The sequence below is a fragment of the Myotis myotis genome, unplaced genomic scaffold (genome assembly GCF_014108235.1).
Source record: "Myotis myotis isolate mMyoMyo1 unplaced genomic scaffold, mMyoMyo1.p scaffold_m19_p_5, whole genome shotgun sequence".
In the NCBI taxonomy this organism is placed as follows: domain Eukaryota; kingdom Metazoa; phylum Chordata; class Mammalia; order Chiroptera; family Vespertilionidae; genus Myotis; species Myotis myotis.
The window spans coordinates 77,939,859-78,011,947 of record NW_023416357.1 but is presented as its reverse complement, the minus strand read 5'-3'; the positions used below and the strand labels follow the sequence as shown (position 1 = coordinate 78,011,947).

At 40.0% G+C, this 72,089-nt stretch overlaps 2 protein-coding genes and 1 pseudogene across 2 annotated transcripts; 2 read left to right on the top strand and 1 right to left on the bottom strand.

Annotated features, from left to right (window-relative positions):
* Positions 1-6,654: 6,654 nt before the first annotated feature.
* LOC118656347 (26S proteasome non-ATPase regulatory subunit 7-like) lies at positions 6,655-7,620 on the top strand. The gene is given in 1 exon segment (XM_036309575.1): positions 6,655-7,620. A coding segment is annotated over 1 exon segment (966 nt).
* A 19,993-nt stretch (positions 7,621-27,613) lies between these two features.
* Positions 27,614-37,457, bottom strand: CTXN3 (cortexin 3). Its single transcript, XM_036310933.1, has 2 exons — positions 37,035-37,457; positions 27,614-28,850 (listed from the first exon to the last, which is right to left on the bottom strand). The coding sequence occupies exon 2, from the start codon at positions 28,749-28,751 to the stop codon at positions 28,506-28,508; it is 246 nt and encodes an 81-aa protein (XP_036166826.1). The 5' UTR covers positions 28,752-28,850; positions 37,035-37,457; the 3' UTR covers positions 27,614-28,505.
* A 6,305-nt stretch (positions 37,458-43,762) lies between these two features.
* On the top strand, positions 43,763-44,393 carry LOC118656621 (annotated as a pseudogene).
* The last annotated feature ends 27,696 nt before the right edge of the window (positions 44,394-72,089 follow it).

The following is a 72,089-nucleotide window of genomic DNA, read 5'->3' as shown; positions in this document are numbered from 1 at the left end:
CTTGTTTCCTGTGTTATTCAATGCTTTGTAATATACTATTATCATTATTTATTTTAATATTCAAATTGCCAGGAATTTGGTCGAAGGGGACTCCATAATGCTGGCTTTGCCTCAGCATTATTTTGACAAAACCCTCTATTCTTTGAGCACTTTCTTACTTTATGACACAGCAAGATGTCCTGGGTTCATTGTGTCCTTTCCCTTCCCCTGGAACTGGCCATTTTTCTGGAGAATCCTGTTTTTTGTTAGTGAAAAATGGTATTTAGAAACCAAGATCCAGACACTTTTAGAATTGTTCCTGCTTCCAATCACATTGGGCTTTTTTTTTTTTTTTAACTTTTCCAAAACACCATGTGCTTTCTGCCTAAGGCTTTTGTCTATGTTGTTCCCTCTACCCAGAATGCTCTTCCCTCCTCCCCACAGTGAACTCTTCCTACTCATCCTTCAGATCTCAACTTAAATCGTGCTTCTTCAAGGAAACCTTCTATCAGTGCCCAGACTGGTTGAGGTCTCCTGTGTCATGTTCCTTTAGAGAAGTTTATAATATAGTAATCATTTGGTAGCATATGTTCCCTCCTCATTAGACTGATAATCTCTGAAGGACAAAGGCTGTCTGTTTTTATCAACATGGCATCACTAGTGCCTAGCACTGTGCCTGGCACATAGTAGTGTGAGTGAGTGAATGAGTGAGCGAATGAATGAGGGAATAAACAAATTAACGAATGAAGTCAGAACTCGATCCCAGAGCTTTCCTAGTCAATAGTGAACACCTAAAACTTTTAAAGGTTAACTCACTGAAATAGTACTCACTAAATTCTCAGACATAAAAGCACAATTTCATTCTTTCTGACAAAACCCTGAGTTTTACACACTGGATCAAATAATTTTCCACATTATTTCATCTTGGAATGGATCCATGCAAAAATGGAAAACCAAGTATTCTCTGAAAAGGTTTGCCATTATTGATTTAATCACTTGGTTTTATTCTTCATTAGATTTATTATATTCTAAGTAACTTTGCTAAGTTGCTAAGAAAACAAAATGCTGCGAAAGAATATTTAATTTGATTGCATAATACTAAATCTTCACCACCTCCTGAGTTCCTAATTAAATCTTGTTTTTTTCACGGCGCCTTGTCCTTGAATGTGTGCTGCTCTGAAAGTCTCAGAAGTGGAATTTCTGGTAGATAAAATCCAGAGACTTGCTTTGAAATGTGGAAGCCTAATAGTTCTACCATTGTCTCTACAGGAAGGTCAAACATACAGTTGTCTTCTTGGTCTCGTGCTTTTATGGCTTTCCTCTGGTTTTGAGTCAGACCTGGATGCAACAAAGACGCACCTCTGGTTTCTGTCTCTCCCCAGAAGTAACTCCAATAACCGTCCCAGGGAATTATGTCAGACCTTCTGGCATCCTTTGAAGCATTTGATTATTGAATTCCATTGACTTGCTAGAAGGAAAGTGGGGTCAGAAAGGCAGGCCTGAAACAGTTATAGTTCTTTTAGTCCTAAGAGATACATTAGGAGAGGTTTCAAAAAGCTTTTTCTCATTTTATATTTTCTCAAATGGGCTTCTGAGACATTTGGTAATTCGTCTTCCAGTCATTTTATGTTACGTAGTGTTTATGATAAAAACAGAGGATCTCATCACAACTTACACAACGAGAAACTAATTTTTCCTTTTCCCTGACTTGTATGGCAGTTTTGTTTTCTTCCATTCTAAGATATCTGGCAAAGTGAAGACTTGATTGAAAGAAATTACCTGCGGTTCCATTCAAATGAGATGAGAAATGCAGACCACCACTCAGGCGAATTGGGGATCTCTCCTTTGTTCTTCTGAGGCTGCGGTGAGGGGAAGAGTCTTGGCCACGTTAAGGCTCCTGCAACTTAATATTTAATACTTCCCACCAAAGAATCTAACTAATATTCATAAATTCAAGAAAAATCTCTCTATTCTTTAGCCCCTTCCAGTGGCATATTTTCCTCATTCGCATAGTCATGTATCAGGTGGTGTAGCATTCACTCATGACCCATTTAATGTGGTTCTAAAAAGGAATCTCTATTAGCATATCACATCTCAAAAGTAATTGCGATGGATGCAATTCATGGATGTGATTAGTTAACTAGAATCCGTTACCTACACTGAGAACATCATTATGTGGGCTTTGCTAAATGAACTAAAATATCTTGACCAGGGCCCAACTGAGTATTCAGAGACTCAAAGGCAAAGAATCAAAGCAAGCTTACAAAAAAAAATCCTCTAATGAGAATGCTGTGTACAAGTACATAGTCCAGCTTTAAAGTAAAAAAAAAAAAAAAAAAAAAAAAAAAAGCTGAGCAATTAGGCTCTAACACTTTTTAAACAGAGATACATTTTAGTTGTTGGATCACTTTAGAATTTTAGGAGGGAGATTAACACTTTATGTGAGATTTCTAGCAAAGGGAAAAGAGGGATTCTGCATTCAGTAATGGCCCAGAAGGTGGGACTGCGGAGGACCATCTCTTTCCTCTAGGACTGTGTTTTATTTGTCAAAATGAATGTAGGGTAGCAAGTCATTCCTAGTATTTAGTAATACTCTCCCAGGTCAGCAGAGCACCTGTGTGCCAGACATAGCAGAGCAGAGCATGCTGACAAGAACAGAGATGCTGGGGATAGTCTCGCCCGGTCAAATGCCAGTCTCTGGCCATGAGGAATGTTGGGTGAGGCTCTGTTAAGTTATCCAAAGAATGATTAGATATCTGGTATATTTGTCCGTGTAGAGACCCTCTTCCACATCCTACTGAAAGCTATTTAAATTTAAATCCTACAAACGCCATATTCCTGGGAGGAATCTGAAAATCTCTACCTACCAGGGCAGAGGAGAAGGGCTGATGTTATGATAGTAAGTGCATACATTTCTGGTATAGATGTTTGTTTGCCTCTGCTTGTCAACATCTGAGTAGTTCCTCTGTCCTCCCACGTGGAATCAGATGATATCTAGTGAACATCCCCTCTCTTGGAGGCTAGTGTTTATCTTCCAAGTGCTAATATTGAAACGAAGCTCTTGATTCGGGCAACAGTGAGCCAGGGGGTTTCTGAGCATTTCTCCTCTTCTCGAGTCTTCCATGAGGGAAATTACCTTACAAATCGCTGTGCTACTTTTTCAACATAAATCACAAGTGTCTTCCTGGCCAGAAGTAAAAGAGCAAATGTATTTAAATAAAAATTAAAACTATTCATATATCTATTCTCATTTTAACTTTTAGGCATGGTTATGAAATGTTTTTAAAATTAAAAGATAATAAGTTTTTAAAAGTATGTACAAAAATGAAACCATTTAGAGAGTCTATAAGATGCCTGACAAGATTCTTATTTCAATTATAGTTCTTTCTTACATGAAAATTAAATCACTTTATAGAATTAAAAACTGAAATTTGTAAGTTCAGTGAAGATAGGGATCATTGTAACCTTAATACCCAGCAAGTAGTAAGTGGTTAATATTCATTTGTTGAATGAATTAATAGAAGAATGGAATATTGACAAAATCAAAGTCTTATAAGTAAGATATAAATAATAATAAAATAATAATACAATTATATAATTCTTTTTATAATTAAACATGATTTTGATTTTTCTAGTGAAATTTTTAGTGATTTTATCTTTATCTACAAGAAAGACATTCTAGGAAACTGTTATTATGATTAATATTGATAATATATCTAGTTGTTTTCCTGATCTCTATATTTGTGCTGTACTGGCCTTTCTTTTCTTTATTAAACATATTTTCAGACTCATCTCTGTTAAAGAGAACTGTACAATGGCAAGGACAACTGACTCTGAAAAATGACATAACGTGCTGAAAAACAGCAATGGCAAATGCACAAAGCAAACCAGACCGTTTTCTTGGCAATTTTAAAACTTGTCATATCTATGATCATTATTTAACTATAAATTGTCTTATGAAAATTTAGAAAATTAGGTTTATTAATTTTTATTTTTCAGAAGCCTTTTATGTCTCTAGAAAACAGAAGTTAAGCTGTTGTAAAAACTCAGAAAATAATTTAGAACAGTTCTTAGACTTCCATATTTTTTAAACCAGTGTAGACAATGAATCAATATTTATCATCTACTATGTACCAGTACCATGCTAAATACTTCACAGTATGTAGAGTATATTCAAGTAACATATTTCTTATAAGGCTAAAAAATGTAACTGGCAATTATGAAACAAATAACAACTCAAAATGGAAGGAATTAAGTCTTAGCTGATTAGTGGGGGGGAAAGATGCTTGGGAAAGATGTCATGAGGTGGTTGAAACTGACCTTCTGTCTTACCAATATGATCCAGAAAAATGAAAGGAGGTATGGCACATTAGACAGAAGGAACTTGACAACAGAGAGGGGAATGCACATGGCATGAGTAAAATCAGAATACTGGCCCAAGGAGAACTGGTGGTGCTTTATCAGAAAAGTGTATGGGATACTGGAACCCCTTTAGAGCATGCTATCATCTGTTTATTGTTAGCAGAGGTGCGAATGGAAGAAAAGATTTCTATTGGAAGCCAAGTTAAACCTTAACAACATTCACTTATCAAGGAAGTAATCTGAAATATTAATTTTTTCTTTCCTCCTGTGCCCATTATGGGTCTTGACATATGGGCTGTCATTCACCTAGGACCAGTTCTCTGATGAGGCTGGAGAGCAAAGACTGAATTCTTGGCTCCTATATTCAAAAGCCTCAATGTAAGTGTAGTGTATGATTTCAAAAAGATTTGAAAGGAAAAGCAATATGGCAAAATATATCCACACTTCTACCCCAGCTCTCAGACCACAAAACCATAAGCTTTGTAGAAAATGGGAGCAAATTTGGAAGAGAATCAAGAACCTATAGCCTTTTCTTTGTTCTCTGACCCTGACTCTCCTCCATCACTCTCCCCATACGGGAAGGTGGGGAAGGATACAATAGAATTGTCATTTAAATTTTGGTTTCTGATAACAAAAGAGACTCATCTCTTGAACCCTGGGTGAGACTCAATGAAAGAGCAGCCTTCCTAGAGAAGTCCCTGGCACCATCATGATGAAACAAAATACCTCACTGGTTCTGTCTAAACTCTAGTTAGTGATCAAGCCAGTGTCCTCCATGAGAATAGAATTGCTGATAATAGAGCAGAGATGGATAAGAGACAGTGTTAGGGACACGATGAGATCCTTTCAGCATCCCTGAACCCTGAATCACAAGATTTGGGGAGATAACTAGGACATGGAAAAGAAGACCAAAAGATTGGGCCAATGAAAATGCAGCATGACAACCAGAGAACATGGCAACTCACAAACTTCTAAATAAGTAAACCCTGGGAAGATGCTAATGGCCAAACTCTAATATTTTGTTAGGTGAAAAACATGATCTGTGCCTGAAAATCAAAGCAGATTTGTTAATGCTCAAAGACATCTGCATAGGATCAAACACATCAAAATAAGAAGCAAATGGCTTCTTTCCCAATACTATCAAATGACTTTTGAGCAAGATTCTTTAACAGCCTACCCCAGTCCTCCAATTTAGACTCAACTCCAGGGAGAAAAGCCAAGATAAAGTTTCATCCAAAATGTGTCTTGGTTATAAACTAGGATTGCCTGAGAAATTACATACTTTCACAGAATATACCTAGAATAAATTATGATTATGTTTGAGTATATGAAGACTAAAAGCCAGAAAATGTATTTTTTAAAATATATTTTATTGATTTTTTTACAGAAAGGAAGGGAGAGGGATAGAGAGTTAGAAACATCAATGAGAGAGAAACACCGATCAGCTGCCTCCTGCCCAGCCCCCACTGGGGATGTGCCTGCAACCAAGGTACATGCCCTTGACCGAATCGAACCTGGGACCCTTGAGTCTGCAGACCAACGCTCTATCCACTGAGCCAAACTGGTTATGGCCAGAAAATGTATTTTGATTATAGAAAATAGTGTTACATTTTTGAACGTCAGTCCATGTCCTTGAAATGCAAGCCTGCTAAATTCATCTTCAAGGCCCCTCAATTGCTGGTGGCTTCACCTTCCCCTTTGGCTTTCTCCACCCATCCATCTTTCAGGGGCCAAGGCTCAGAGTTATCTAACCCAAAATATCAATAGTGCTGCTGTTAAGAAACCCTGCTATAGCTAATTTCTCTTCATTTCCTAAGTGATAAAATGAACATATTAGTTCCATTTCTTCCTGTGGGTGGAGAGACCAGAAATAGTCTTTCTGGATCCAGCCAAATATCTGTATTGTCTAAATGGAACCCTGGAACATCCAAGGTCATCAACCTATAACTCTTGGCCTTAACGCATAGAATATTGACAAACTGTCATGAAAGTTCTTTTGACTTTTTTCTTTTATCTGTACTGTTATCTAGTGTCTTTGTGAGACACCTCTACCCAAAATACTAGTCTGCTTAGATGTGGCCTACCATCACCATCACCATCAGCGTGCTATAAACAAAGCCTGTTTTTAATTGAATGCTTACCATGTGTCATGCTCTTGATATGCAACTCTTCATTTAATCTGTACAACATTTTGAGGTATGTTTTATTATGCTAAAACTAAGGATCAGAATTAATAGTTATCAGGAGTGTCTCTGCCACTGTGGCTGCCTGTGTTTGCGGGTCGCAGAGAGCAGAACCTGGCGGGCGGTCACGATGCCAGAGCTGGCGGTGCAGAAGGTGGTGGTCCACCCCCTGGTGCTGCTCAGTGTAGTGGATAATTTTAACCAAATCGGCAAGGTTGGAAACCAGAAGTGTGTTGTTGGTGTGCTTTTGGGGTCATGGCAAAAGAAAATACTGGATGTATCCAACAGTTTTATAGTCCCTTTTGATGAAGATGACAAAGATGATTCCGTCTGGTTTTTAGACCATGATTATTTGGAAAACATGTATGGAATGTTTAAGAAGGTCAATGCCAGAGAAAGAATAGTTGCATGGTACCACACAGGCCCTAAACTACACAAGAATGACATCGCCATCAATGAACTCATGAAAAGATACTGCCCTAACTCAGTATTAGTCATCACTGATGTGACACCAAAGGGCCTGGGACTGCCCACAGAAGCATATATTTCAGTGGAAGAAGTTCATGATGGAACTCCAACCTCCAAAACCTTTGAGCACGTGACCAGTGAAATTGGAGCAGAAGAAGCTGAAGAAGTTGGGGTCGAACACTTGTTATGAGACATCAAAGACACTACTGTGGGCACTCTTTCCCAGCGGATCACAAACCAGGTGCATGGTTTGAAGGGACTGAACTCCAAACTTCTGGATATCAAAGGCTGTCTGGAGAAAGTGGCTTCAGGCAAGCTTCCCATCAACCACCAAATCATCTACCAGCTGCAGTACGTCTTCAACCTGCTGCCAGACGTTGGCCTGCAGGAGTTTGTCAAGGCCTTTTACCTAACGACCAACGACCAGATGGTTGTGGTGTATTTGGCCTCCCTGATCCGTTCAGTGGTTGCCCTGCACAACCTCATCAACAACAAGATTGCCAACAGGGATGAAGAGAAGAAAGAAGGGCAGGAAAAAGAAGAGAGCAAAAAGGATAGAAAAGATGATGAAGAGAAAGATAAGGGAAAGAGTGATAGAAAGACAGAAGAGAAAAAGAAGAAAAAATAAAACATGTAACTTTTTAATTTGTAAATTAAAATCTTATAATCTAACTTGTGTGCCACCAGACGGTTCTTTTCATTTAAGTGCTTGTTAAAAGGCTGTATTGATAAGAGCTCTCGGCCCCAAGTCACTCTTGCTGTGGCATTACATGGAAGTGAATGGATAGAGGGACTGATCTCGTACCTAAACTGCAGCATAGGACGCTATGAATTGGTATTAGGACAGCTCAGGCTTCAGATTGTGTGACAAAAGTAAACAGCATTTTGGGTACTCTTCATTCTTTTATCTGTAAAACCAGGAGTTGAATTTTCCCCATCTCAAAAGACTCTTGGGGTCTGCTTCTGGCAGTTTGCAAAATTGCTAAGTGGAATGCGTGAATTCCCAAAGTGCTCTGCCTCCAACGCCTCTGAGTTCCAACCCTTCTCCACTCCGTTGAGAACACCACGCCACGGGACACTTGGACCCTGAGCTCTGGCATTCTCAGGGCTTGGGATCCAGCTCCATGTACTGTTTACCTTAAGGACAATTAAATGGCTTGGTTAAAAAAAACAAAAACAATTAATAGTTATCATTCCAAAGCTCATATCCAAAAGGAGCATAGCCTAATTTGATGATAAAATTGTTCTAATGATTAGTTTATACTTCACTACCCCCTGCCTACCCTTTTTAAGTTAATTACTATTCTGCAGAAAATAATAGTCACATACCATGCTCTCCCAATTGGCTAAACTGGATGGTCCATATTGATCTAACCCCTACTATGACTCCGATTTTGAATCAGGGCTATCTAGAAATGCTCTCCCCCCCCCCCCCCCCCACACACACACACCTTTTCAGACTCATCAGATTGGTGAGTATCATTGAATAACAGCACAAACCTAAACTATATCTAACTTTACACATTCCTTGGACAATTTCATAGTCTAGAATCCAATCTAGACCCCGTGTTGTATTCAGTTGTCACATCTCTTTTGTCTCTTTTATCTTTCTTGAAGAGTATTGGCTTGTTGTTTTATAGAATATCTCTCACTTTGGGTCTGTCTGATGTTTCCTCATGATTCAATACAGTTGTACATGTCTGGCAAAAAATACCAAAGACATAATATTGTGCCCTTAGTCTAGAGATGTAGCCAAGGGTGTGACTGCAGAATCTTTTGTTAAGACCTCAGAGAACTCTTCAGTCATACAAAAGGCCCTATACTGCCACCTTGGGTTGAAAAGTATCGGGACAGCATAAAAGTACAAAATGGCAATTGGATCCCCCAAAATATCAGCAAGTAGCCTGGGAAAACTACTCATTGGCAAAAGTGATGTCTTTCGTGAGAAGGGGAGGATGACTCAGCAGGCAGAACCAAGAAGAGCACTGTTATGGACTGAATTATGTCCCCAAAATTTATATGAAGCCCTAGCCCTCAATGTGGTGATAGGGCCTTTAAAGAGGTAATTAAAGTTTAATGTGGTCATAAAATAAAGTCTAATTGGATAGGACTGGCATCTTCCTAAAAAGAGGAAGCGACACCAAATCTCTCTCTCTCACTATGCAAGCACAGAGGAAAGGCCAGGTGAGGACACAGCATGAAGGCAGCCAACTGCACACCAGGAAGACAGGTCTCAGCAGACATGTTGGACTTCTGGCTTCCAGAAGTGTTAAAAAATAAATCTCTGTTACTTAATCACCCAGTCTGTGGTATTGTTATGGCAGTCTGAGCCAATTAATACAAGCCCAGAGGGCTGAGCCGAAAGAATGCTTGCTGGACCTAATTAGGACATTTCCAAAATTTTCTGCTTAGATTTCAGAACTGCTATGTACCAAACCCTCCTTTATGGCTCCTATTTCCCCTCTTTTTTGACCAGTCATGTTTATAATGGTTATCCTATGCCCATTCCACTATTGTGTGTTGAGTGTGTGAGGAACAGATAAGCTAGATCTTTAGTTTCATGGGCCTGTATGGGAATGACCACATTTAAGAACAAGCCTGTCTAACCTTGAAGGTTAGATTTCATCAAATAAGCTGCATATTTCATATAACTCTTCTTTAGTCCCCAAGTTTTTCAGAAAAATACCTGCTTTATATACAACCTAGACAGTGTCATTTTAGTAGTACAGTAAGTAAAACCATGTAAAGCGGAGTAAAATAGTGCAGGAAAGAGCCTGAGAGATAGCAAGTGAAGGGCAGAGAAAAGATCAAGAATTTAATGCAGCAAGAACTAACTAGAAGTCAAAAGTCATCATAAAAATATAAGCGACACCTCTTACTAACCAACCCAACAGATGTCATTGTAGCTATTAGAAAATATGCTGGGCTTTCAACAATATATGAGAAGAGGAGTCATGAACTTTTTGTTAAATATTAAAGAAAAAGTGGCTTGGGAAACCAAAACTGAGAGGCTAATGTCTTGGGCACGTACCCAGACACAGAGATTCACATACAAATACACCTTCTGCTGATGAAATCAGAATCAATGCTACTACTAACGCTTTTTATCACATCTGTAAGGTCACGATGGCTTTTGTAAAAAATAAGAGGAATCAATTTTGCCACCTGGTTCTATTATATAAGTGAACTCCCATATATGATGGCGCCCAAACAGAATTGGCCTGGTTGAGTATGTCTGCAGAATACAGATGTGACTATTCCTCATGGAGGAATTGCTCATGGAGGACTGTTAAACATGTAATAATAAAACAAAGATATTATATTCAATTGACATGACAATAGATAGCTTTTAAGTCCTAGTCTTTGAATTATAGTTGTTTTCAGTTAAATATGAAGTAGCATATTTTTACCAATTGTAAACATCCTATAGCAAATAAATCCAATTAATTATGTCTCAAAATTAAAACCCAGACTTTTGGTTCCTTTGTTTTACAAAATTGAGGCAGCAAAGACATTGATTTATACAAGAATTCCTTATCCTGGTCTTAGAAACCTAGCTTTTTTTGGTAACAACACCCATGATTCAGAACTCTACTTCAACCCATAAAACTGAGGGTTTTTATCTTAGTCACCCAACTAACTGTACTGGAGGAATATTTTTTTTTCTTGAATTTTATTGTTAAACACAGAGGAATAACATTACAGAACAATTTTATCTTTATTTCCCATATTAACAATAAACCCAAAATATGTATAAGTAAGAGTGTCAATCAAAAAACAATCAAATTTGCCATATAAAGAGTTATTTTTTAATAAAAATATTTTCCTGGTGTGAGTATTGACCTGCCCTCAATTTCTAAAAGGAGGGTGGTTTTGCTTAATATAGTCAAGGGTAAATAATACCTCATTTTTCTCTCATATCCTCTTACTTTATGTGTGAGCCATTGCAGATTTAAAAATTACAAATTGTCATCTCCAGCAACCCATCATATTTCTGAGTTTATCAGAAACATTTTGACATACCTATATGCACACTCATATACAGCCAAAAGCACGTGTGTATACATGGATGTCTATCTGTATACAGGGTGGGGAAAAGTAGGCTTATAGTTGTGAGCACAAAACACAGAGTCTATTCTTATATTATTTATTAATTCTTGTATTATTTTCCATGCAAACAACTGTAAACCTACGTTTGCCCCACCCTGTATATGTGTGTGTACAGAGCAGAGGAGGGGTGGAGAGGGAAAGAAAGGAGTGAAGCATAGAAACCAGCCTACCATGCTCATTCCTCTCTCTGAGCTTCCATTTGTCTTCATCCTGCTCTTCTTGACAGGTGTATCCTTCTACCCCCTCTCCTCATCCAGCTTCTCTCTATCATTACAATCCTTTGCGAGTATTTTCCAGCACACACACTGGCCCTCTGCATTCTTTCTCTTCTTGATGCCCTTGTAATATACAATTCAATACAACACATGACTTAGCATTTAACTACACACGTTGATTGCTCTATGAATGTTCTGTGTGTCAGTTTTGTCTCCCCAACCAGATTATAGGTGACTCAAGGGCAAGCACTCAGTATTACCATTATGCATTGTTACATCCTCTGTTGCTAAGCTGTGTCATGGATGCTAAATAAATGAGCATCGATGTAATGAAATAACAAAAGTCTGATGAGCTTGTAATTTTGATTAAGTAATTATAGTTGGTTCTTACATTGGGGCCTACACTTTTTAGAATGTTTCTACGCATTTCAGACACCCATGTCCTTAATTTGAAATACAATATAGCTTAGTGGCTAAAGCCTCACTATTTTTTAATCCCAGCTCTCCAATTTACTAATTGTGTGATCTTGAGCAAGTAACATATATGTCCTCTGCCTAGACTTGCTTTATAAAAAAGGGATAATGAGAGCAACTAACTCACAGAATCCTGAGATAATTAAACAAAATAATTTACACTCAGCATAGAGAATATGTGGTACATAGAAAGCACTCAGTGAATGCTGACTATTCTGCCATGGTTGACTAAAAGTCATGGTTTTTTATTTATAAACTAGAAGGCTGATGCACGAAATTCGTACATGGGTAGGGTTCCTAGGCCTGGCCAGTGATCAGGGCAAATCGGGGCCTTCCCGCTGCCAGCTGGGGCCTTCCTTTATTCTGCGCTGCCCCCTGGTGGTCAGTGCACGTCATAGTGAGCAATCGGTCTCCCGGTAGAACTCCCATGGGGACAATTTGCATATTAGGCTTTTATATATATATAGATTGGCAACTTGCACAAAGTTGGCTATTAGTGGTTTGAAAAAAAACAATATCATTTTATGTTCAGTTTCTAGAATATAAATAATCTATTTAAGAAGATATGGGGAAGGGAGGTCTGAATTAATCACAGGAAGTTTATGCCAAACACAAGGCAAGAATGATCAATGTTAGCCTGTGCCAAAAGCCTAAAATGGCATGCTTTTCCCCAGGTCTAGACGTTTTTAAGATTCCTTACCTAAGAGAGTTTAGACCAAATTAGTATAGCAAAGTTGATTTCAGGAGCAACCCAAATATAATAACTTGGTGTTAGGGGGTTAATATGCCCAATAGCCTAAGAAAGCATGTAGGTAAGCTGATAGAAATGGTGTTTATTTTTACAGGGAGAGGATAAAATATATAGGATGCCCCCCAAAATGTAGACACACTTTGAATAATTATTAATCCCAATGGATTAAATCTGAAAAGAAAGAAACATCAATTGAGCTATCAGCTATTAAATTGTGTATACATTTGGGGGGGACACCCAATCTGTGTGTGACTTGCTGTCATTCTGGAGCTGCACCGAACAGCATGGCAGCCACCAGCCACATGCAGCCATTGAGCACTTGAACTGCAGCTGGTCTAAACTGGGATGAGCTGTAAGTGCAAAGTGCACACCAGATTTTGAACTCTTAGTACAGTAAATAAGAATATAAAATATCTCAATTTTTTAATATTAATTACATGTTGAAATGATAATATTTTGGATATATTGGATTAAATCATATATATTTTTAAGTTTAATTTTTCCCTATTTCTTTTGTCTTAATGTAGCCATCATAACATTTAAATTACATATATGGATTGCTTTATGTTTCTATTGGGCAGCGTCTTCCTTCACAACCATTTCTTGGATCTCTTCCATGTCAGTCTTACTACTAATGTCTGTTCTGGCTTCTTACAGTGCATCCTTGCAGGTTCCTCTGAATGCACAGTCTCTCTCCTCCAGTGTCCTCATCCATGCTGCATGCTGGCTCCAAATCGATCTTCCTAATGAAAGGTTCAAATCAAACCATTCCTCCAAAAAAATACGAACCAATCGTTTCTCTCTGTCCATCAAATAAAGTTGTAGCCCCGGCTTGTTGCTCCTTCACATATTAGCTGTGATGCCTTGGGATAACAAGGTGTGCAAGGCAAGGTGAAGCTCTATTTGGCTGGAAGACTTTTTTTTCAGCTGGGGTGTCACTGGCATCTCCATAAGGGCTGGTCAACGACTATAGCTTGGCTCAGAGAAAGTTTTCCTTTGTAAATATTTTATAAGCTGAAATAATATGTTTTCTTCCATGAGTTTCCCAAGCCACCAACCTGTTCACAAAAACCAGCAACTTTTATAAAAACAGGATAGAAGGAGGGATTCCTGATGCCACTGAAGGGGCTTTGCTCCTCCTTGGAGATGCCAAAATTGATAACATTGTGTCTTTTTTTAAAAAATATATATTTTATTGATTTTTTACAGAGAGGAAGGGAGAGGGATAGAGAGTTAGAAACATCGATGAGGGAGAAACATCGATCAGCTGCCTCCTGCACACTCCCTACTGGGGATGTGCCTGCAACTAAGGTACACACCCTTGACCGGAATTGAACCTGGGACCCTTGAGTCCACAGGCCTATTCTTTATCTACTGAGCCAAACCGATTAGGGCAACATTGTATCTCAAAGGTCCAAAATTCCTAAATTTTACCCACCAGTGGGACTGGTTCCTCTCTGAGAAGAGCAAGAAATAACCAAACTTTTTTGAAACAATTAATTGGAGCAACTGGAAGTACAAAGGCAAGAGCAACAAAACTTCATGCAAGTATCTGGCCATTCAGTAGTATTTTTTGAATGCCCAATGATGGGTGGGGCAGACTCAAAAGTTCTTGTTCTTCCAAACTAAAACCTAATACCATTTTAATATTAGACTCTTATTATTATGTTCAAGGTAATTGACTCAGTTTGATTTCCAAGACCAAAACCTACCACTTTTTCTTTTACCAGCTCATCTTGATGACTGCTCCTTCCAGACCATAAAACGGTAGAGTTTGGAAGGAAGTTGGAGCTCATTTAACCCAATTCCTCATTTTACAAATGAAGACTCTGAGGTCCTAGAGCTCATGAAGTGAATTTCTCACAGTAGCCAGAACCCAGAGCTGCCACTTCCCAGTCTGGTGCCTTTTACATTACATCATCCCTTGTTCCTCTTTCTTCTAGTTTTGTATATTGAAGTCTCACCTGTTCTTCAAGACCTAAGATAAATGGCAGCTTCCTCGTTGTGATTAACCAACAGAGACCCATCCTTTGCCTGCACTCAGCCTGTAACTTGCTGGATGCTGTGATCCTTAGCTCCCTTCTTGCATTTTAAACATATTGAAGCCATGATGCTTTCTGACACAATGTCTGCCCCATAAAATGCCTTCCACGTGGGAAACTCTCCATGCATCTTTGTCAAGTAAACAATTGAACAAAGGAAAGCAACATAGCAACTCGGAGCCTTGGCTATTAAATCTGTCAAATGAGAAAAATGGATGCATGAAAATGTAAAAAAGCATAAGCCACAATGTAATGCAGTTTCATCTCCTTGAACAAAAGGGCTCCACATTCATTTCAAGGTTTGTTATAGATTTAAAAAAAATAATTTCATCCCTCCTCTTTATGCCTTTCCCTTTATTAGAACAAGCAGGGGGAATTAGTGAATTATAGCAGAGACCAAGCTATTAGGGATTTAAAGATTCAGTTTGGAAATCCATGTGTCTCCTTAAAATCTGAAGCGTGCCAGTTAGCTGAGTGTAGAAAGGCTGCCGGCCAAAAATATTCAGTCAAGTTAAATTGAAAAAGAGTTGGTTAGCTTTTGCCAGTGGATGTTTAACTATGAGATAACCCATCACCCCAATTCCTCTGCCCTGGTGTACTTATTAAGTAAATGTTTATTATACTAAATTCTACTTCAAAGTAGAGTGAGGGGGTGACTTTTAAAAAGCAGAAATTTCATATAAGATTGGATTAAAAGAAACAAAACCATCAATCTATTTCTATTTTAAAATGTTTACATAGGGCTTATGGTGTAGTTAGAAAGTAAAACTTACTCCCAAGTGAAAATTAGCCCCGAGGAAAATCCCCACGTGAAAAACAAGATTCTCTCACAGAGGCCCTATGAGAGGGTGTGAAGAGAAAGAAAGAAAAAGGCAGTGACAGGCCTTCCATTTTGACCTGCAAATCTGGAGTATGCAAGTTTATCAGAAGATATTTGGGCACTTCATTAAATTTACTCTTATGATATGGGAAGAATAATTAATGAATAATCATTATATCTCAGTCAGTGTGCTGGCTAGGAAATATGAGGTAAATAAAGATGATTACAACTAATTTATATCCTCAGATTAACCAGGGGTTTCACGCAGTGTGGATACTGTTTATACATCAGCTGATCTGAATAACAGCTCCGTCCCCATATAGATTTTAACACTGATTTCTGAGGGGGAGAGGGCTCTGAATTATCTGGGTGACTCTTTGCTGTCACCATCTCACTGATTTAATTTAGCTTCCTAGAACTGTGGTTCTTCATTTGGCTTAAATCCAAGGGTTTTCTTTAAATTTATCTTAAAAGACATTTCCAGGAATGAAACATTGGATAGTTCTGGGATCTGAAGACCTCATTTAAGCCCTGGCCAGGTTGTTCAGCTGGTTGGAGCATCGTCCTGTACACTAAAAGGTTGCGGTTCCAGTCCTGGTCAGGTTACATACCTAGATTGAGGGTTCAATCACCAGGTGGGGTGTATATAGGAAGCAACCAACCGGTCAACGTTTCTCACATTGATGTTTCTCTCTCTCTTTCTCTTTCCCTCTCCCCCTTCCTCTCTCTCTCAAATCAATAAAAACATATCCTCAGGTGAGGGTTGAAAAAAAGAAAAGACCTCAATTAAGACATTTTCATATTTCAATAATATTTACCCATGTATCATGTTTTATGAATTTTATGAAATGCTTTAAAATTATAGTTACTGAAAAACTATTGGAGAATCATTTTGTTTCTAGGAGGTAAATGAAAACACAAATCAAACTTAAAGGGCATCTTGAGCAGAATTTTATCAAAACGTTAGCTTCTTCAAAAATTATTCAGTAGTAAATAGTCAGAAGCTGAACCTTTTTCTGCTTCCCAAGTATAATATATACTCCCCAAGAGAAGGTTCTCTCTTTTTATTTCTGTGAACCTGCTGAGGGCCTAATACCCATAGGCACTGAATAATGTACGTGGATGAATGAATGAATTGATACTTTGCAGCATTTAGCAACTTTTATTTCTTTTACCCAGAAAAGTAAGCAAAAATAGAGAATGACTCAGTAATGAAAGAACAATCCAAGAAAATAGGCAGGTGTTTGCCGGGGCAAAAAAGAGAAGTTGTATTTTTGAGAAAAGTTGCTGGGAGAAGGTTGTTGACTGCAAGGGTTACTCCACTCAACCTCCAGTGATGTCCTGTAGGACTCACCAATTGTAGATCTCCCCCCAGAGGTGTTTACCCCACAGGCCTCACCACCAGAAGCTATGGCCAATAACCTGATATCCTGGAAAACTGTCCAGCATGCTGAGCAGAGCTATCCAATTCTAAAGCATCAACGAGATTGATTGCCAAGAATTCCTTTGCAGAAGTTAGAGGACATATCATTCTCATATTTTACCCTCCTTGGTGAGATATTTAAATAAACACATGGTTTCATTCCTGTACTCACTAGCTGGGTATTCTTTGAAACTTCAGTTACAGATCACTCAAAGGAACAGGGTGACCTTCATGAGAGCTCAGTCTTAGAACTCTAGGAGGAGGGTAATTACAAGATTAATATTTTCTCTATTTAAAACTAACTTAACACTAAAAATAGCTGCAACGGCTTCTACTTATCTTAGAGGGGAAGCAGGCTCCAACAAGGGTTGGAATGAGGCAGGGATGATACTGCTAAAGAATGTCCACAAAAAATTCTCCAATGTTTTAGCAGTGAATATGTTACCCGGGGACTATGAAGTAGCGTTTTGTCACATGTGCAATGTATCTTGTTTTACCAACAAAATGTATGCTTAATTTATTTCTTTCAGGAGCATAAAAAGAATAAAGAACAGAAGTTAATAATTTTTAAATATTTATACTTTCATATTTAATATTTTATCAGGATTCTAAGTATGCAAAAGATCATTGATTTATTTGCTAAGCAGTCCTACTATTTCCATTCTATGGAGAACATGAGGGAATTCAATTGACTTTACCAAGGTTACCAGCAAAGCAATGACAAGAAACCTGAGAGTGAATTCTTTCTGCTTCCAAATATTTTGAAATATTTTGGCTCATGTAAAGAAAAAAAAATTATGTGATGAAAGAGCACTTCTGGGAATGAAAAAGAGAAACCTGTCTCGCAATGCCTAGAGGTCTATACTAGTTCCAAAGATAGAGCTTTTTTATATTACCCACCGAGCTCAAGTTAATCTTTACTTCCGCTGGACATTCTCCTTATTATATCCTGATATTGAACAAAAAGCAGTTTAAATAATTACAGAAGCACAATTTTAATAGTCTAATTTTTAATGGCAGTGTTTTGTATCTGGGGCACATATTTAAATAATTTAGACTTTCTCCCTCCCCTAAGCTTCAAGGTCCTTATACTGCCTCTGAAACTTTCTGAGTAACCCTGCTCTTATAATTTGAAATAAATAAATAAATAAATCTATATAGAAAAAAAGGCAGTGACCGTGATGACCGAAACAACCAGTCAACCGAACAGCAGGCTGCGTGGGGCAACCAGGCTGGTGGGGGGAAAGTTGGGGCGACCAGGCTGGCAGGGGGGCAGTTGGGGGTGACCAGGCTAGCAAGGGGGGCAGTGAGGGGCAACCAAATGACCAAACAGCAGGCTGCGTGGGGCGACCAGGCCACCAAGGGGGGCAGTGAGGGGTGACCAGGCTGGTGTGGGGGGGGCAGTTGGGGTGACCAGGCCAGCAGGGGGGAGTGAGGGGCAACCAGGCTGGCAGGGGGGATAGTTGGGGGTGACCAGGCCGGCAGGGGGGGCAGTTAAGAGTGACCTGGCCAGTTGGGGGTGCAGTTAGGGGCGATCAGGCAGGCAGGGAGGTGAATGGTTAGGAGCCAGTGGTCCAGGATTGTGAGAGGGATGTCCAAGAAATCCTGGATTAGAGAGGGTGCAGGCTGGGCTGAGGGGACCCCCCCCCCAACCCATGCATGAATTTTGTGCACCAGGCCTCTAGTAAATAAATAAATAAATAACTTAGTGTCACATGGAGGTATGCATGTAAAAGATCCCTCCCCGCCCGGCCGGCGGGGCTCAGTGGTTGAGCATTGACCTATGAACCAGGAGGTCATGGTTCAATTCCTGGTCAGGACACATGCCCAGGTTGCGGGCTCGATCCCCAGTGTGGGACATGCAGGAGACAGCTGATCAATGGTTCTCTCCCATCACTAATGTTTCTATCTCTCTCTCCCTCTCCCTTCCTCTCTGAAATCAATAAAAATATATTTTTTAAAAAGCCCCTCCTGCAATATAATATTAAGCCAATATTTGTTGAAAGCTTGTGATTCAGTTGCTATTCTCATCTCATTAAGTCCTTGTAAAAAAAACCATGTAGGGGAGATGCTATTAATATCATGCCCATTTTACAGATGCAAAAATTAGGTATGGAAAAATTAGCTCATTTTCCCACAATCACAAAATTAGCAAGGGTTGGAAGCCAAATGTAAGCAAGCTGAGTATCGGAAACGAAATAAAACTCAGTACATCTAGTCAACCTCACAGCTCTATCAAAGGCTACTTTTTAGCCCATAAAACCTCTTTTCCAAGTGGTTTCTTAAAAATAACAACGATCACAACAAAAACTTCAGCAGAATGTTGATTCAATTTAGTGTGTCTAGAAACCCTTATATCTATTGCTAGAGTCTTTGCTATTGGTTTGATTCCTACCTACCGCTGTTTTGGCAAACTTAATTCAAATTTTCACTTTGCCTCACACTGGCCATGTGATCTGGGGCATATTATCTAAGTCCTTCAAGTCCCTTTCATATTAGTATTCAGTGAATGATTCCCCAATTTCTAGCTGTAAGGTTTTTTTTAGGAAGTAAAAGGGTATTTGGAGATTAACTAGACCAAACATTTCAATTTACAAGTGAAGAAAGTGAGGCCCAGAGGAATGAAGTGACTGCAAAAAGCCTCTGAGCAGCTCCTTGCAGAAGCGGTAATGAACCCACGCTGCCAGAGTCCCGGCATGTGCTCTCCCACTACCCCATGCTATTTTCAAGTGCATTAGTATATGATTGATGATCTCTGTCACCAGAAGTTTTCCTCAGGCAGATATTGCATGATTATTCTTATGTATAACCAGAGATACATGCTGGGCAGAGAGGTAGATGTGGACAAAAGTCTGTTTACTGCCTTTGAGTTTTAAGCTCTAGCAAATGTGGATCGAGTCCCTCGTTGCCATTTGTGTGACTCCCACTTGCCAGTTTGGATCCATACCATTTCAGCGGAGCTCAGAAAGTTACACAAGCATCACTTGGGTGGTTTTCCTGTCTTCTGAAGCTTTGCTGCAAGGCATCAATGAGTCCTCAGGCTTCATGGATTTCCCCTCCGCGGTATCTCCATGAAACATCTTCATGGAGTTTCCCATGGGGAACAGTTGCTTACAATTACCGCTGCCACGGACCCCTTAAATGCACTGAAATCTCTGCAGCCTGGCTCAAGGCTTTCTCCTTGGCTCTGATATGTTCAAAGTTTTACCATTAATGTGCATAAATATTTGGATGGCTTGCTGAGCAAACTGATGGATGACACAAAGATGGTGAGCACAATGAATATGATAATGAGGGAATCAGGTCGTAAAAAGTCTAGAATATGGGACAAATATAATACAGTGAAATTTTAAGAAAAGTAAATTTTAAATTCCTGGACGTAAGAACAAAATTTGTGAACCGTACAAGAATAGGGTGGGAATTTGTGTTTGACATAACATTGGCATAGGTAAATTTCTACTTTGGCACAGGTAAAAATGCATAAGAGTTTAGGCTGACTGTGAATTTTATATGAGTTAACAGTAATATGGCTGTAAAAAAGAGCATTTCATCTTGAAGTGTGGTTTTCAAAACAAAATAAATGTGGTTTTCAGAACAAAATAAATGATCATTTGGTTCCACTCATCTTAGACCACATATGAACTATTATTTTCCTTCCTATGCAGTAGGGACATAGTTAAACTGAAGAGCATCCAGAGTGTTTGATAAGAGCAAGAGATGATTCAAAAGCTATGATGATATAAAATATGGTTGAAGGAACTGGAATTTTCATCCTGGGGATTAATCATAACTGTCAAGAACTATAAGGAGCTAAGATTTTACCACATTTGCAAGCTGACAAGTTAGCCTGACACCGTTTTATGGATGCTGGTGGAAGACACAAGACTTAGAAACAGAGGACAGTTTATTACAGTGATCACAGTATCCAAATATGTGGCAGGTACTTAAGCTCCAATACCCACAGGGCAACACAAAAAAAGACCAGATGACACTTGTACACACACAGTTGATTGCATTATCGGAGAGAAACCCTGAGTTTAGGAAATCTCAATCCTATGTAATAAAAGGGTAATATGCAAATCAACTGAATGGCAGAATAACAGGTCACTGTGACACACACTGACCACCAGGAGGCAGATGCTCAACGCAGGAGCTGCCCCCGATGGTCAGTACACTCCCATGGGGGAGCACTGCTCAGCCAGAAGCCGGGCTCATGGCTGGCAAGCAGCAGCGGTGGCGGGAGCCTCTCCTGCCTCCGCTGCAGGCAGGCGGTAAGGAGCGAGGGGTCACAGACTGCGAGAGGGATGTCTGACTGCCAGCTTAGGCCTGATTCCTAGGGGGAGTGGCCCTAAGCCAGCAGGTGGACATCCCCCGAGGGGTCCCAGCCTGGGAGAGGATACAGGCTGGGCTGAGGGACCCACCCAGTGCACAATTTTCATGCACCGAACCTCTAGTCCAGCCGTGGGCAAACTACGGCCCGCGGGCCGGATCCAGCCCGTTTGAAATGAATAAAACTAAAAAAAAAAAAAAAAAAGACCGTACCCTTTTATGTAATGATGTTTACTTTGAATTTATATTAGTTCACACAAACACTCCATCCATGCTTTTGTTCCGGCCCTCCGGTCCAGTTTAAGAACCCATTGTGGCCCTCCAGTCAAAAAGTTTGCCCACCCCTGCTCTAGTCTTTTATAATAGGCTGCAATCAAATCTTTCCCCTAGGGCAGTGGTCGGCAAACTGAGGCTCGTGAGCCACATGCGGCTCTTTGGCCCCTTGAGTGTGGCTCTTCCTAAGCCTTAGGAGTACCCTAATTAAATTAATAACAATGTACCTACCTATATAGTTTAGGTTTAAAAAATTTGGCTCTCAAAAGAAATTTCAATCGTTGTACTGTTGATATTTGTCTCTGTTGACTAATGAGTTTGCCGACCACTGCCCTAGGGGAAGGGATATACTATCTCTAAACAAATGTGTTTGAAAGAACAAAATGCTATCTGTGCTTCTCCTGGAAAGACCTGCAGAAAGAGGAAAGACCTCAAGGGTTGTCACGTTAAAGAGTAGTAGAACTCTGTTACTTAAGAAAAAAAAAACAATGGCCAACTGGTGAAAATTACTGAAAGATGCACAGATAAGGAAATTGTTTATAAAAAAAACAGAACAAGCTCAGAATGGGATGGACTCCTTCAGAAGCTAGACATGTGCAGGAAGAAGTCAGGCAGCCATTTGTTGTGACTTGAGGAAGTAATTGCATGCCAAAGAAGTACTGCATTTAATTTTACATTGAGCTTCTTCCAGCACTCCACTTCTCAGAAAATAGAAGGAAAGAAAGAAATGAAGTAACTGGGAAAAAATGCACAACAGAAGAGAAAAAAGGCTTCTTTCAAACTTTAAATACTTTACTGTCTGTCTTCTGATGCTCTATCTGTGTCCCAAGGGGATCCAGACATCTCTTTGATAAACTAGACACGGGCCGCATCCATAGCCTTTATGAACTTCATGCTGTCATCTCCTTTGTCGGCCTCTTCAGTTAAAAAAGAAAAAAAGCTCAAAGTTCTATTTGAAAATAAAGAAAGTCTGGAGCTTTATTCTAGATTGATTATCCTAGGTGTTGAGAAACAGAATCTTTGCTAAGGAATTCTTTATAATTTACTTGGAAATATTTCTGGTAACCTAGATACTTAAACCAAAGTTTGGAAATATCTCAAAAGAAAATACATTGCTCATAGGAGTCTTTTAAAGAAACAAAACACATTTTTCAAACCCCCCCCCCCCTTTACACACACACACACACACACACACACACACACACACACACACACACACAACGGGGAGAGAGAGAGAGAGAGAGAGAGAGAGAGAGAGAGAGAGAGAGAGAGAGAGAGAGAGAGAGAGAGAGTGAGAGATGATTTAAAAATAACTGTCCTGTCAATTAGAAAATGTACATTTTTCACTTCGTGGATTTATTAACTGCTCATGCTCTTTGAAGACAACTGCACACCACATATATAGATGATGCAACTATAACAGATAAGTGGAGATGAGACTGTGGGCATGCCATTTGACCTTTTTGCTTCTCTATTTTTTATATGTAAAGTGAGGGGGTTGAAATAGATGACAGCAGTGTTTCTTTTCAGCTTTTCAAACTCCAAAGGATCTAGGAAGACTTACCTTCTTTTCTTAAAAGCCGCCATAAATTTGGAGCTCTAGGGAGGGAGGTAACAGGGCTTAGGAGAAAATAAGGATGGAAATTCCCTTTAAATGATGGTTTAAAAGGAATCTCTCTTATCCTAAAGCATAGGAACATCCATCAGGATACTGGGAGAGGCTGTGGGATGGAGGGATATAGAGTTTCTTATAATGCTTACAGTGGTTCTCAACCTGTGGGTCGCGACCTCTTTGGCGGTCGAACGACCCTTTCACAGGGGTCGCCTAAGACCATCCTACATATCAGATATTTACATTATGATTCATAACAGTAGCAACATTACAGTTATGAAGTAGCAACGAAAATAATTTTATGGTTGGGTCACAACATGAGGAACTGTATTTAAAGGGCCAGAAGTTTGAGAACCACTACTTTAGAACAAGACATGAGTGCAATTTATGTCAGGAAACTGGAAACAAAATTTTCACTCTATATGAAATCCCACAGGGAATCCTATTCTTACAAAAAAAAATAAATAACTTTGGAACAGGCCCCACACTGGCTGATGTGTTGGGCCCTGTAGGATGAGAAGGCCTTGCTTCTGAAGAGGTAGACATCTATCTGGAAATAATTCATTTATTCTTTTAAGAAACAGGAGATACAAAGTTTACCAGGTCCTTCTTTTGCATCTCCTTCTGACACAGACCAGCTTGCTCCCAGATTGCATATGCACATATAGTGATTTGGGTACTTTTTCTGGAGATCATGGCCCTACTCTACAACTTTGTGATTAATCAATAATTGAGATACTCCTCTTGCACATTTTGTCTCAGAAGACACACATCTCAGATGTCACGGATCATGGCTCACAATTTACTCAATACTTTGGGGCTTAAAGTTGTTGTTTTTATAATTGTGTTTCAGTATATTCTACATGTCAATTCTGAAAGTCGACATCTTGAAACTACAAAGTTTTTAAAAAATGATTTATGGTGGACAAGCAAAATTTCTCATCACATCAAATTTATCAATATACTTACAACATAAAAGCCTCAGTGTTTCAGTAAAAGATGGTGTAATGAGTCTAATAAAAAAGGAACTCGAATGCAGTTCCTTTCATAACAGTAGCAACATTACAGTTATGAAGTAGCAACGAAAATAATTTTATGGTTGGGTCACAACATGAGGAACTGTATTTAAAGGGCCAGAAGTTTGAGAACCACTACTTTAGAACAAGACATGAGTGCAATTTATGTCAGGAAACTGGAAACAAAATTTCCAATTTTTTTTTCTTATGTATTTATAAGCATCTGCTCTGACTTCTGCCTCTTAAAACTGTTGCTTATTTGTTTCAGCTTTAACCCTTAGAAATAGTGAGAGAATGATCTGGCTTGGAATGTTCATTAGTTTAACAGCAGGCGTCAAGTTAATCTCTTTCACACCGCGTGTTAGACTTACTTTACTCAGTATTTAAAAAGCTCTCTTGGAGGGAGCACTGTTGACCTAGAACTTGGGGTCTCTTAGGGTCATAAACCAGTCAGGACTCAGACTGAGAATGAGTTTGCCACATTTTTCTGAATCAAAAGGCAGCTGTCTTCTAGAGTAACCTTGGGAAAGTACTTTTTTTTCATCCTGGGTTGCAGATATAAACAGTAGAGGGCAGCTGCACTCGTTATAAATATCTCGTAAGGTAGGCAAAATGCTGTACTGTAACCCCTGTAGCCAGAAAGCTAGGACAGAGACGGCTTATGTGACCTTTCCAGAATATTCTGTTCACCCCAAGAAGCCCTGAGTAATTAAAACAGTGTTAACACTTCACACAGGAGGGATCAATTTACTCTGAATAGCCCAACGCCTTTTCTCACTTGTTATGGCACTCTGGCTCTGGACAAGGGAGGGGTGGAGACAGAGACCCAGTGAGGGGAGGTTGAACAAGGAGCAGTAATCTGAGAAGGAAAAACAAAAATAGAGTGGGGAATAAAGGGAGGAAAGAAAGAAGAGCAGGCTGTGGGAGGCCCTATGGCACTGGTTGGCAGTCCTGTGCTCAAAAGCCTCATAGAGGGCAGGTGGCTATTTCAGTCTGTTCCCATTACAGACATGGATTCTAGTGTTGCTCTGAGGGAGGGTGGAAACTGAAATTGACAACCACGCTTCGCGTCATGTTCTTTCTCATGAATCTACAGTGACTCCTACACTTTATTTTGCCTTTTAGGACCCTCTGATGTTCAGCTCCACTTTATCCTCCCCACGTGAGCTCCAGCTACGCCTCCGACCGTGTTCTCTAGCTAGGCTGTAAGCCCCATACCTACACCTCCTTTTCCTTATTTGGTTTTACCTCCTCTCTTCCTTTGCACATATCTAAAACACCTCCATCTCTGAGGTCAAGATATAATTTCTTTCATAATAATGACAACTTACATTGGCATAAAGCTTTATACCAAACACTTAAATATATACTATCATAGCCGAGCCATAGTCTCCCGCATCATTTCCTTGCCTATCTTAGCCTACATCCATCTCTCCCCTATTCTAGCTCCTAAAGCATTTGTTCACTGACCCAATTCTACTAGAATCAACCCCTAGGGATGGGAGGCTGTAGTAATCTACATTTTCACCAAGCTCCCCAGGAGAAACTGAGGAGTGACCTAAGGAGGCAGAATGTTGACTGTTGCCATTTACTTGATATTTTTCCATATGATTCCTACATTTTTTTACCATGACAATGTACAACTTGTATAACAAAAATTAGTTTGTGGAGATAGATATAATTCCCAGATGATTCTAATGATATGACAACCATAGGTCCATCTTAATCATTTGAACAGTGATTCAGGCACATACCTTCTTTCATGTTTTAGCTCTTCAACAAGGTAGAGAGGTACTCGAGACCAAGAACTAACCCTCTGCTTTCTCTCTCTCTCCAGTGCTAGAAATGCCAGGCTCAAAGCAGGTGCTCAGTAAATACGTGAATGGGTTTGATTAGACCCTTATTAAATAAGAAAAAATTTAATAAGGACATACATGGCATGGCACATTTGAAGAAAAAAAAAGAAAACGTTATAATTAGTGGGTTAAGGAACTATGTATTAAGACACCAAAAATACTCAGGTGGCTTAATAAACCACAGGATGACCACACATCAGCATCAGGGTTTTGCGTTAGATCTAGAAGCAAAGGATCTTGGAAGGCATCACTAAGCTTTTAGCACATAGAAACCCACAAGGTGGTTCGCTCTTTTTCTTTGGACTCATTCTTGAAGTAATGTGTTCAATTATAAATTCTACAGCAAAAGAAGAAATTTGAGTAGTTGGAGAGAGATAAGAAAAGAATCAAAACTCTCCTACATTCCTGATGGGAATGTGAAATGATGCAGCCACTGTGAGAAATAGTCTCAGGTTCTTCAAAAAGTTAAACATAGAGTTAGCACATCACCCAGCAAATCCACTCCTAGGAATAGACACGAGAATTGAAAATACATATCCATACAGAAACTTGTGCACAAATGTTCATAGCAGCATTCTTTACACTAGCCAATAAATAAACAGGATAGCCAATGAGTAAACAAAATGTGGTATAGCCAAACAATGGAATATTATTTGGCCATACAGAGGAATGAAATACTGAGCATGCTACAACATAAATGAACTTACCTTGAAAACATGCTAGTGAAAGAAACCAGACATAAAAGGCCACATATTCTACAACTTCATTTGTATGAAATATTCAGAATTGGCAAATCCATGGAGACAGAAAGTGGATTAGAGATTGCCACAGGCTGAGGGGAAAGGGGATGTGACTGCTAGTAGATATAGAATTCTGGAATTAGTGGTGATAATTGCACAATTCTAGAATATACTAAAAGTCCTGAATTGTATACTGTAAATTTTTAAAAATTGATTTTTAGAAAGGGGGGAGGGGGAGAGAGAGAGAGAGAGAGAGAGAGAGAGAGAGAGAGAGAGAGAGAGACATCGGTTATCTCCCATATGTGCCTAGACTAGGGATCCAACCTGCAACCTAGGTATGTGCCCTGACTAGGTATGAACCCATGACCTTCTGGTACATGGGATGATGCTCCACCCAACTGAGCCACACTGGCCAGGGCCTGAATTGTAGACTTTAAAAAGGTAAATGTATGATATGCAAATTATATTTCAATAAAGCTATTTTATTTAAGTAAAGGAAGAAAATCAAGGGGACATGGGGAGGGAGAAATCTAGGCAGCAGGATCCCCAGAGAATGTTTTGAAAGAAAGGAAACAAGAAAGCAGTTTTACTAAGAACTGCCTTTTTAGGCATAATTATCTTTTTAAATTTTTTTATTTAAAAAATGATGGCTAGCTGAGGAGAAAATTAAAAGACATAGACTATAAATACAGCCTGAGGGGGTTTTCTCACCAAGGGAAGTCAGAATAAGAGGTTTTTACATCTCTCTTTTTGGTGGAATTAAATAGTGCTTAAATAGGTTTTATAGGTACAAGATCATTTGTAGGAGCCTTTCCTTAAAGGGCAGAGGGATGAATCAGATGACCTTTCATGGTCTTTGCTCTTTCTCTCGCCCTCAGAACACTCAAACACTCAGCGTTGGATATACCACATGGCCTCCAGGCACGTAGTCTCGGAGAAATAAAAGAGGAGACACTTCTGTGCCTTGAAAAGTTTTATTTGGTTTCTATATTCAGTCATAAACACACAGTTCTCTTGAGACTGTCAAAGTCTCCTCCTCTAAACACTTAACTTTTTATTTAAAAAAAGCACACACACACACAAACACAACTTCAAGCTGCACTTCTAACCTATTATTTCAGTTGTTTGTGTAAAGAAAGTAAATTCAGGTTATGTATAGCTACCTCTATACATGTTATTAATATGAATACATAGAATGTACCTGGCCTGGTAAATAGTTTTAAACCTCTATAAGCCTTTGAACTCAGTTTTATTTTAAAAATAAAATATCATCCTCACTCTAGTTTCCCAGGATGAAACCCTGTCTTCTCAGCCCTCCCATAGCCTCCCCATACTCCTTGCTTTAGGAAAAAACAAGTACCTGCTTTTGGTCCACTCAGCATAATCTTCCTCACTCTCTGCCTGGGACCCAGATTCCCATGAAATAAAATAACGTGAGGGACACGATTAAAGCAAGGAAATCTCTTCTTGGCCCTGTCACCAGATTCAGGGTCCGACCCTTTCTAGTCTTTATTCTCTGATCAGGTTGGATAGTGCTTCATTTTATGGCAAAGTTTATGTCAGCATCGATGCTCTCGGTTTCACCATCCCACCTTTGACAACATCCATTCATTGAGTAAACACAGAAATGGAAACCTTTCTATTTTGGGTGAGTAACTTAAGACTTAAGTCTCCATTTCCAATATGCTCAAATGTCTTAACCCAACAGCATGCTTACTGAGTAATGGGTTGTGGTCTTAGGACCAGATGTCACTAAAACTTGATTATTTGTTGAGAGCATTGACGACAGAGAGTTCCTTGCCAAGACATGAAGCAGTTCCCCTCCTCAGTAGGGGGTCCTGCTCCCGCCCCGCTAAGCTAGGGCATGGTCAAACTGCCCTTTCTCCAGGCCTTCAAGTCCATCAGCCCAGGTCGAGGTTGGCATGCTCCGATATGGGTCCAGAAGAATCCGGAAGCACCTGACGATGAGGACGCCCAAGAAAATAAACAGCAAAATCACAAAAGCAAACGTGGTTTTTTGCTCCAGAGACATGCTAGAATCTGACAACGAGTTCCCGAAGGGCACTGGGGGCGAAGGGACGGGCTGTCCTCCATCCATCGTCCAGGGAAGCCAGAGCGCAGGATCGCCCAGTGTCCTCTCCTTCCATTGTCAGTCTGCTGAGATCATGGTGCTTGCACCTTGGAGAGGCTGAGTTCTCTGCAGGAAGAAAGAAAGAGGGGGGAAAGGAAATAGCTAACAAAGAGCAACTTTATTTCTAGACTCACAATCATGTTCTTCAGAGAGAAGAAGGAATCTCTAAATGTTTTCACTGGAGATCCCTAATTCTCTATAATTATACAGAGGAATATTTTACTCTTGAATGAAATTACCACGTTGTCCCCAGAGGAGCCACCTGGGGCCAGGAGGGATGGGCAGGGAAGGTAACCAGAGCACAGAAAAGGAGAAATGTGGACCTCAAGGTGTGCTTGCCAACTTGACATCCAAACCCAGCCTCCATGCCAAGTCTCATCTAGATTCTCTCCAATAATATTATTCTTACATCCTCCCTATAATGATACCATTGATTGAACACCATGCATTAGCCACCCTACTATAAGCACCATGAAAGCAGAGACCTCTATAGCCTCAGTGCAAGGAAACTGAGCCTAGAAAAGGGGTTTGCCCTGGCCAGTGTGGCTCAGCAGTTAGAGCATTGGCCTATGCACCAAAGGGTCGCAGGTTTGATTCCCAGTCAAGGGGATGCAGCTTGGTTGCAAGTTTGATCCCTGGCTCCAGTTGAGGTATGTGTGGGAGATAAACAATTAATGTCTCTCTCATATCAATGTGTGTGTTGTTGTTTCTCTCTCTCTCTCCTCCCTTCCTTCCTTCTACTCTCTCTAAAAATTAATGTAAAAAATATCCTCAGATGAGGGTTGACAAAAGAAAAGAAAGGAAAAGGAAAGGAAAAGAAAGGAAAATGAAAGGAAAGGAAAGGAAAGGAAAGGAAAGGAAAGGAAAGGAAAGGAAAGGAAAGGAAAGGAAAGGAAAGGAAAGGAAAGGAAAGGGGCTCAATGTAGAAACTCTCTCAGGGAGCATCAGGTCCTGGGCTCTAGCCTCTGGCCTCAACTTTATTACTAAACTAGAGGCCCAGTGCACGAATTCATGTACCAGGGGGGTCCCTCAGCCTGGCCTGCAGGATGGGGCCGAAACCTGCTCTCCAACAACCCCTGAGGGGTCCCGGATTGCAAGAGGGTATATGATCCCATTGGTGCATGATCAGGGCCAGGGAGGGACACAGGAGGCTGGCCAGCCAGGAAAGGACTGCAGGAGGGCTCCAGGGCGTGTCTGGCCCATCTCGCTCAGTCCTGATCGGCCGGACCCCAGCAGCAAGCTAACCTACCTGTCGGAGTGTCTGCCCCCTGGTGGTCAGTGCACATCATAGTGAGCGGTTGAGTGGTTTGAGCATATCATTAGCATATTACGCTTTTAGTATATAGGATAAGTGTGGGACCTTGGAGAGGTCAATAAACTGTAAAGATGGAAGAAGTGCCTGTGTATCTCCTATTGCTATAATGAGGATGAATGCCTTTGAAAAGTACACAGAGAAGAACAACGAAGTGTTGCTTCACTTAGGACATGACTAAGAGCTGCGGTGCTTCCTCACTTTCTCTTGCCTGAGCCAAGAGAGAAAGGAGGCATCTCAGACTTCCTGCTTTTCTCTGCAGAAAGCCCAGGCCAGGTTCAATACCCAACCCTGGGAAGCACTCAGAGAACTGAGCTAGGAAAAAGGAGTTGATTGACTGCATTCTTGTTAAAGCTTACAGTGGCTTCCTACTGTTTAAGGCAATCTGGTGGAGAGAAAAAGTAGGACATTTTACTGGTGGGAAAAAATTAAGGATTATGGGTATTACTGTTTGTCTTTCAAGACAAATTGAAGTGTACACAAAGACCACTAAAAGCTCCAGATATTGAACTCAATCTATTTAACTCAAACTGTGTAAAGAAGAGCATCTATATTACACATTGCTATATAGAAAAATCATATGATGCATTTATTAATAAATCTGTCTATTGGAAAAATTACATAGAAGAGTAGTCAGGTATGAAAATTAACATGGATTCAAAAAATCATGCTCAATGAAAATAAGCAACCAAATAAAACTAGAAATTATGACCTAAGGCATTAATGCTGTATTTCTTCAGCTAACTTATAATCATCACACTGAAGTATGGCTGTAGTTATCACAGCAGTTTGCATGAACGTTGACACTTCACAGTTAATAAAATCACAGTTTTAAAAACCAGCTTATAAAGGGAATGACAAGCAGTAAGTGGGAGGAAGGAGTTACCAGTTTGGAGGAAAAGAATATTTTGCAGTTCCATGACTGAATTTTTTAAAAAATTCAGACTGAAATAGTTGCAATGGATTCATTTATGCTTCATTTTTATTTTGAAGTAAGACTGGGATAAAATTTGACTGTATTTTTTAAAAGATAAGCTCCTTAGGACTATAGAGGACATTCATGGGTTGGGCTTGGTTTGGGTTTGCTTGGGTGCTAACCGCTAGGTAACTGGGGCTGTGGGAAGCGGGCAGGACATGTGGCCAGAGTTTCCAATGCAGCTCCCCTTACTGCTCTGACTGGGGCCGCCTGGACCCTCCAAAGTGCCCAGGCTGGGCTTACTCATCCCCAGTGCAAAAGTCTCCCAAGCCTGGGTCAGAAGAAAGCCATGTAGTGGCAGAAGAGTAGATGTCCTTGCCAGGTTCCCTCTTGCCTTTTCCTGTCCTTCTGAGGGTCCCCACACTTCCACCCCTGCCCTCCTGCCCACATACTAGGTCCCAGTCTAGGTCCATTTCCCCAAATGAGGGCAGAGTCCTTCTTTGTCTATTCCCAATACAGGTTTGCATTTTCAGAAAATCCCTTATGAAAACATGGCATAAACCAAAAAGGAAATATAGAAAAAGTTAAGATCATTAACTGTACATCAGGGGTAGGGAACCGTTTTTCTGCCAAGGGCGGTCTGGATATTTATAACATCATTCACAAGTCATACAAAATTATCAACTTGAAAATTAACCTGCTGTATTTGGTCAACATTTCATTAACTCACCCCTAATGCCTTGGCAAGGCCAGACCAAATGATTCCATGGGCCTTACGGGCTGGACGTTCCCCACCCCTGGATAAATGTACAATATAGATTCCTAGATTTGTGGAATTCAAAGTAAAGAATGGGGTATAGGGCCTTTTGAGCCTGTGATAATTACTCCCTATCCATGGGCTGGCTGACCAGGATAGCAATACCTTGTTCAGCCCTCGCTTCCCACCCTGCACCTCCGCCTGATAAGAGCCATGTTGACACCCAGGTGCAGTTTTCCCCAGCGTTGTCCTGAGCACAAGGCAAATGTCAAATTCTTTTCTCCTATCGCAACATCTCATACTTCCTAGGCTTTCCCCACAACTCAGGTTTTAGAGCTGATACACTATTCATTTGGGGTCTTCAGTGATGGACAACCATCCCAGGAAGCCCCAGCAAATAACCTCATCATCTGATTCCGATTAGAATGATTTAAAAATCAGTTTTAATTTGCAGTTTTACCACCTATTCTGATGAAAAGGCTGATGCGAGGATATGCTTAACCCTCTTCGCAGCCAGATTATGTGTTTTGACGATTCTATAGTTCTTTATACATTGCAAGCCTCTTCCCTCCCAGAAAACTGTGGTGCCCAAGTCCCTATTAAAATTACTTCATTTGGTCAAACCACTAAAGGATATTAAATTGTAATAGTCCAAGGAAAGTGACACATTAGTACCGTAGGCATTTGTCTATGAAAACTGTTCCTACTTGAAGGATGGGGAAACGTGGTTGATAAAAGGGGATTGAAGGGAGATCTGGCTGGGAGTGAGGCTGCTGGAGAGGACCAGGGGGAGCAGGTGATCCAGCAGGAGAGCCCTGGGGAGTGGAGATGATGGGCACAGATGAGAAAATAGGAAATGGTTTAAAGGGATTTGGGGACACAGAGATCTGGAAAGAAATGCCAGCTATTTCATAGTTTTGCCCAGCTCTGATTGAGATCCTTGGAAGAGCCTGCTTTTCTTTTAAAATCCCACAATCAGCTAATCAATAATTTATAAATTTGGAAAGTTCAACAGCATGTTTTAAGTTAAAGGAAACATCATCAGATATAATAAGATGCACAAAAAGAACTACATGTAACCACAGTACAAAAATATTAAAAGAAACACACACGTGCATTTAAAAAATGTCCATCCTAGACTAAAATGTCCCTTTCGGTACAAACGGTTCTTAGGAAATGTTCACAATTGCTTTTAGCGGAATAATGAAATCTTTTTTTAGATAAATAGTGAAATCTGGGCAAGTAAATTACTGCCGGAGATTCTGACACAACCCTCCTGCATTAATAATAACAAAGGCAGTTATTTTCAGGATAAGAAGGAGCAGTTACTTGCAGCAGCACTTCAATCCTGACTGCCTTCCGCCTCCTGCAGTACCTCCGTGTCTTTCCTTTGCTAATCCATTTGTGTGTGCTCGGAAAATAAAGTCTAATTTTAATACCGGACCAAGGAAACCTTAATTAAAACATGCCATTAAAAAAAAAAATCCTATAATATATCTCTTTTCTCAAGTCAGGCTCCCTGGACCCTGATATTCACAAAGTGTAAAAATACCTTGAATTACTTACAAAGACCCATGTGAGCAGTCCACTTAGCCACAGCCGTTCTCACTATTAGCCACGCGCTTCAGGGTAATTTGCAAAGAGGCTCTCTCTCCTTCCCATCCTTCCTCCATCCCACATCAGGATTCATCTTTCTGTGCTCAGATCTTACCTCTCCTCCCGTCAGAAAACCTCTGTCCTCCAATGGCTAAGACCCTAGCCCTCCCATTAACCCCCTTTTGGACCTGATACCGCTGTTTTCCGGATCACAAATCAGGTCATATCCTGACAATAGAATTGTTCTAAGATATTAATATATTTTCACAATAAAAAAAAAAAAAGGAGCCAACATCAAATCACATTTGGCTCTGAGTGAAATGACCATCGTATTGATAAGAACAAACCGACATGTAATCGAATCTGCAGACACCTGGGGAGAAAGCCTCACGAAGCCTGCTCTGCAGCTTCACCCAGCACCTGCTGCTGCTGGAGCACCTCCAGCTTCCCACCTATGAGCTTCCAGTCGTGCTGCTCTCCTCACCCTACTCCCACCTGTGGGCCTCTCCTTTTCCCCCAGGGGCCGCATCGAACACCACCTCCCCAGTGGGACCTACATCTGCCCCTTCACCAAAGGGAACGGTGCTTTTGCTCTGCCTCCAGGAGCACTTCACCTGCGTCTCTGCTGCAGCACCTCTTACAGGACATCTCCATGGGTTTCATCTCCTTCCCCTTCGTCAACAACAGGCTCCTTGGGGAATTCTTGCTGTTCTGGGATCTTTGCCTCTTTCAATAGAGACTGACTCAAACCTCTAGCCCCTTACAGTCCGGGGAACTGGATTCAAACTTCAGGGTCTGGCTGACACAGACAGGGGGTAAAAATAAGATGTCAGACCACTGTGTTTGAAATAGAGGTTGTTTCCAAGAATCACAGGTAGTCTGAGTCACAATGGCCCTTTAATAGCCACAGATCTCGTGATTTGAAAAGCAGTTATTCAGCCCTTTAAATCTTCCTTGATCTCAATGCTGATTGGTGGGATCCAGAATATAAAAATCAAGTGGAGATAAGCAGGTTCCCTCTATGAAAGCGGTTAGACCTTTCTACCCTGATCTGCTTCTCTGGTCTGGAAGGGCAGCCATTTAAAATATCCTGAGTGCAAATGTCTTGCATGGAAACTATAAATGTCAACATGTACCTTCTCAAGCTTGGGACCTTCCTTTGGCCATTTCATTTCACCAGCATCTCATGAAACAATGTCACAGTAAGGAAACATTTGATCTGAAGAAAATATATCCTTAAAGCAATGACATGTTTCTTTTCATTTTTGAAGTGACAGTAGTAGGATCGTTAAGTGCATTTGGCAAACACGCTGGCATTTCATTCCGCCGTCTCACTTTTGTGGTCATCGGCCGAGTGCCCGCCCTCCTGCGGTCGTTTGCAATAACAGTGGCTGCAGATGCAGCGCATGTGCAGACCCGCCTGGCATAGTAAGTGGTCAGTAAACCAGCAAAGACGAATGAGTGTATTCTCTTTAGGCCATTTTTGTGCAAAACAAGATTTATTTCTGACTTCTGTTATGCAAGTAAGCACACAAAGCAAGAGAGATTCTAAGTAAATTGCCCCAAATAAAAAGAAACATCCGTTACCAAGAGAGCAGCATCCCCTAAGGATGCTGCATCGCAAGTTTCTCTCTGGTACGTTGGAGCGAATAGAAAGTCGTCATCTCTCGCCCGCTACTGGCATGCAGGGTGCAGTTAAGATACGCTGTCTGTATTTAAGTACTCCTCAACCACATAATTGCTGTTCCTGCTTTTTTAAAACTTCTAGGCCAGAAACCTAGTTATGTGACTTGACACGTTTTCAAAAGTAGGTGTAAAAACAGTCCGTCCATTGAGCAAGAACACTCGCACGCTTGTCCAGTTTACTTCCACATGTGTCAGACAGGATGCTTTGTCCTGCAAAGACACCCTGTGTGCCCTATGTATATTTACCCAGCAGACTAGTGAGCCCAGTCTTGGGCTGCCACGGGAAGGGAACTGACTAGGTGAGCAGGACTGAATCTGCAACAACTGGCAGACAGCCTTACTCAAAGTGCGGCATTATTCTGCCACAGTTCTGAAGCTCACTGTTGAAATGTTAACGTGGCTTTCAGTGATTAAAATAATACATGCCCTGAGACTGATGCTCAATAGAATTATTCTCTACTTTCGGAGCTAAAAGAAGCCTCGGCTGCATGGCCGTTTACATAACTGGCGCCTCAGGAAGTCCACCCCCTCCACTCCCCACCCTCCCACAAGACATGTGAACATCCTAGTCAATGCTATTGTACCTCTTTCCCCACAAAATCCACCTCATCATCTAAGCAACCAAATCACTTATAAGCAAATGAATCTGGCAGATATCTATGACTCTTGCAGAAATTCTGTGTGTGAGCCCTGTGAACAGTAACTTGCATTCCAGGAGATACACTCAAAGCTGCAAAATGTTTCCTATAAATTCAAGCAATGTGTGGCCCTCTTGGTGACCAGCCAAGAACTTCCGGGAAAGATTTCCTGGCTCTTTCCAGGTACTTCGTGCATTTTAACCACCCCCTTTTTCGACTCATAAATACATGGCAACTTCCATATTCCTCTTTTTCCAAATACAGCTCCCCTGTTCCAATACAATAGCCCTGGTGCTTTCGAATCCACAGGATGGCTAAGAGTAAATATTATTTTACACACTCAGATAATAGAACCAAAGCTACTAGGAAGCCCATAAACGCTGATTTTAAAGACATGTGAATGTGGTCAGCTACAAATGTCAACAGGCAGTTTCGGAACTGTTGCCAGCCCCCACTGCTGCATGGGGAGGTCTGTTCCCTCTGGCCAGCCGGGCCGTCTGTCTCTGCAAAGTCAGCCTGCAGACAGGTCGGCTTGGGTTCGGGAGTGGACCCTGCCGGTCCCGGACTTGTCAGCTCTGAGTCAGCAGGAGATTTTTCTCTTCAGCCTGAGCCCTAACCTCAGCTTTACTTCTTCCCTAGCTTCCTCTTCTTCCTAACATCTGCTTGAAGAGTCTTAAAGGGACAGAAGGGCAAGGCTGCAGCCTAGCTGAGAACATCAGGAAAATACCACCCAGTCTCAGTCAGTAACTGGGGGTCGCAAAAGGCACCCTTAGCAAGCTGGGACTTTTAACTTCAGGCAACAAACATTACTATGCTGCCCCGTTTTCCTTACGTTTCCTAGTGAGAAGGAGTGCCTGCTGATACGCAAAGGGCTAAGGCTGCACACTGCTCATCACCCGGGGACACCAGGGACAGTCAGCACTGTCGTTACGAGTTGTTGAGTTGCGATCCTTTGTAAACAAATTAAAACATCCCCATTGCATTTTGGAAGGCAGGATATTTGAGGTAAAAGGGGAAAAAAATACTGTCATGGCCAAATAGCTTTCAAGAATAAAATTTACTGCAGCTTACCCGAGAAATAAGTCTGTTTTACTGCTCCTTTATCCAGTGTCAGTAGCATTATAAACTTAAGCATGCTTTAAAAAGAAAGGCATCATGACATTTCACCGCCTCCCCCACATTAACTTCACCTAGCAGCTGTTTAATTACACTTTATCCGACAGCGAGCTCTGAATTCAGAACTGAGATCCAAAGGGCATCTATGCAATTATTGCTCATGCACAAATTGTAAAGTTAGAGAGAAACGTATAACTAGCCTGTCACAGACACAGTTTCGGTCAGGTACCTGAGTCTGGCTGAACAAACACTTGATCCATTTCCTGGTGGAACAGTTACAGGTAGTTACAAGCTTCTTTAGTTTCCATTCTCCCGACCAGGCTGTGTTAAAGCAGGAGACGGTGGGAGCCGCAGGCAGCTGGTGGCACACCCCAGATCTAAAGCTGTTGTTTCAGGCTTAGAAACTTCCCATTAAAAGCCTCGAGTTAAAGGAGCATCGTCTTTCTGGGTGAGGCATCATTAGCGGCCAACACGGCTGCTTCTCTGAGGCGAGCCATGATTTCAGTTCTGCCTCAGCAACTCCTCCGAGGATTCTGCTTCAGTGAGTAGAGGCAGTATCCTAGCAGTATGTCTGAAATCATCCCCAAGAAAGCATTAACATTCAAAAGGAGTACGAGGGCGGAGGGGGAGCATCACAGGGCATTCCCATACCTTTTCAAAATCAAAGCCATAAATCTACCAGGGTTCTGCTCTTCCCTATTGATTGTGGACACTGCCCCTCTTTGGGGATGTCAGTGAGCACCTTGCAGCCACCAGCCTCCATATTGATTATGGCTTATGACCTTCAGGCCAACTTAATGAATGGGAAGACTTCTAGGGAAGGGCATCAACTTAGCATTTGGGAGTTGAAGAAAAAAAAGTCTTTTCCTAAAGAAAATGAAACTGACCTTTCAGAAAAGCAGCAATTATGGGAAGCAACAAGAACAATTAAAAAAGAACAAAATCATATCTTCACCACCTGTTTGTAAATTTGCCAGGCTGTAGGTTGCCTGTCCAGTGTCTCCTTGGTTCAACCTGCATAATTGTGACCTTGGAGGTTCCCCACCCCACACAGGCCATCTGAGACCACTTGATGAATAAAGATAGACCTTGGTTGAGAGAAAGTTGTTCCAATTCTGCAGATAGTAGTTACATGGTGCAATACTTAAACTATTTTCCTTGGGTAGAGTGCCTAAGTAAATTTAGAAAATATTTTAGGATAAAATTTATCTTTTTATAAAAAGTGCTCCTCTGGGAAGAATTCAGCATAATCCTTAAGTTGGAACATCCTTGTTTTGTGGCAACTCACCACTTTCTTTGTTGAGGTGGAAGTGTAGTTAGAGACAACACCACCCACCACTGATGGGGTACATGATACTTAAAGCTAACTCCGACTCTGGGCTCTGCTGTCTCTTCAGCTGGTATGAGACGAAGGCCATTGCCCAGCAGCGTTAGGAGACTGGAACACAGCTCATTTTCTAAGAGGGAAAAACCCCTGTGCTGGCAACAGAAAACAATCTTAGACAGGCCTCAGACCCAAGAAAATTCAAATACTGAATGTTAGGCTTTAAAGTCAGAATCTAATACCTAATATTAGACTCTTACCTCAGAGGACATGAAGGTCTTTTCCCCATTTATGTTTTCTGGATTTTTTAAAAATATGTATTTTTGTTGACTTCAGAGAGGAAGGGAGAGGGAGAGAGAGATAGAAACATCAATGATGAGAGAGAATCATTGATCGGTTGCCTCCTGCACGCCCCACACTGGGGATTGAGCCTTAACACATTAAGCACCCAGCCTGTTTTGTCTTCCAGACAGAAAGTATAGCGTCAGTCACCGGTGACTGACATGGGGCTTAACGTGTTAACTTGGGCGTGTGCTCTGACTGGAAAGCAAACTGTGACCTCCTGGTTCATAGGTCAATGCTCAACCACTGAGCCACACCCACCAGGCTGTTTTCTGGATTTTTAACTGAGTTTCCTTTCCAATTTGTTTTGCTTACTGTATTTTCACACACACACACACACACACACACACACACACACACACACACAATACAATGGGACAAATAAAATCCGACAGAGCAGTATCATTTAATACTAACTGGCATCCTCTGTGCTTCTCCGCAGACGGTGCTGGTAGGTGGAAGACCCTGTCTCGGTAATGCCTACAAAGTGAGGTTCAGGGAACACTCTGACCCCACTCTCCCTTATATACTTATCACTCCATGTGGCCAGAAAGCACTCTAGTTAGGAACAACTGACCCTGCCCAGGAGGCCTCCTCTGATACTGTTTTGGCCTGTAGACTCAGAGAGGTGGAAGGGAACATGAGCGGGCAGTGGCTGTCCTCTAGCTACTCCGCAGGCTGAAGCCATCCCAGAGAGATGAGCGCCTGGCCTATTTTTAAACTCTCCAGAGAAGTAGGCTCCACCACCCCCTCTGACAACTTCTGTTTAAACTAACTCCTCCATTGCTTACTTAGTCTAAATAAACCTATTTTCCTTTCATTCTACCCTGGCTGCAAAACCCCCACAGTCATTAACTGACACAAAACCTTGTTAGAATGCTCTTCCCCAAAGGAAACTGAACCAAACAAACCAAAAAGCCTCAGGCAAAGATCTGCTGATACCAAGATCTGCAGCTGAGTTTGGATATTTCTTTTATAAGATAATTATAATTGGATTATTGCAGTTACATTATGTGAATCATCATGAATTCTGAAACAATGAGTAAGGGTTTAGGAAAAGTCTAGTTCTTTGACTATTTCATAGTAGGTCCTATTTCTTTAGTCTTTAATCATCTTTAAAGCTCTTTTGTGAATTCTTCCTTAAATTTTTGCCTTCTGGCCCAGGTTTTAAATGGAGAGCCTAGACTGCTGCACAGAGCTGTATACAGCTCAGACTAAGGTGGGATTGTGATGAAATGGGATGGTCCCACAGGTTATACCTGCTATGCTTCTCTTATCCATTCTGATCTCTCATTATTCCTGTGTGTTAATTCAGTCTTTCTTTCTAACCACACAACATCAGGACTTCAGCTAGTTAGAAGTCTATTTTAAGAACTTTCCCTACATTCTAATTTCAAGTCTCACCTGTCATGTACTTTAGGTTACAGTTCTTTCCTAAATGTCCTACGCTGCACTTTTCCATGAAGAAATAGACAATGAATATGAAAAAGGCTTCATGAGTCACCAAGATTTATGCCATTACAGGCAGTGTTATTATTATCATCATTGTCTTTCTTTCTGACTCTGCCTAATTCTCAAAATAAAATTGAATCCATTCTTGGTATAATCTTCAATATGTAATTATGATTTCATTTTCATCATTACATTCTTTATAAAAATCTTTTCTTCCTTTGTGTAGATTTTTTCTTTCTCATATTCAAGAAACATTAGGTTCATTAATTTAAGTATCAGTTATGTTCTGTGTTAGGTATTGCAAAGGATAATTGTTCAGGTTGTGCAATTCTAGAAGGCTCCCTGGTAAGGGCCCAGCAGCACTCAACTTCCAGCAATGGTTGCTAAGCTTCTTGACTAACCCACCCACACTATTTTCCACTTCCTTACCCCCCTTTACTGCTCACCAGCAGACAGCTGAATTGTGTCCTCAACTCTCAAGGTCATCTGTGGCTTCCAGTTGTCTCAAGCTAAAAAGGAAAAAACCCGTCAGCGTTTATCTTCCTTGCTCCTCGTGGAAACATTGGACATGGCTGACCACTCTTTTCAAGGAATGTCCAGTGAAAGAATACACTGGGTGATGCCTATCTGCATATAAGTGGTTTGGTTGATCCTCCCCTCTTTCCTCTGAGGATTACTGTGGTAGTCTTGATTATATTAATAATGTTTTCTGCATAACTTTAATAAATTGACACATTAATTAAAGTAGCATTCCTATATGTTAAAAAAAAGAAGAAGAAGAAAAAGAAGAATACACTGGGTAAGGTGAAATGGCAGGACCTTTGGGTCCCCTTGTGCCTTCTCCCTTCATAGTCTCTCGTTTGCCTTCCAAGGTGAAAGCCAAGTGTAATTCATGTAACTAGCAGTCAATGTGAAGTTGAGGGTAGGATATCCCTTAGTGACTCCACCTCTTTTAATTCATAAAAAAGAAGCGGAAGTCAGTGTATGTGTAATATTTTTATTTTTCTGTCTTCTAAGTTGTTTAAAAAATATCATGTAATATACAGGGGTTTTTTCCCATCAAGATTAGTTCAGTTTCCAATATCCCTTTGACTTGCCAGGTCTAAGTATGAGCATATTTATCCGCTTAGCTATCTTCACAGGCCAGTGGACCTGTGGGGGGAAACGGCAGGCCACAGTGGGGATGGTTTAATAATAGTCACACCAAGCCTATAAATTAGAATCTATATTCAAACATTATTAAAACCAAGCCGCCGTTTAAAGTCCAACTGCAAATTGGAAGCCTCCTGGTTTGGTCTTTTCTGGAATATACTTCTGTGATATGTTGAATGCTCAACTAGTAGCTGATGAATCTGGACAGAGAAGTATGTGAAATGAAAATGAGGAGAAAACAATGGTGCACTCAGTGGAAATATATTTGAAAAAAAGAAAACACTGATAGAATGTAATACTCGTGAGGATTACAAATTGCCCTACAAATGAACGAGTTTGTTCATTCCTTCCTTCTTAAGTCAAACATCAGAAAGCCTACAGGGAGGAAGGGCATCGTGCTCAGGAGGAAGCCAATGTCCACTCCTAAGAAGGAGCAACTTCACAAAATGTCCCACAGTCGTTCTATTTAGAAACAGTGTCTGCAAAATTTTAGTTGTTAATTCTAATTGTAGTTTGAAAGGATAAGAGCATCACTATGAATTATTCACTGTTCCAAGGAAATTCATACTGAAGTTAACAGCCTAGTGGGGAAATTTATTCTTTTTAAATGACTGGTACAGTAACAACAATTTTTTAAAATGACTTTGAAATACTTAATGCCTTTAAAATGTCATGGAAAGTGCCAATTAAGGTTTTATACAAATCCCTCCAAATTTTTATGCTGTCATTTTGGCATCATTCTTTCTGTTTAATGGCTGCATTTTAGAAGAGAAACTATACTGTGTGGACAGTTAGAGGATTAAGCAGCTTACAATATTAAGATGATTTAGAAAATGAAATAGCATGTACCTGAGAATTATAGCTGACAAAATTCTGGATCTAAAAATCTTGCCACAAAAAAAAAATCAATTTGAAAACAACCAGAGGAGAAAACTAATCATATGGAGCTGTTAAGAAAATACTTGTTTAAAAAATTATGGAAAACCAATCTTCATTTATGATATTTAAACTTATGGAGATGGTGGAAAAGAGGCTGAGGAAATGGTCATAAACAGAAGTTATGATATATGGTCAGTGAATGGATATTCCAGCTGCCTCAATGCTACATCTTATGAATAATGCCATCAAGTTGCTGCTTTAAAAAAATTTTAATTTATATATATTTCAATATTTCAATGAGATCAACCAAAAGTTCTAGTCATATAGCATATGATTTTTAAAAGGCAGATTTAAAGGTACATCTTTCTCTTCCAATTCTGTGTTCAAAACTGAAAGGGGCGGCCTCCCATCTACAATTCTGCCTGTAAATAATATATATTTTATATTTATATATAGTAAAATCATCTGTATTTCTGTCATATGTAATATTAAATTACCTCAGGAGCTTGTTAAAGATGCATATTTGAGAGTCCCAGACCCAGCTTACTTATTTCAGTAAGGCCAAGAATCTATATTTTGAATAAAAATCTATATGATTAATAATGTAGGGTATATGAAGTCTACACTTTGAAATGATTTAGGTATTTTAACTCTGTGAAGAAAGAGCTTGCCTCACAGCATGGCTCAGTGGTTGAGTGTCAACCTATGAACCAAGAGGTCCTGGTTCAATTCCCGGTCAGGGCACATGCCTGGGTTGTGGGCTAGATGCCCAGTGTGGGGCCTGTGAAGATAGCTAAGCGGCAGCTGATCAATGAGTCTCTCTCATCAATGATGTTTCTATCTCATTGACCTTCCTCTCTGAAATTAATAAAAATATTTTTAAAAAGAGCCTTAAGCTTAAAATTTGGGGTACCAGAGACCTCTTTGAAAAACTGATGAAATCTATCGACCTATCATTAGAAATTGCATATACCCTGCTTTGAGAACATCTGCCTGCAATTCCCACTTAAAATTCATGCATCTTCTCTTCTTCCCTGCCTTCCTTCCTCCCCTTCTGACCTCCCATTAAAGTGGTAGTAAACAAGGACCAAAATAAAAGCCCAGGGTGGTAAGGACAATAGAGAACAAGAGGCAGAGAGAAACTGGGTCTATCCCTGGGGGAGGAAGGTGGATAGAGGCGTGCTAATGGCGATGCAGAGATTAGAAAACATGCAGAGGGGGGTGACAGCTACAAAGGGGGTGACTGTCTGCCAGGGAAGACTAAGGTCAGGATAAGAAGTGGGAAGAAGTGGAAGGCCTGGGGACAAATGAGCCACCCTACTGCCTTCCAAGGTTGTACAACTAACCAGTAGGCCAGGAATCTGATGTAACTATTAGCAGGGGTGGTTGGTGGTGAAGATTGAGCTAAATTACCACTTCTGAGAGCAGGGAGAGAAGAGAGAATGTCAGCACTGATGAAATGGACAAGAGATGGGGTCAATTTGTTAATAAGAAAATAACAAGAGAACTAAAAAGAGCAACTGTTAAAACTTTATTCTCCCTGGGGTTAGACCGGAGAGATGAGGGCAGTGCACAGAGCTGCCACTTTTCATTAAAGTCCCTTCCAAGCAATTTGATTGTTTAACCATGTGCATAATGCTTAACTATGTGAAATTTCACTTTGTAAAAATTGTCAGTGTAGTAAAAGCAACCAATTAAAAAATAAAGAAGATTGCAGTACATTGAGCTCCATAAAGACAGCGCCGGGGCAAGTGCGAGCTGGCTGGGCACTGGGTGACTGTGTGCTCGCTGAGGGAAAGTAATTAAACATGGGCTAAGGAGACCCTAAGATGCCGAGAGGCAAAATGTCATTGTATGCCTTCTTTGTGCAAACTTGCCGGGAGGAACAGAAGAAGAAGCACCCAGATGCTTCAGTCAACTTCTCAGAGTTTTCTAAGAAGTGCTCAGAGAGGTGGAGACCATGTCTGCTAAGGAGAAAGGAAAATTTGAAGACATGGCGAAGGCGGACAGGCTTGTTATGAGAGAGAAATGAAAACTTATATTCCTCCTAAAGGGGAAACAAAAAAGAAATTCAAGGATCCCAAAGCACCCAAGAGGCCTCCTTCGGCCTTTTTCTTGTTTTGTTCTGAGTATCTCCCCAAAATCAAAGGAGAGCATCCTGGCCTATCCATTGGTGACATTGCAAAGAAGCTGGGAGAGATGTGGAACAACACTGCTGCAGATGACAAGCAGCCTCACGAAAAGAAGGCTGCTAAGCTGAAGGAGAAACATGAAAAGGACATTGCTGCAGACCGAGCTAAAGGAAAGCCTGCTGCTGCCAAAAAGGGAGTTGTCAAGACTGAAAAAAGCAAGAAAAAGAAGGAAGAGGAAGAAGATGAGGAAGATGATGAGGAGGAAGAGAAGGAAGATAAAGAAGATGATGATGATGATGATGAATAATTTGGTTCTAGTGCAGTTTTTTTTTCTTGTCTATAAAGCATTTAACCCCCCCCTGTACACAACTCACTCCTTTTAAATAAAAAAAAAATGAAATGTAAGGCTTGTAAGATATGTTTTAAACTGTACAATGTCTTTTTTTGTACAGTTAACACACTACCGAATGTGTCTTTAGCTAAGTCCTGTCCTGGGGGTATTTTCAATAGCCACTAACCTTGCCTGGTACAGTATGGGGGTTGTAAACTGGCATGGAAATTTAAAGCAGGTTCTTGGTGCACAGCACAATTAGTTCTATATGGGGATGGTAGTTTTTTCATCTTCAGTTGTCTCTGATGCAGTTATACGAAATAATTGTTGTTCTGTTAACTGAATATCACTCTGTAATTGCAAAAAAAGTTGCAGCTGTTTTGTTGACATCCTGAATGCTTCTAAGTAAATATAATTTTTTTATTAGTAAAAACAAATTAAATAAAGAAAAACCTTGCTTGAAATCCAGGCAAAGAGTCTCTTCTGATGACATCCTAGATACCCGCAGGAAATGCCTGGTTAATTCTTTGAGAATAGGAGCGTCCTCAAATACCCAGAATCCCCTCTCAAGGGCTGTGGTCTATTTTACATGTAAGTAAAGCTAATCCTTCTCTGGACTCCTCAAATATCTTATGCACACTTAAAATATGATTTCTTATCACTGCATACAGTGCAATAAAATCTAAACTATTGCCCTAGTTTTCCCACATTATGCAGACATCATCTGTTGTTATATGTGTTTTATATTTACTCATTTTTTTAATCCTCACCCGAAGATACGCTTATTGATTTTTTAGAGAGAGAGAAACATCGATGTGAGAAACATCAGTCAGTTGCTTCCTGTATGCACCCTGACATGGGATTGAACCCATGACCTAGGTATCTAACCCATAATGTTTTGGTGTATGGGACGATGCTCCAACCAACTGAGCCACACAGGTCAGGGTATTTATTCATTTTTATAGCCAACTTCTATTTAATTATTTATTTATGTGTATGTACTTATACCCCATTAAATTTTAGAAATGTTTGAAGGAAGTTATGAACTAGCGGGAACAGAATATCACTTCTATTATGTATTCTATGAACTTTCCCCTTGCTGATAGATAAAAGGCTGGATGTACTTGTTTTCAGTATTTGAAGAATAAACTCTTTTTAGAATGGTGGTTTAGCTAAAGCAGTAGATACCTTATTTAATATAAAAAAAATACCTATGTCTCTTATAAACTTTATTTTGCAGCAATTATACATAAACAAACATCATAACATATACCCAAATATATTCAATGTACATTATTAACACCAAGGTGAAAATGCTGCATGGTAAATTAGTAGGCACTGAATACAATTCAGGAAAATTTTTCAAAGAGCTTGTGAAAAAGGCAACTCTTCATTTAAAATGCTCAAGAATAGTCCCTAGCCGGTTTGGCTCAGTGGATAGGGCATAGGCCTGTGGACCAAAGGGTCCCGGGTTCGATTCCAGTCAAGGATTCATATCTTAGTTACAGGCTCCTCCCCAGCCCGAGTGGGGCCGCGTGCAGGAGGCAACCAATTGGTGTGTTTCTCTCACATTGATGTTTCTCTCTGTCTTTCCCTCTCTCTTCCACTCTCCCTAAAAATCAATGGAAATATATTCTTAGGTAAGGATTAACAAAAATAAAATAAAATAAAATAAAAAGTAAAATAAAATGCTCAAGAATAGCATCTTTAAAATAACCCAAGCCAGAGCAGGTATTTACTAAGTCTCACTTCCATTTGCTTTCATCTTGAGCAGAATGCCCTTCAGCATTACTTTCAGAAAGGCTCCTTGCCTTTGTTCTCAGCATTTTTCTTAATTCAAAAGTAGATGTGAGATCAATTGAGAAAAATGAACAGTTAGTGTTGCCAACAGCCCTGCAATTGGTGTTGCATGTCATGAATATGGTGAGGGGCTTGGGTCAAATGCCAATACGATATTCAGTGGACTATGGACTACTAATGTGGAAGCTATAAAAAGCTGTGTTTGCAAATGGAAAAACAATGAAGAAAAATCTCTGTATGTCCTCTGTACATGCCCACTTTCCTAGGCCAAGTCAGAATGGCTGAATGGTCCATTCATCATTAACAGTCACCCCTTCCCTGGGCTTGCCTTCGAGAATTAGCCTCTGTGATCTGAGATGAGCTCTTGCTAGCTCCTGAGGCTCTGTCTTGATTTTCCTCTAAGGATGGAGTCCATCCCTCGCCTGTCTACCTGATTGCATCTTTTTTTCAAAACCTTTTTCATTCTATAGTCCCATCACTTCAAAACCACAACTTTTCCTAAGCCATTTGTTTATGTAAAATAATAAATTACCACCTTTCTCCCTTCAAAGGCTACATAGCTCAGAAAACTAAACATGAGAAAAAACAATGAAACTTATTTTTGCAACTCCAATCAACAGCCATTCTTTGTGTCTAATATCTAACACCACAACAGTAAAATGATGATGATGATGATGATGATGATGATGACGACGATGACGATAATTAGGATAAAAATACAATCACAATAACAAAACTCAGCAACCTGGTATGTTTGGTCTCTTAGACTTTGAACTCTTAAATGGCATGAATAGGACCCTTTTACATGCTTTTAATACAGTGAAAGTGTGCATGTGTTTGTGTGTGTGTGTGTGTGTGTGTTTGATTTTATTCTGAGTTTCTAGTGGGCTGTAAAATACTTGAGAATAAAGGAAGCTGGGTCTCCTATTCATTTATTTTTTCACTTGACTGGCTATGATATTAGCATATGTATGTAACAAATTTATCTAAAGACTTCACTCTCTGTTACAAATCATCCTAAATAAACATTGAAGTCGTATTTTTTCTAGTTGTTTTCTCTTGCAACATCATTGTCATACTTTGCCTGTCATATTAAAATAAGTATAACCAGACATCACCATTAATTATTAGCTTCCAACCAGTATCTTCATTCGTATCAGTCAAGGTAGGCTAGATAATGTTGTGATTTTGAAATTATTTCAGTGGCAGAAAATAACATAAATGTATTTCTTGGTACAGATTTATTGAGGATCATTTGGAAATTCTGCTCCAATGTCTTCATTATACTCATTCTAAGACCCAGACAGAGAGGCCAGTCTCTACCAGATATTGAGGTAAAGGAAAAAGAGAGCATGGAAGAGCATATGCTAGCTCTTAAACTCTACCAAATGGCTTTAAACCGCATTGGACAAAGCAAATCTCATGGCCACATCTGAATTTAATAGGTTGAGAAGTATAATCCTTCCTAAAAAGGAACACGGGGTAATGTCAAACAATGACAAAGTCTACCACTACATTTAACTAGAGTTCTACCCTTTACATAGTGAATCCCTTTAGATTGTGCCCCCCAATAACCTTTCTTTGGCATACATGGTCCCCCATCTCAGCATCCTTGAGCTTCATTCTACACTGATGTTGCCTCCCATCCAGCCCTTGCTCCAGTTCCACCTGATCTTGGTCTGATCTCCTGCTTAAACCTTGTTGCCTCCGTTTGGCTTCCAGTATCAACTTAGATTTTGATGCCTGGGTTCATTTGGTTACTTTAACTTCTGATCTCTTGGGTCCTCTTTTGGATTATGTCTTGTCTCCTTTCTAGCTCAGTACAATAAGACATTCTATTTAGCATGTTGCCCTTTGGACACAGCCCCAGACTCTGCATCTTTCATAGTGGGCAAAGTCACAATCTGACACTTCCAGATCCACTCCCACACCCTGGCTCCTGACCAAATGGGTCAGGTACGGCACCCAGCACCTCACAGGGGTCATACCATCCTAGGATACATAATATTATTATCCCAATTTTATAGCTACATAGACAAGATTTTGGAAGGTAAAATAATTTGCTGAGGAACACAAAGATCACACTAACATATTTTTGTTCACCACCCACTCTTTTGTAAGGGCCTGAGAGAAATAGATAGGACAGTATCTGAATATAACCAAGGTTTGATAGGGGCCTCTGGAAAAAATAAGGACATTCATGTTTTCATGGGCAGGGAGGGTAGATGTGGACACAAAAGAGACTGCATCAAATCTGGAGTTAGAGCATTGCCCCCTCTGGGATGACAATGGCCAACCCTTTTCCTAGGTGCATGCAGAATAAGCATTTTAGAAGAGCAGCAACATTTATTCTCAGGTAGAAGTGCTCACTTAGACGCTGGAGACTCCACGAGGCATAAACACCATTAATGGTTTTGCTTCTTCGCTGTCCTCTGAGGGGAACATAAGCCTGACGAATTCCTGAGTGCAGAAGCAAAAAAGCTCCTCCGAGCAACCAAAAAACAAAACATGCTCACACCTAAAGTCAGTGTTTGTGATAGGGACTGGCCCATTCACCTTCCCACGCGGATTTAAGAGTTTTGAGGTTAATAGGGGTCTTGAAGTGACTGCTGTGTGGTGACCACTATTGAGCAGCTGAGTTTCCTTGGTCCTTGGCTACTTGCCCCTACCTCTTACATTTAGGCAGTTGCATTTGTCTTGAGTTCAAATATTGCATTAGAGGTGACTCCAAACTGAGTATAGCATTGGGTCAAGGGTTGGTTGGGAGAATAGATTGTCTAACTCGTAAGTCCACAGAAATTATTGCAACCTCATTTAAGAAAGAAATTTCTGTCAATATTTGTCATGTTCCTATTTTATATTATAAGATCATTTCTCAAAACTGTGCTCTAAATAGCTTGGAACCAAAAGAAAGTGATTTTTACACTGTAGGAGGAGGTATCAATAAATAAGGCACTCAATGTTTTGCTACTTTAAGAATATTGAGTTCCTTTATTTCGGGAAAGATATTTTTGAGTCTCAGGCTATGTACTATAAGCAGAATGCAAACAAGCTGCAGTTTGGAGGAAAGCTTACATAACTTTGGACATGATAATTCATTCAAGGCAGTGAAATCTACTACTGAGAGAAGAGGACTGAGAATTACCCGGAGACTCCTGTGGGAGGCAAAGTAGTACAAAGACCCTAGATCTGCATTCTTACAGCGGCTGTGGGACAAAGTCATCCGAAGCAAGCTGGCTCTTGGGTCCCACTTTCCCCAGCTATTAAAGTAAGGAGGCTATAACTAAACCTGAAATTCTATGATTCTCCCTCTATCTTATGCCCATGAGAACAAAATCGCCACTGTCTTCCCATGTTTGGATGAGTTTACCAGAACACTCACCATCTCCATCAGGACAATTAGAGGGTGTGCAAGCCCATCAAGAACTTCACCTTTTCAGGGTAAAATAGTCCCACCAGCATTTCAGGGGGGGAAATAAAAAGGAAATTTTCATCTGGAGGTTAAGAGAGATTTCTTGAGTTTTCTTGTGTTTTCCCCCAAAAAATATATATTTTGCAGTATTGCCTTGTAGACTGCTTCTTTTGACGATAGAAGGAATAGGGGTAACTCTTCATTACTATTTGCCTCAAGTCTTCACCTGCAGAGTCAGAAGCCAGCTGTTGAGATCTGAGTGAAGGTTCTGAAGCTTAGGGAGAACCAGGGAGGCATATTCTCCTTTGTAGGGATTCCGAGCCGGTTTAACACGTATGCTTGCCACTCACTGGAGGCAAGAGCGAACCAGGTCTGTTGTGGATGAGGCACAAGAACAGCTTCTGTACACAATCCTACCTTTAAAATGGAAAACATCATCTTTTCCCAAGTATTTTCCACAATCCATTTGAGTGTCAAAATAGTTCAATGGTACCTTTAAACAAACCATAGGGAATTATACCGTTATTCTAAAATACTTGAGTTTCCTTCTTACTGGTACATGATGGGGAAGAAAAATTCAAGTCTACAAACCCGTTTTCATAAACACAAAGAAAACCAATTCAAATCCATCATGATTTGAGTAATTGGTTCAATTCAAACATAGTGGCTGCTAATAGCACTGGCTATGTTCCTTTCAAAGGTTAGTGTTTATAAAATGAAAATGAATTCAATAGATTTCAAGACTCATGGTCTGTGCATACCCCAATAAATAGGCATCTCAGAGAGCAATTAGAAATCATGGCTTAAATCAGTGCTTCCAATGAAAAGTTCCCTGTGATGGTTTGTTAGATGAGTTTTCATCATTAGGATTTCCTCATAAAAACAGTAGACTAAGGGCCTATAACCAAGCATCTTTGCCAGTTAGGAATTTGGTCACATTAAATAATGTAAAGTAATTTCAAAATTATTTCTATTGCTAGCAGTTGTCATTTGACTTCTCCAGTTCAATGACCTGTTTCTTAAGGATCTCCAGAAACCACTCAACCACTGTAGTCCATTCCTCAGTCAGCTTGGCCCTGTCCCCAAATGACCTTCCATGGTATACACCATCAGTGAAATCTTAACATAAATAACACAGATAAAACTTTGCTTAAAAAATTAAACCAATAGATTATAAACATGTAAAAATGAGATCTAATGGGAAGCCAAGAGTTCCTAGTTATCATCAATAAAAGACATAAAGCAATTCAAATAATTTCATTTTTCTTCTTCTCTCAATTCCTGTATTCTTGCGTATGTGACACAGAGATAATAATAGTACTTATGTATCTCCTAGAGTTTTTGTAAGGTTTAAGTAGACTAAATTTATATAAAACAGCTTAGAGTAGTTCCTGGCACATAGAAGTATATGTTATTATAAAACCAGAGGCCCGGTGTACGAAATTCATGAATTCGGTGTGTGTGTGGGGGGGGGTGGGGGTCCCCTCAGCCCAGATTGCGAGAGGGTGCAGGCCAGGCTGAGGGACCCCCTGGTGCACAATCGGGGCGTGGGAGGGATGCGGGAGGTTGGCCAGCCAGGGAGGGATCACAGGAGGGCTCCAAGGCGTGTCCAATTCATCTCACTCAGTCCTGATCAGCCGGACCCCAGCAGCAAACTAACCTACCGGTCAGAAAGTCTGCCCCCTGGCGGTCAGTGCGCATCATAGCAACTGGTCAACAAATCAACTGTCTGCCCCCCTGGTGGTCAGTGCATGTCATAGTGAGCAGTTGAGCGGCCTTAGCATATCATTAGCATATTATGCTTTGATTGGTTGACTGGACGACCAGATGCCTAGACACTTAGCATATTAGGCTTTTATTATATAGAAATTTTAAACATTATGTAATGATAAATATCAGTTTTATATTTTTTTCTTCTGATTGCACCAATGATAAAAGAAAAACCTTGCTATGATAAAGTACATTATAATTTTTCATTTCAGCATACATCTAGCAAATTTAAATGCAAGTATAATTTTAACTTTGTGGTCCCATGTTATTTTTGGAATTCAAACAGTCTGGTCCAAATTAATTGACAGGATTGATTGAATGTTGAACTTTTTAATGTTCTTATTGCTCGACGTTGGACCTGCTCCTAGCGCCTGGTCTGTCGAGTCAGCCTCAAGGTTGGACTGAAAAGGGTTAAAACCTACTGCCTATGTTCAAATTAGAATTGGACCCCTGAAAAAACATTGAGCTCTATTCTGGATCATTAATGTATATGCCAGCGTTATTTTTTATTGAATTTTCACTACATGCCAAACACCTTAAATGTGCTTTAGATGTAATAATTTATGTAATCCTTACAAATTAGGTGTTGCTATCCTAATTTTGCTGCTGAGACACACACTGGGTACATGACTTGCCCAATATCACAGGGGCAGAAAGTGATGAGTGAGGGATTCAAGCAGGCAGCTGGCCTCTGCAGACCACTTGATTAACCTCTACGCTGCTTTTTGATATGGATGCAAAACTCCTCATTTCAATTCCTGAGCTAATATTCAGGAGGATCCTTATATCCTCCAGAAAGTCCACTGCAGTTTCAGGCATGTAGAAGGCCCGCCATAAATATTTGGAGTTATGTGACACCTTTCCATCTGATTGTAAGCATCACCCAATTCAGTTTAAGTGAGGTGATTTTTCTGCTTCTGATTTAGGACTGGTGTCCCCTGCCAGTACTTCCTCCCTCTGCCATACATCTGGTCCAGTCTGCACTGAGTTAGCTGGAGGGCTCCACCTGGGAAGGCTTTGTCATCATTCTTCATAGAGCCATCTGCCTCTATCTGGCTTTAAAAGAAAATTATTACTTAGCCCTTGATGTGAATATGGGGCTCTCTAGACAATGACGGCTTAAGAGTAGAAGTTATCAGTTGTAGGACTTTAAAACCTTCCAAGGACCCCTGGGTTGGGTAGCACAGATATTATTATATCAAGTAATTCTTACAAAAGTCCTGCCAGCTAGTTTATATTATCATTCTAAATGTACTAAAGAGGTGTGAGGGGTCCAGCCGGCATGGCTCAGTGGTTGAGCATCGACCTAGGAACCAAGAGATCATGGTTCGATTCCTGGTCAGGGCACACACCCAGAATGCTGGGTCAATCCCCAGTGCCCAGGGACGTGCAGGAGGCAGCTAATCAATGATTCTCTCTCATCATTGATGTTTCCCTCTCTCGACCTCTCCTTTCCCCTCTGAAATCAATAAAAATATTTTTAAAAAGAGGTGTGAGTGATTGGGTAAATCAATCAACTCGAAATCCACACTTGTTCAATAATAACAAATAAACCTTTTTAGACTTTTGATGGTAGCTAATAGAAAAAGTCCCTTTATATAGAGTGCTAATGATTTATATCGTCATACCAGGAAGGCAAAATTAACATTTTGAAAAAGACTATGTTATTTCTGAAGAGTTTATATTTCAACAGGAAGACAAGGGGAAAGTCTCTGCCACCCCAAGGCATCTATGCAGGCCTGCATTCTCCAGGATTTTGATTTTAAAAGGTCCATTAGGTAAGGATAGTATCACTGGTATTCCTTTTCTCCTCCCTGTGTAAAATCTGGCAAGGAAACCTCTAAAGCCTGAGTTGTTGGGGCGTGGGAAGGAGCTTAGGTTGGAAGATGAGGCTACAGCTCCTCGGGAATTTTCCACTGCAGTCCCCTGGCTGCACACTTGCAGCGTGATGTTACTCAGGGTCTCCATGCACTCTTATCTCTTTGTTTTCATTGGCACATACACAAAAGTACAGAAACCCCCAAGATGCACTTGTGTTTGAGCCGGGTCATAGACCCTTGGAGGATTCTGGGCCTGGGGGGAGCTGGTGCAGACAGGGGAGCCCAGGAGGCGATGCCACATTCATCACAGCTTTCCTCAGAAACACTTCTGGGGTGAGTGGGTGCACTCGCTCAAGTGTGAATGAGAAGTGGGAATACTATAACACTTCATTTATGGATTTCACAGCACAGCAACGGGGAAGGGAAAAAATTACTCACAGGAGTCTCACAAAAGTTTTCCTCTAGACGAATTGCATTCCAAGAACATATTTCACCTAAATATCTTGAATAATGTTGAAAATGTTAGAATGGATAGCATTAATTGCTTTGTGTGAGCGTATGATACAGATGCACATATATATAGTCTCAGAAAATTTTAAATATATAAAGAGATACAAAGAAAAATGTATGCATTAAAATAAAAATATATATAAATATGTAAATTCATATAGAATATCTATATCCTGTTTATTCAAATCATCTTCAGCTTCCATCATCAGTTCCTTTCTCTCCATGACTAACCTAAAACTTCCCAACTAAAAGGCAACCAGGAATTTAAAATCTCCTAACCACCTTACATACTCTGGGATTTTTAAATTAGATTTACAAGTTGTTTTCCAAAACATAACATTTCATCAATTCAACCTATACAATCCAATCCAAAGTGGTGCTACTAGCAACAATAGAGTCATATATTAAGCACGGATACGCTGTTCTCTAGGTGCAGACACACAGACACACACAGCTTAGTGAGATACTGAAGTACCTTTCCACACTGAGAATGAGAACACCTGCCCTTCTCGATCCCACCATGAACATAGCTCACCTTGGGGGAGGAGGGCGAGAGAGGAGGAAGAGAAAATGCTGGAATTGCCTTAATATTTACCCAAGAGACTGAGAACTAATCTACAAGTGACACTGGTTATCTAGAAGGAACTAGGTAAACATTTTCTGCTTTAGGCAGAATGAGAAACCTTTCTATTCTGAGCTCAGATTAACAATAAACTTGCATTTATTTTGCACAACTCTGGTTTGTGATAATATGTTACTTAATCAACAGTGTAATTTTTAATTTTATTCACAATATAAGATTCAAATCTAATATTCAGAAACTCTGAGGATACCAAGTACTACTCAAAATGCATTTCTAAGCTGTATATCAGGTAGGAGTTTTGCTGGGTGAATGCAAAGCATACTGAACGAAACTTCTTATGTCATTAAAACCTAAGTTTGATACATATTTTAATTCATGTGCTTGTAAAAGTTAGTATCTGGTAGTATTATAATGGTCTTGTCCTCATTTTTTATTTTCAATTAAATAAAAGGATTAGAGGGTATGTTTTCTGGAGAAACCAAAGAGACTATGCAGAATCACCCATGGCAAGTAGTATTTTCTTGAGGATAAACCACAACAGATATTAGCTAAGAAATACATCTTTTAAATCTGATGTTAGGATTTGGGGCATAAAACATGAACATAGGAATTACTTTCTAGAGGAAAATGCAAGTTCTGTACTTAAGCAATTAATTCAGGTAAAATGCATCTGAAATAGTTCTGATCTACTCCATTCGTGTGAAAATAAAATGATTTTTTTCTCTAATAAAACAGAAATTGACTTTGGACTTTATTAGTAACTTTTATAAACAGAAGTAGAGAAAATCATTTTAATTTCCCTAGGTTATTATTTTATCTGTCAAATTTTATCTACAAAAATTAAGGAGGATAAACTTAATTGGATAAACTGAACAGACTGACTTTGACTTCAGTGTTCAAATTGTCCGAGAGAGAGTGTGGATCCAAACTAACTGAGAAGGTGTGCAGGCACGTTCTGCTTACCGGGAGTCATTGTCGCTGATGATAATATGATATGTCCTCCTGATGTGCTGAGGCAGAAGCAAAAACAATATCTTGTCTAGGAAATTCTCAGCCATTTCCTAGCACACATATCATTCTAAACACACATTCTAAACAACGGACTATAGTTAAACTCAGTAGCATTAACTTATACAAAACAAAATATACCAAAACAATCCAAAGACTGCATATTTCCTTTATAAAATCACTAAAATCCTAGGTTTTAAGATGAATAAATGTAGGGATCTGCTTTTCAGCCTGTGTAAGCAATGACACCATCAGACAACCTCCAAGTATCTTGAACTGAGTTAAAGATTCATATAGAAAGCCTCAGTTGCCACAGTGTAAAAACAGTGGTTCTATCTTCTTCAAGCTAGTTCTATAAATAAAGCAGGGGACTCATTGCAGGGGTGGGAACCTTTTTTCTGCCAAGGGCCATTTGGATATGTATAACATCATTCGCGGGCCATACAAACTTATCAACTTAAAAATTAGCCTGCTATATTTTGTCAAATATTTAATTAACTCACCCCTAATGCCTTGGCAGGGCCAGACCAAATGATTTCGAGGGCCTTATATGGTCTGCAGACTGGGCGTTCCCCACCCCTGCCCTAAAGGAAAGCTGAGTTACAGCCCTTGTCCTATATTAAAAGAACCTGATCTCACCCACTGCTCCATCGGGGTAGAGGGTCCCAGCCTTCCAGGTTTCCTGCTAAGAGTGCTTCTGACCCAGTCCCTGCTTTCATGATGCAGTATAATTATTGTGACCACTCACAGAAGCGACAACCAACACAATACCAGAAGGATACCCTTCATTCATAGAAAAATAGAACAGAGTCTGAATGATTGGATACAAAGATTATTAAAGCAGAGTTGTATTTTCTTCATTATTGTCTATTAGAACCATAGGCTCTTACCAAGATTTTGATTAAAAGAGACACCAACCTTTAGTGTAAACCATAATTTTTTTTATCTCCTTATTCTTAGTCATGTACCATCGTGGACCGCATCAATAAATGCAGTGGTTGCACTGACTCTCACTATACCTATCTCTTCCCTCTGTGGGGGAGGCTGGCAACAGAGAAAAGGACCCTCAACTGTCCTTGGCAAAAATTTTCCACCTAACACTGTAGACCATTTGTCCTGCGTGGTGGGCAAAGAGCAGCCTTCTCACTATTTTCGTAGGGATTCCTTCTGTGTCTCTTCTGTGTTGGATTTCTTGTTTCCTGTGCCCCATGTTTTTCTCCTCCTTGATTTGCTCCCTCAGTTTTGTGGATCACATCTTCCAGTAGTTTCCTGGAAAAGAATGCCTCTCATGTATGATATCTGTTTTCTATCGTCTCAATTGATTGATGTTTTGTCTCTGCATTAAATTCTACAGAGGAAATAATATTCTTTCTGAAGTTAAAAGGAACTCTCCATTTTTCTAGCTCATGGAGTTTATATGCTTTGTAATGCTTTGTGTGTGGCTTGTTTTTCCATCTGGGAGCTTTGAGAATCTTCCCTGTGCCCAGCTTTGGAATTTCACAATGATGTGCCTTGTGTAGGCCTATTTTTACTCATTGTTTAGGTCTCCTAGGAGCCCTTTTAATCTAGAAACTTATGATCTTCAGTCCTGGGGAAATGTCTTCAATTATTTTCTTGATGATTTCCTATCTTCAATTTTCTCTGTTCTTGCTCTTTTTGAACTTCTGTTATTGTATATTAGATTTTCTGAACTGTTTTCTAAATTTATCTCCTTTTACCTATTTTCTGTCTTTTTGTTATATTTTCTGAGCTATTTCTCTAACTTTATTTTCAATTTTTCCACTGAGTTTTTCATTTTGCCATCATCTTTTTTAATCTCCAAAAAAATATGTTTGTTATCTGAATGCCTTTTTTCTAACCTCTAACGTCTTATTCTCTGTTCCTGTACTCTCTTCTCTTAACTCTCTGGAATATTCATAATAGGCATTGGAAGATTTCTTCTTCCTTACTGGTTTCTCTTTCTACCACATTGTTGTTTTCCCTGTGTGTTCTGGTTTTTATCTTTCATCTCAGAGTCTTCCCTGGTTGGAAGCTCTGGACACATGTGTGAGGCTTGTTGACTTCGAGTTTCATTATCATGTGACCTCAGTAGGCCATTCATCTGAAAACTATGACGTCACTGACTCCAGGCCTTTCTTCTTGGGCTGCTTAGACTTCCCAAAAGAGAATCTTCCTGTGTCCCATCTGAACAATGGGGTCTAGTGGGACACCCAATGCGCATAAATTCAGCTAAGCCTGTTCTTTTCAGGCTGCATAGCATTTCTTTATCTGGGGACTAGCGGTAAACTCTCTTCACTGCCCCCTCCCTAACTTTCGCAATTTGTTGTGGAATCCATTTGAAATTTGCTGCCTTGAAGTATAAAATATGAGGAGTGTATTTCAATCTCATTGATGAGATACAGTCATTTATGTATTCTTACTGAGATATGTTGGAAGGGCACATAATATGACTTTTATATATAGATGGGAAAACTGTCTCAGTGATGGCACAGGGTCTTCTAAGCAGTGAGCTCCCTATTTACTTGTGAACCCTGATAATTATTTCTTTTTTAAAAAATATATTTTATTGATTGTTTACAGAGAGGAAGGGAGAGGGATAGAGAGCCAGAAACATCGATGAGAGAGAAACATCGATCAGCTGCCTCCTACACACCCCCCACTGGGGATGTGCCCGCAACCAAGGTGCATGCCCTTGACCGGAATCGAACTTGGGACCCTTCAGTCCGCAGGCCGACACTCTATCCACTGAGCCAAACCAGCTAGGGCCTGATAATTATTTCTCAATAAGAAATCTTTTTCTCAAGTTCCAATGCCAAGGATATAGAGGCAGCAAATGGAAATTGAATGAGTGCTTGTAAACAGAAAGCACATAAGGCTCGTAGTAAATGTTTAAGGTAACTACAGCTAACTTTCACTTCCTTTCTGTGCTGTTAATTAACAATAGCCTTCGTTTTCTTAAAGAAATTAATAAAGGGAAACAATACAAGTGCTGGTGACAGTCTTAAGAAATTCACAGTGTTGTTCCTTGAATCACTTATTTTTTTCACACCAAACAAATGCCCATTTTCCTTATGACGTCTCCTGGTTTCCATATTTTCATTTATTATGATTTTTCTCTCCTAGTTGGAATTTCTGTTAGTGATTTTATTTTTTGCTACTTATCCGTGATCAGTGACATCTTCTAGCCAAGCTTTATAATTACCAAGAAAGCAACCAATACTTGGCTGGTGTGCCTCAGTTGATTGAGCATCATCCTATGCACAGGAAGGTCGCTGGTTCGATCCCCGGTCAGGGCACAGACCCAGGTTGTAGATTTGATCCCTGGTCAGGGTGCATACGGGAGACAACCGATCTATGTTTCTCTCTCACATCGATGTTTCTATCTCTTTATCTCCCCCCCCTCTCTAAAATCAATAAAATATATATTTTTTAAAAATAAAGCTACCAATAAATAATTTTCAGAGTAGATTGTGTGTGATATCTATCTATCTACCTATCTGTCTATCTATCTATCTATCTATCTATCTATCTATCTATCTATCTATCTATCTATCTAAAGAGAGAAAGAGAAAGAGAGAGGTGAAAGAATGGATAAACCCAGGAAACAGCATGAGAGTTATAAGAAGCCACCTTCGTGAATATCCTATGATTGAGAGATCTTCCTGCGCAAGCTGGTGCTGTTAAATGTACATAAAATGTAGCAGGACAATGTGGAAGATGTAGCCCTGACTACACTTCCTCCAGCTGGCACTTTGCCTCACATTGGCATTGTTAGGGTTGGTTGGCATCCTGCAACATCCAAGTTCACGGTGTCAGTGGCTTGTCTGTGAGCTTGTCTAGATGAGAAGTCATTCTGATCCTGTTAATATCATTAACAACTACAACAACAAATAACATGCTGGCAAGATTTGGGTTTGAGCTTCTGTCCTTTATCTATCCAATTTCAATTTTAAATGTAATCAGACCAGACATACTTTTAATACTGAAAACAGCTTGCTAATAGTCATTTATTGAGCATTCACTACAAGCCATGCAGTGTACGAAGACCATGTATTATCATATTTCATCCCTTCAAATCTCTGGGAGGTATTTATTACTCTGCATATTTTACAAGTGGTAAAACTGAATCTTAGGTTAATGATATGTCCATGGCCACATGGCTGGAAAATGTAGAATCCAGTTTTCATGGCTTCAGTGTCTGTGCTCTTAACTATGATGCTTGACTGTCTACAGCAGTGGTTGGCAAACTGTGGCTCACAAGCCACATGTGGCTCTTTGGCCCCTTGAGTGTGGCTCTTCCACAAAATACCACATGTGGGCGCGCACGTACAGTGTGATTGAAACTTCATGGCCCATGCGCAGAAGTCAGTTTTCAGCCTAGGCGAGTCCATTTTGAAGAAGTGGCGTTAGAAGAAGTGGGGGTATGTTCACTGAGGTCGACCCCTCAGATTGAGGAAGTATTTAGCAAAGGCCAGCTTAGGAGTACCCTAATTAAGTTAATAACAATGTACCTACCTATATAGTTTAAGTTTAAAAAATTTGGCTCTCAAAAGAAATTTCAATCGTTGTACTGTTGATATTTGGCTCTGTTGACTAATGAGTTTGCTGACCACTGGTCTACAGTATTGGATAGAATACACTTTATCTTTTTAAAAACTGTATTTTTATTGATTTCAGAGAGGAAGGCAGAGGGAGAGACAGATAGAAACGTCAATGATGAGAGAGAATCATCGATCGGCTGCCTCGTGCACACATCCCCACTGAGAATTGAGCCCACAACCTGGGCACTTGCCCTGACCGGAAATTGAACCATGACCCCTGGATTCATAGGTCGATGCTCAACCACTGAACCCTGCCAGCCCGGCTAGAATGTACTTTAAACAATGAATCCCTTGGATTCTGTTTGAGACATGAAATGTAAACTGAGTTGCAGTTTTGTCACTTGTAAGATGGGGATCTCATGCTCACCCTGCAGGTCTGTGATGAGGATAAAGTGAGAGAGAACATATTAAAGCACTTGGCAAATGTCTGGCACCCTGAAAACATAGGCTTGCCTTTTTCCTAAGCACAGATAGAAGAGGTTAACTCCAAGACCCTACTTGTTCCCAAACTCTTTAAATTGCCTGGCCTGCTCTAAGTTATAAGGATGGGAAGAGGCATCTTGTCTGAAACAGCTATGTTGGCGTAGTCATGATCTATCTATACAAAACAACAAAATTTCTCTAAATTTCCAGAAAGTTTTTAGCCAAGGAGATTTAAATTAGCAGTGGATTCTATGCTGTATTCTACTATTTTCTAATGATCGTCATGGGAGGGTTTTCTCCCTAAGATGTTTGTTAATATTGGAAGGAATATTCCTTAGGTTTTTTTGTGTCCTCTACTACTTATGGTAGTTTACTGTTACCATACCCTTTGAATAAAAAACTGGACACAAAGCCTGACAAATGAGCTTTTAGAATTTGTTAATTTACATGTAAAGCCTACTAACAATATACAAAGTCACTTTCATTAGTTCCACTTTTAATTGATTGCCTCTATTGAAAAGGAGAAAAAACATCCATGAAAACTAGAGGCACTCCCAGTCCCTGGTGCAGTCCTGGGCACTCCAAACTTCTTGCTTTCCACCTAGAAATCACCATTTTGGAATCAAAGGGGGATTTCCAGATTTGATAGCTACAAAATAGACTTCTAGGCTGATGGAAAATGCTCCATTTCATTAAATGCTTGAAATCTCAACTCAAAGAGCAATTAGATAGCCACTGTTTTTCCTATTCCAACATTTTCATCTAAAGATAGTACAAAGAGTATAAGACAGCAAAAGGTACTCAGGACCAGAGAGTCTGAGCCGACCAAATTTCGCACTTTCCTAATGAATGGCCTTAAAAGTCTAAAACTAAATAAATCAATGGGCAATGGACTATGTGGAAACAGAAATTCTATGGGGTGAGGAGGGGGTTCCCAAGGCCCCGGGGCTGTATTGACTCAGTGAGGACTGTTGCTGCTTAGGAAGAGAAGGCCTTTGTCACTGAGATGTTTCCTTTTGAGGGGACTGTGAGTGGCGGCTGTGCAGGTAAAAAATATTAAAGTTTGATCACCCTCCACTCTGATTTTCAATTACCTCCCAATTGTGGATTTCCTTACAATACTGGGAATGAGGCATTCAAGATAGTGTGGGTGACATCCAGGGAGATATAATTGTCATGAATATTTATCTAATTAAACACTTTGCTTTAATAGAAACTAAAAGCTGTTAGATATGAAAGGGGGAAATTGGCAAATCCAAAACCATACCAAGAACTGAATGTAACTAACTTAGAAACTGTTTAAGACAGTAAGAGCATAGAGAATTTGAGGCTTTGCATAACACAATTGAATATATATATTTTAATCTGAGAAATAGAAAATACATATTATTTTCAAAGATTTATAAGAACTTTCTAAAAACTGATATAGGTGAGACCAAAATAATAATCAGTAATCAAAAAGCAGAAATCATACAGACTACATCCTTGTACTATGATGCAATAACTGTATAAAATAGTAAAAGAAAAAAAGCCTATAATTATTAAAATTTTAAACATTATTTTCTCAATGACTAAACTTAAAGAAATTAAATAAAGAGATTATTGCCCTCAAAAATAAGCTGTGATGTCCTAGTAATTATGGCAGAAAAATAGATTCAAAGGGCAGAATAAAGTCCAGAAACAAACACAGGTTTATATCAGAATTTAGTGTTTGTTAAATATGGGTTTTTGGGCCAATGGGGGGAGAATGTAGAATTCCAAGTGGCAGTCCATTTGGAAAACAAAATAAAGCTGTAGTACCTCTTATATTCTCTGTAAAAAATAAAGTTTATCTGAATTACAAAGCTATTTTTAAACCATCATAACATTAAAGGAAATTTAGGAAACATATGTTGTAATATTACAAAGGGAATGGCCTTCTGAGGAAGCTACAAATTCCCAGCATAAAGAAAAATATTTGATTGATTGATTTATTTATTTATTTTAAAAACACTCCAACATGGAAAACAACAATCTGGGGGAAATTTTGTTTGCAATATGCAATAGCCAGATATAGAAGAGTGACTATGAGTAAATAATTGCCTATGGTGATAGACTCAATGAACAGACTGAAAGGCCAGACCATATATAAAAATAGAACTCTGACCCATGACATGCAGCAACCAGCTCAGGAAGTCAATCACCCCTGTAGCAATTGGTCCAAAACAGCCAAGACTTGATTATTAACTGACAGCTTCTCTCTTTTTTCCCTTCTCCCATCTTTGGACCAACACAGGACAGCCAAATGTGCAATCCTAACCAATTATATAGGATGCCTGGCTTCTGATTGGCCTGCCTACAGCTTCCCCCTACTGACCCCCAATCAGGGCACACCCAAAGCCTTCCCCTTTACCACTATAAAGCGGTCCCTCTCCTTTCCCTGACTTTGAGTCTCTGCCAAATATAAATGATGGTGGCTGACTCCCTTGCCATAATGGCCTTTGCTTGTTCTCGTTTGGTGGGTCTTCATCTATTTCCACAATGGGGCTGCCACTCATCATTTTTTTCTGCATGTGAATTATCGACAAAGCATTATGAAGGCAGATCCCTGATTTCACGTTGTTTGGAGGTGGAGGGGTGGTCTCAGGGATCAAGGGTTTCTACTTTTTCCCTAAACATATCTGTCTGATTTGCAAAAGCCCAGGCCCTTCGGTTGTGTTCCACTCTTCCAATCCCCCCTCTGACACAGGCGTGATGGTTCTAGAGCCACTCCAGGGGATCCTTTTAGGGGATAACAGAAGTAAATTAACCCAAAACTAGGACTTAGGCCACAGGGCAACCTCTTGAAGTTTCTGTCTGTCTGTGATCTGGTGGAATAATGAGTCCACTGGATAGCACACAAAGGGCTCCGCGCACTCACTTTTGTCATTTGCCCTCCCTAGAGCAGTCTATGAGCTGAGGCAGTCAGTCAGTACCTGTCTTAAACACAAGTGACGCAGGAAGGGTAACTACAACAGATCCAGGGGGACTGTACGTAACCTGTTTGGGCTTTTTGTTTGGTTTGGTTGGGTTGGACTTAGTCTGTTTTCAAGATGTGCCAGATTATAATGCTCACTGAAAAGGGGCAGCCAAAGTCAAGTGAACTAAAAACAACTGGAGACTGAAGTCCATGTCTTGCCCTCGAAATAAAGTGATGAGGGGGCGGGAAGCAGAGTCAGGGCCATGGGAGAGAGGGACTCCGGCCTGGGAAGCCTGTCGCCTCTCAAAACCATTTCATTTGAGAAATGCAGCGTAAACAGTACCCTGAGACTGATGTTTTGTTGGTGGTGTTTTTAAGTAAAAAGTATCTGCTAGGATTCTCAGAGGGATAGAGAGGCCCGGGGCACTTTTTCTTGAAAAAAGAAGAAATGCAAAAACAGGAGCATGTTGTGTGGACATTTTTAATGTTCAGTCTTGCCTGTGTACCTCTGTGACTGCCTGCATAACCGAACTTGGTGGTAACGTTTGTGAGCACAGCCTGGGCGCCAGGAGGACCAGAGAACCAAGGCGCTTGAAGATGAGGGGCCATTCAATTAAGAGAGTACATGTGATCCTATTTAGGGGTTATTTCTTTTCCACATTTTGCTCTAATTAGAGCAGATATTCTCATTTTTTAAATGTTTTTATTGGTTTTAGAGAGTGGGTGGGAGAGAGAAATAGAAACATCGATGCATGTTTTTGAGCAAATTTTACTCAGTTCAGATAATTTATTCTGGAAAGTAGAAATGCTAGATAGATAACATTCTAATTCCAAATTATTATCACAGATGTCAGTGACAAAGCTACTACGAAATAACTATAAATTCTTGGAAGGCAAACTCAAAGTAATTTATTTCCCATAGAATCTTGATGAGTTGTAGTTAGTAATTTATGAAGATATTTTCCTGAACCAGAACATTGTAGTCCAGTGAATAATAACCAAGTAGCAAAAAATATTGAAAAACAGCTTACAAACTATTGCAGAAAAGAACTTTTAGGAACTTTCCAAGTAAAGGTGACTTGGAAAAATTATGGAATCATGCCATGAGGCCCTGAGAGTTTTAGTCTTCTGTTTTCAATGTATTTATAATGACTTAATGAATTAACAATAAATTATGTCTTGACTCTTATTTCCCTATTTAACTAAAGACTATGTCTAAAAGGAGAAATCTCCTTGGGGTTACTTCTAACTGAAAATATAGTGATGGAGTTTGGGATATTTTCTTACTGACCAATATTTCTGATTTACATTAGTCCACATTTGTTAGTGGTCAAAGAAGGACTTCTCTAAGATAAGAATTAGCATTAGTTCTAAAATATGCCTATCCTACTTTCCTCCAGCCCAGATAAGACCCAAGTTTACTGCTGTGTTGGGGTTTTTGCCAAATCCCATGTTGCCCAGAGAGGACAAGATCTTTTCTCTGGGAACAGGTCTGAGAACTGTGGCTCATATAAAATATCATTCGTGTTTGTATCACCCACATAAGTATCCTTCAAAGAAAGGAGAAAGCTTAACTTTCAAGCATCAAAGTAAAATCATCATTTTAATTTCTCTATGAAACAATAGGGTCTTTCAGATGCTAAATCCCTGCCCTGTTTCCTCTCAAGCACGTAGCGGATTGGCGTCATAGAGAGAGGAGTGTTAAGGGCTAAATTGTGTACCCCAAAATTCATGTGTTGAAGGTCTACCTAAGTCCTCAAACCTCTGAATGAGATGATATTTAGATATGTTTCTAAAGAGGTAACTAAATAAAATGAGGTCGTGAGGATAAGCCCTAATCCCGTATGACTAGTGTCCTTATAAAAAGAAGAGATTAGGATGCAGACAAGTTATAGAGGAAAGACCATGTGACTACCAGGGAGAAGAAGACAACCATCTTCCAGCCAAGGAAAGAGGCCTCAGAAGAAAGCAACCCTGATGACATCTCGATCTCAATCGTCTCTCTGTTTATCCTATAGAATTAGGAGAAAGTACATTTCTGTTGTTTAAGCCTCCAGTCTGTGGTACTTTGTTACGCAGCCCAAGCAGACTAATACAGAGGATAAGACTTAGATTCATGACCCAGCCCTGCACTTGACTTGAACAAATTACTTAAACCCTCAAAATATCAGATATATTTCTCCAAAAGGGATATAATGCTTTCATCAAAACCTCCTAACAGTTTTATGGTGTTAAATTCTGTGACTACATGGCTGACTCTAAATGCCTCCTGCCTTGTCCCTAAATCTATATTCAAAGTCAGCTGCCGCCTCATATCTAACAGGCATCTCAGGTTTAATGTAGCTAAAACAGAACTCCTAGTCCTTTCCACAAAAACTGAATTCTCCTCTGTAAGTAGGAACTCTAACATTCTATTTGCTAGGGTCAAATTCTTGGAGTCTTGCCTGACTCCTCTTTTTCTGATGCTCTACATCAAATCCATTGCCAAACACCATCAGCTCTCTCTACCTTCAAAACATGTCCACGTTCATGAATTGAGAGAAAGATCAATTAAACTGAATATAAAGTACAGAAATTGATCTACTTTAAAACAAACAAAACACAGTGAACACCAAGGACAAATGGAAAATGTGAAGACAATATTTGAAACATATCTCTCAGATAAAGGGCTGATATTCCTGATATACAATGAATTTTTTGAAATAAAAATCTTGTAGAAAACTGAGCAAGAGATATGAACAGATGATTCACAAAAGGAATCTAAAAATGTCTCTTAAACATATGAAAAGATGTTGCATTTCATAATAAGTAGAGTGCAAATTAAAACTATACTGACATAGTATTTCTCACTCATCAGACTGGCAAAATTTCAAAAGCTTGGCAATACCGCCTTTTGGTGAGGCTGTGGGGAAACAGGCACTCTCCTCCATTGCTGTTCAGGATGTAAAATGATGTCATCCCTATGAAGGGCAATTGGCATTAACTAACAACATGACATATGAATTCACTGTTGACCCAGCGTCTCACAGCTAGGATCTTGTCCTGAAGATACACGGTCATCAGTACAAATACACATGCACAAAGTTATTCATTTGCAGCATTGCTTGTAAGTGTAAAACACTGGAAATTTCCTAAATGCTTAAGCAAAGGAAATATTTTGGATAAATTATTGAACTACACAGTGGAATACTGTACAGCTACAAAAAAATGAGAAGGCTCTCTATTTACCAATAATTTCCAAGAGATATTATTAAGTGGAAAAGCAAAGTACAAAGGACCATATATAGAATGCCAAAATTTTCATAATAAAGAAGAGAAAATGAGAAAATATGCATCTGTTTTCTTATCATTCCAAAAAGTAAATCAAACAAAACACACAAGCACAATATACCCAGAAAAGAAAGAAGTTGATAGCCAACAAGAGTAATGGTGTTAGAACAGATAGAAGAGGAGATGACACCTCTCCAAGAGTATCATTTTGTAAGGTTTTGATTTTTTAAAGGCTTTTTGAAAATCAAATCAAATAGGACAGAAAAATTGACACTGAAACAAATGAATCAAACTGTAGCTCAAATGCATACCCCACAGAAAGGAAGGAAGCAAAGAAGGAAGGGAAGACGGAAAGGGGTTGCCAGATATACAAGAAGAAAAAGGCCACCCAGTTAGATGTGAACCTCAGATAAATAACAAATAATTTTTAGTATAAGATGTCCCATCCATATACACCCCCATCCTCGTCCCCCTCCTTCCTTATCTCTATGGCCACCTCTTGTACCGCTCACTCACTCAGCTCCTGACACGTAGACCTTCCTGCCGTTCCTTAGACATGCCAGGCAGCTCCCACCTCAGGCCTTTGCACATGCTTACAGAGGTCACTCTTATTGAGAGATTTTGCCTTCCTACCACACTCCTTTTTTCCTCCTACTTTGACATATTGTTGTCTTTTCTAGCACTTACTAGAAGATATATATATATATATATATATATATATATATATATATATATATATATATATATAGTGTGTGTGTGTGGTGTATTTGATGAATGAAGGCATTACTGGTATTGTTGGGCCAGTTGAATGAGTACAGATCTGAAGCCCCTGACACTGAGAAAATGTTATTTTTCATTCCTCACTCCCCTATCTTCACATGTAGAGATTTCCTCTTTAAAGCCTAGAACCTAAAAACCAGTCAAGAAATTCTGCAAAAATAGTGCAAGAAGAGGTGTTCTGCCCTCAAGCTCTTTGCAACTCATTAACTCTGCTTCCAGAGCCTTGAGGAGCTATTTTTCTTCCAACTACAGCTCTTCCATCTAAAATGGTAATCCCAGGATCATTTTGCACTTTTTCCCCCATACAAGGGTGTGAAGGTCACCCAGTTAGCAAACTCTTCAGTTGATGCAAAATGCATTTGGAAGCAGCATCTAAGGCAATATAAAAGTGAAGATGAATTGAAGTTATTTATATTCAGTAAAGCTGTATTAGAGAAGTAAGGCAAGAAAAATGCATCTCTCCAGCAGGGATGCTTTGTGCGTGGTTAAGAAATACCCATGGGCCACCAACCACCAACTAAGATTACAGCCTCACTTCTTCCCAGAAGCAGCTGGGCCTGGCCACAGGCAGGATAATGAGGCATATGCCTACATTTATATATACATATATAAACAATTAACCATAGCATTAAAGTGATAAGCAATGGGAAAATAAATATCCAATTGATTTTTTATTTTTATTTTACAATTTAGTCTTGTTTAAATTTGAATTACAGAATAGAGAAGCATTTTTTTAAAAAAATATATTTATTATTGATTTCAGAGGAAGGGAGAGGGAGAGAAAGAAACATCCATGATGAGAGAGAATCATGGGTCGCCTGCCTCCTGCACACCCCCTACTGGGGATAGAGCCCACAACCCAGGCATGTGTCCTTGACCGGAATCGAACCCAGGACCCTTCAGTCTGCAGGCCAATGCTCTATTCACTGTGCCAAACTGGCTAGGGATAGAGAAGCATCTTAGTCTTTTCTGGGCTTCAAAGTCATTTTGCCCTTTTCTAGACAAACATTCAGCTTATTTGCAAATTTAAACTCCATCCTCCACTGGTCTAAACCTTACCTTTCCCAGTAATATCTTCTCCTCTGACCCAACAGAAAAACTAGAGTATCTTGAAGCTTCTACCAACTGGAGAGAATCATGACATTATTCCAAAATAAAAATACTCAGCCCTCATAACTTTATTTTGAGGGTGAGGGTCACAAATGGTAAAGAAAAAGCACTAACATTTGATTCCCTTAGATATACATATATAGCTTGTGTTGACACCCTTGATGTAAGTCTGTGTGGAAATATAACCATAGGGGTTTCTAAGTGGTAGGACAGACCCCAGTGGCATTGTATCCACATAATGGGACTGAACCACCTCCACAGCTTTTTTCAGACGAATCTTATTTTCACTGACAGTTTGGGTTACTCAATGTCATTGTTCTAAAAGTCATTGTAAATCTAACAAATAAAAATTTAACAAAAATTTGAACCATGAAGATTTAAAGATTTAATTTTTAACCTTTTTATAATAGACTATGTTCAGACAATTAATTTGGATTGCCCATAATAATGTTTCCTCTTTCCAACTCAAACGAGTTTTTATATCATTTAATAACAGTGTTTTTCATACTGCTAGTCATGAAATCAGTTTAGTGGGTCAGAACAAGTAGCTTCTTGATAGAATAGGTAGAAAATATCGGAGTATATCTATAGGAAGGAAAATTACTTTTTAGAAAGCTTTTGCCTCAAAAGTACGTAACTGTGTCTCTATAGTCTGACGAGGTGTTGGGCTCACTATAAAATGTCCTTACTGTGGATTGCAATTTTAAAAAAAAGTTTTGGATATACTATTTGCTCTTACATAAGCATGATAACAAAATCTAATTCTCATATTAACTGAAAAAAGACACCAGTAATTATGACTGTTTCTCCAGAAAAACAGATGCTTTCCTACAAAGAAAATATGTTTCTGACTTCTTGAAAATCAAATCCCTAACTATAAAAGCTGAAGGGTGGGGGGAAAAACCGACATATTTACTTAAATAAACTTTTAAACTAGGATTTATGATGACTGGACTTTGTTGCCATTTTGATGACTAATTTGAGAATTTTTATTATAATAAAATGCAGATAAATTTGTTGGGATTTAAAAATATTAAAAGAGGCCTTTCCAGGACTTATTTCATTATGATAAAAACCATGATGCATCCTAAGTGGGGGGATAACATCTCTGGCATCTCGGTGGGTGATATCAAAGGCGGGTACTCGAATGGTGCTGCCTGGCCGTTACCCTGGTCTGGAACCTTCAATGGCTATGTGTGCTGTGATTCCTCAGAGAATCGGGCCATGAGGAGAGCAGCTTGGATGTCCATGGAAGCCCACATCAGCAGAAAAAGAATCCAGCTTGGGAGCTGCTCTGGGACTAAATAAGAAACCCGAGAAGTTGCCCATGTACATTCACCCTAGGGATACTCTAGAGCAGTGATAGCGAATCTTTTGAGCTCGGCGTGTCAGCATTTTGAAAAACCCTAATTTAACTCTGGTGCCGTGTCACATATAGAAATTTTTTGATATTTGCAACCATAGTAAAACAAAGATTTATATTTTTGGTATTTATTTTATATATTTAAATGCCATTTAACAAAGAAAAATCAACCAAAAAAATGAGTTCGCGTGTCACCTCTGACATGCGTGTCATAGGTTTGCCATCACTGCTCTAGAGGTAGGAATCGTCCAGGGTGTTCCTTGAGACTCACAGAGATGATCCCCAGACTTCTAAAACAGCCGTGTGTGTTGGAGGCCATCACCTCTGCCAGCGTGGGATATAGTGTTCTGACAGGCCATTCACCTATTTTGTCCTCATTTGCCAGCATTTTGGGAACACATTTGTTCTTATCTCACACCAAGGAACCCTTTTATTGAATGCCACTTTTTTTTTAAAATAGAAAATTGGCATGGAATGTGGTACGTTAGTAAGAAATATAGAGTTGACAGAAGTATCTGCATCTTGATTTAATGCTTTTGGGAAAACTCTTGGTGTAAAAATTAATCTTGTCCACTAATAAAAATATTTGAAACTCATTGACCAGCCTCGGGAAACCTTGACAAGTCATTTAAAAATGGCACAGACTATAAATGGGAAATAGAAAATGTTGTTTTTGCTAGGAAGGACTCCAGAAAAGTAAAGCACTCCTAAAATTTATTTCACAGCATCTAGATAGTTTTGCTCACATTCTCTCTTGCAAACAGTGGTGTAAGTTTAAAAGCTAAGTTCCTACGCCCAAGCTCAATAAATAAACCTTCACCAGAGAGGCCCCCGTAAGACAAGATGGTGTAAATATTAAAATTATAACAGTGGTTGTGCGTACAGTTTCATATGTTTCTCCTGAGAATGGGGCCTGCTTGCTGTAGGGCTTCCTGGAGTCCTGGTGTTGGAAAGAAAGCCCAGCTTGACAACCACAGAGCAGGTTTATTATGGTAAATGGAGTAATGGCCCCACAGATGTCCACATCCCAACCTCTAGGACCCAGGAATATGCGAGTTTACATAGCGAAATGGATGTTGCAGAAATGATTACATTAGGATGGGAAGAGTATCCTGATTTATAAAAGGGACACAGGAGGAGTCAGTCGGAGAGAGAAAAGGCGAGGAAATGGGTTTTCCCCTTAAAACTTGCCTTGGAAACAGCCTGGCCAACACCTTCAGTGTCAACCCAGTAAGACTGATTTCTGAATTCTGACCTCCTGAAGAGTAACAGAATAAATCTATCTTGTGTTAGTCACTAGGCCTGTGGTATTTATAGCAACAATAGGAAACTAATACATTTACCAAACTCCTAAAAAAAGGGGGGCAGGGAGGATGAAGAAGAGGAGTCCCTTCTATCACTTTTACTTTGGGGAGAATGTGTTTGGTTTTTAGAACAGCTACAAGGTTACCCCACCCCAATCCCAATCCAAAATACGCCTTTGCCTGAGCACTTGTTCATCCGTTGGGAGTTATTTATTATTTTTTAATATGTTTTTATTGATTTTAGAGAGGAAGGGAGAGAGAAACATCGATGAGAGGAAGAAAGAAACTTTGATCAGCTGCCTCCTGCATGCCCCCTCTGTCCCCTACTAGGCATCCAGCCCACAACCCAGCATGTGCCCTACCAGGAATCAAACCGGCGACCTTTGGGTGCAACCAACTGAGCCACATAGGCTAGGGCAGAATAGAGTATGCAAAATTTTCTTACTCACCCAAATAACCTGAAAGTTTTCAGGATAAAAAGTTTCTTGACATAACATCTCAGAAAAAAGTACAGTTTTAGAGAGATAGAAATACATAACAAACTGAATAAATACAGGTGCTACATTTACTAGAACATGTTTAAACTACTGAATTTTTATAAATACACTAGAGGCCCAGTGCATGACATTTGTGCACTCAGAGGGGTCCCTCAGCTCGGCCTGCACTCTCTCGCAGTCCGGGAGCCCTCACGGGATGTCCAACTGTTGACTTAGGCTTGATCTTGGCAGGGAGTAGGCCTAAGCCGGCAGTCGGGCATCCTTAGCGCTGCCATGGAGGCAGGAGAGGCTCCTGCCACCACCGCTGCGCTCGCCAGCTGTGAGCCCGGCTTCTGGCTGAGCGGCACTCCCCCTGTGGGAGCACACTGACCACCAGGGGGCAGCTCCTGCATTGAGTGTCTGCCCCCTGGTGGTCAGTGCGTGTCATAGCAATCAGTCATTCTGCCGTTCAGTCAATTTGCATATTAGAATTTATTATAAAGG

What these genes read in the sequence shown, in the direction of transcription:
- CTXN3 (XM_036310933.1), bottom strand. Translation starts at nt 28,751, where the DNA reads ATGGATGGAGGACAGCCCGTCCCTTCGCCCCCAGTGCCCTTCGGGAAC.